Source organism: Oncorhynchus nerka, linkage group LG27 (assembly GCF_034236695.1).
Source record: "Oncorhynchus nerka isolate Pitt River linkage group LG27, Oner_Uvic_2.0, whole genome shotgun sequence".
In the NCBI taxonomy this organism is placed as follows: Eukaryota; Metazoa; Chordata; class Actinopteri; order Salmoniformes; family Salmonidae; genus Oncorhynchus; species Oncorhynchus nerka.
Window position 1 is genome coordinate 32,137,676 of NC_088422.1, and position 72,089 is coordinate 32,209,764.

Consider the following 72,089-nt stretch of genomic DNA (forward strand, 5'->3'; position numbering starts at 1 on the left):
AGAATTTGTTCTTAACTGACTTGCCTAGTTAAATAAAGGTTACATTAAAAAAATGAGAAGTGAAGGGTTAGCTAAAAGTGTTAGGGTTAGCTAACTTGCAAAGTAGCTAAAAAGTAGTTGGGATGTGTTGGGATGATAGTTGTTTGTGATGAAATTTGAACTCACAACCTTTGGGTTACTATACATTTGCGTGATACACCCACCCATCCATCCACGCTGACCAAGTAACCATCTGTCTTATGTAACATTTTATACTAAATGGAGTGTCTCGGATTTACGTACAGAATAATACGAAATGCTCTGAGACCAGGTAGCATTTTGGTCTGTAAACATCTCCCATTAGACTTTAGCTGCAAACTGGCCTTTCTCCTATACAGATTGTGAGAGGCTCTAGTAGCTAGCAGGCCTATGCTTATTGGAAATGTTTCACAAATGTAATATTAATCTGTATATATAGGCGTCTAAACAGACCGGTATAAATATTCTTCTAATATACACTTCTAAGACATATTGGAAAACATGGTTTAATGTGATATTCTATGATACTGGTGATCAATTTCAAGGTTTATCACAGCATCAGTAAGCCTGTACTGATCTCTGCTGGATTCCTTTAAATATTGCAATTGGCAGACAAAACAAATCTACATTTTCGAGCGCTTGGAGTTGTGTGAACGCACATCACATTCAGTTGCATAGCCAACTTTTAATGTACAAAAATCGGATATTGGAAATCGTGAGTTTATCATGTTTTATTTGACACTGATTCCATTTGTGACGTAAAATCAGAGGTGTATTCATTACGCTTATTCTGTTGCAAAACGTTTCTTAGACGGAAGCAAACGGAAAAAAACGGGGCGGGATCTAGCTGAATTTGTCCAATAGAAACGGTCGTTTTACTCGCAAAACGGAACTGTTTGGACTAATGATTACACTCTTGGTTTTGGCAGACTTGAACAGTAGGAGGAAGAAGGAAGTGTTTATATCAGGATTTGAGTCATCACCTTTGAGCCAAGCATTATTGGGAACTCTTTCCGTAATAATTTCTTATATCTGACTAGGTTTGTTTTGCCTCAAAGCTACAATGAGAACAATATCTATGTTGTTTATCGTGCTGGTTTATTTGTCTGGTGGTGTCAGAGGTGAGAGTTTTTGTAAAATATTTTTAAAAGATAGCTAGCTAATTTAGCGCTCAATCTGCTAATCTTAATTTGCCTAGACCAGGTGCATGCCATACCTACTATATAACGCTACTTAAACAAATGCTTTACCTCAAGTAACGTTACAATAACTTTGAACAGTCAATCTTTGTTTTATGTGTGTTGTGTACCGAGACTGGCTATACGTTAGATAATCGATTTGATCTGAGGGATATTGGAACATGAGACAGCTATAGTAAACTCGTACATCGCCTTGATCAGTACAATTGCCCTTATGTTAGCGCCCCCAAAACGTAATACTTCCAGATCAACTGTATTGTTAATACCATTGTAAAGCACAATTTCTCCCCTTTCCAACAGAATCAATTACATGACCTAAACGCTGCCCGTTTCTGCATAATTCAAGCAGGCAATGAGCCCCATTGGGTCTTTTTAAAAAATGTCAGGTGCGGAAGCGAAACTAATGCGTGATAGTGAAAAGAGGATATGTGTGGGAAAATAGCTTTTTTTCACTTGAGCTGTCCAATTTATCAACTTGTCGCCTATAAAATGTAAATACAACACTAAAGAGTTTATATAATGTGTCATTACATACCTATTTGAAGGTTTGTGTCGAATTTTAATCAGGTTTTTAGGGCGGTGCTACAGTGATCTTAGAAGTAAACAGCGGCTTTGAGAATGATGATTGCATGCAATGACGCAAAAAATGACTAGGTATCCCTCCCTCACCCCGTCACTGTCCATTTCTTGTTTTTAAAGGATGAGAGAAGTGCTACACCTGGTGGAGAGAGATTGTAAGACATAAATAGTTGCTTTATGCGTGCTGTACGTTACGACATGGCACGTCAAGATGTAACGGAGGGTCAGTTTTTTTTCAACTTTTCTCCAATACTATAGAGCCATTACCATGTCGATCACCGCTTGAATAGATACCTAGTTCACACCCCCGATTTTGAAGTCAACACCGTCCCATTAGTTTTCTTTGTAGCCTCGTTTGAATGTTGCGGTTGCGCACATTTGTACAGAATGAGGTGAGTATGAGGTGAGTTTACGTTAGCTAGCTACCCCAATGACGTGGGCCAGTTTACATAGCGTCTATGAATGGGTTATAGCAAAACTAACTACTTTTTAGCGCCTTTTGACAAAACACCGGTTGGGGCCAAACGGACTGGGTTTAGCTTAGGGTGCGTTCTTAAATTGACTCTGGCTATGTACTCCGATTTCAGAGCACTCTCGTCTGATGCCGTACGCCCACCAGAGGCACATGCGCGCTTTGCTGTATGTTTTTGCCAGATATTTATTTGCTGCACATGTGCTTCACAAGGCTTCAGAGCGTTTTGAAGCATGGGATAAAATCATTTTCACCCTGTTTGACCAAAGCTAATAATATGAACAGATTAAAGTTATTATCCTATTCACCCAGTTTTTTATTAGGCTGGTAGAGCTACCAACAGGCTGGTAAACAGAAGGGTGCATTGCAACAATTCATCTAGTTTGTTTCTATTCTTCTGTCACTCATCACTAGAGACATCAATAAATTGAACTGGTTGTTCAGATATAGATTACTGATTTCAAATCACTAGCTTGTCCTGCATGATGGCAGGCTAAATTGTGCACAGGACAGTTGTGTGTAATTAATTTCTCACACCATTCTGTTTGCTGGTTTCCTGAAAACTAGCCAACAGGGCACACTACCCAAGTGTAGTAATGATGAATTGTCTGTCATTCTTACCTGAGACAACTTTCTAGTCGTTCAGCCAGTCTCTTCTCTAACTACACAATAGTCATCATCATTTGGAACTGTATGGTGTCACCCCCGCCATGGGAACTTTTATGATCTTGCGTTTGTACCACCGCAAAGTCATGCAGTGCACAAGTTGAAAATATTGATTGCACACGGTACACGGAATACACAGGGTGCGGCATCCCAAATGTAGCGTTGCAGACTGCTCCATTGACAATGAATGACACCTTGATCACACCGACAGCATCATTGCGCAAAATGGTACACAGCATCATCTGGATATGTGTGCAACAAAAGTTCAACATTCACCTTCTACCATTTCTGTCAAGCCGTTTGATGCATATGTTTGATAAATCCAACGTATGCACCACACGGGACAACTGCTTCTGCAAGGCAAACGTAATGTTCCATTGAAAATGAATGTACCTCTGGTGTACCAAAATGCAAAAACACTGTTGGGTTGATCGAGGCGTGACTTCCGCAGGAACGCAAAAAGTCGAATGCATCTGCTGGACATGAAGCTTGAGTTAGGCTGGACAATCGAACGAGTCAAAATTCACCCAAAGCTGAAAAATGGAATCGAACGTTCGCAGAGCCTGTTTTGACTGGAGTGAAGCTTAGAATTCCATTTAGTCTAAAAGGCACCAAAACATGTATCCCTTTTTATTTTACCACTACAATCTGTTCTTAGGATGAAACTGAAAAGATAACAACTTGTGTAGAAAGTAAAAATCCGCACCTCAATGGTGCCAAGTGTGCTTGTCTGCATAACGAGGAAGTAGGGAAAAAATGGTAACTTCTGACTATTTCTGGACTAGCGTTTGATGACAACGAGATACACTGCCCAGCCTTACATAATTAGAGAGGAGATTCTCATGATTAAAATGGTGTACAGTTAATTCAAATCTAAATATACATATTGCGACATATTTGGCAAAATACAGACATACCTATATTTCCCTATAGTAAACAATGGGACGACCTCAGAGTAACATGAGTAATTTTTGTTGTTTACATTTGAACTATAAACAACGTGAGCAGGTCTCCATTGCCAACTATAGCAACGCTGCCATTGTTACATAGTACAACAAAATTGGATTAGAATGTTCGAAAGGCGAGTTGGTGCCACAGTGCTCAATAGAACTAATAGCAGCTGGCAGGGTCAAAAAGGCCCTAAAATAACGCCTGTTTTTTTTCGTGATTACTTCAAAACTACGGCAGGCAGCTGGGATATATGGTAATATTATGAAACTGGGCTCCACCACGGATGCAATTAACTACTTTTTATTAGAAAAAAGCATTGTTAAACATTTCATGTGTCCAGTCTACTTGAGTGTGCCAGAGCGTAGAATAACTGATGAATTTACAACACCCGTTGAATATGGCTGGTATGAGTAAATACTGGCAAAAAAAGTAATTATATTGTTGTTAGCAGCACAGTTAGTCACCAACGCTGTAGATAGCATAAACCACCTCTACTATGGATAGTAAAATGGCCAGAGTGAGGTGTTCTCTCATTTGTCTGGAACTAGGTAGGTAGCAAGGAAGGTAGCCAACTAACCCTCGATCAACCCTACTCCTCGGCCAGAGCGTCCAGTGTGTTAAAGCGAAACACTCTGAATTTATGAATGGACAATCTGACAACACTCTGAATTTACTAACGCCTAGAGCGCACTCTGGCTCTACAGAGTGAATTTACTAACGCCCAGAGTGCACTCTGGCTCTACAGAAATACATGTAAGCTATATTTCTTCTCCAATGTTTATTGAAAACATAAATACATTTGCACAACGACCACATCTCTAAAATACATTGTTACAGTTGTTAGTTAGCAAGCTAGTGAATTTTAGCCTTATTAGCTTTGACATGAAATCAGTCAAAAGAAGACATGATATCAATAACGAGCTGAAACGAGCAGTTTACGATTTCCCACATGACAGTTTCTTGTCATTCTTGCTAGTAAATCTGGCCAACCAGAATAACAACAACACGCTGACTTCTGTCCGATGGAAGCGCACATGGTTTTTGTAGCCCATCTGTAGTATCTTCTGTCCAGTGTAAATTTGTTAACAGCCCAGACACTCCTTCTGAACGTTAAAACGCATCGCTTGCAGAACGGTTTTGGAAACATTAAGGAATGCATCTTTCATATCAACAATTTTGAAAAAGCTAAAATTACTACGTCTTTATATATATTTTTTTGTATTAGATATATATTTTTTATATTTTATCCCCTTTTTTCGCCCCAATTTCGATCTTGTCTTATCACTGCAAATCCCCAACGGGCTTGGGAGGCGAAGATCGAGCCATGCGTCCTCCGAAACATGCCAAGCCACGCTTCTTAACACCCGCCTGCTTAACACGGAAGCCAGCCACACCAATGTGTCAGAGGAAACACTGTTCAACTGACGACCAAGGTCAGCCTACAGGCGCCCAAGGTCAGCCTACAGGTGCTCGGCCCGCCACAAGGAGTCGCTAGAGCGTGGTGAGCCAGGTAAAGCCCTCCCCTAACCCGGATGACCCTGGGCCAATTGTGCGCCGACCTCTATGGGACTCTGATCACGGCCGGTTGTGATACAATCCGGCAACGAACCTGGGTCTAGTGACGCCTCTAGCACTGTGATGCAGTGCCTTAGACCGCTGCGCCACTCAGGAGGCCCCTTTTTATAGGGTTTTGTTCCCACACTGGCCATATGTTACAGTGCTTGTTTACCGTGGACAGACTGAAGGCGGTGGCTGAATCCCAAATCACCCTCGCCCCTCCATTTGCACATTCACTCAGGCATCTGAGAAAGCTGAGGGAGCGGAAATTATTGAGGGTGCAAGGACTAATTAGCCCCTCCGGTATGAACTTTAACTGAGCCTGCAATGCTGCCGGCTTCTTAGTAAAGTGGAATCCCACGAGTTTGCGCAACTTGATGCAAAATAATGGAGACGTCGTGCCTAATTATGACACCTGCATTTGCTTACGTCTGATGTCAAGACTTGACACGTAAAAGATAAATACCTCCCAAATTAAATGTTACTGAGGTTTACATTTTGTAAAACGACAGGATATTTGTTCATTTGAGTTTCATGCTCATTTTATTATTTAAAAGTGGAACATGAATTGCATCATTTAAGTCACGAGTGTGTCATGGGTTTATTGATCCCCTGCCATTCTCTGGAAGTTACCCTCAGTTTCATCAGCAACAGGTGACAACAGAGGGCCCTCTGAGAGACTTGCTAGGGGCAAGGTAGTAGTCTGCGATTCACAAGAGGTGCTCACCTGTACTATCTAGTGTGCTCCGAACACTTGTGTGTAAGCGTAACTGGGGAGGAAGTGTAGTTTGTCAACTGGAGGCACACACAGTTTGTGGATCTGTACAAACTACATAAAGTGTATTTTGATTTTATTTTAATTTGAAAGTATCTTTCTCACTGATATGAAAGATAAGGGGCATATCAGCATATGTTTCGCAAGTGGTGATTTTTTACATTTCTAAACGTTAAAACACAGCGTCTAAATTGTAGTTCAAACACAGGCAACCGTGGGCAACGCTAACTGCTGAAAACCCTGCGGAGAAGTGTTTTTGAAAGCTAGATTTGCTAGTGTCCTAATGTTATACTGAACTGGCTATTTAATCTGATCAAATAATTGTTGAATGGCGGGAGCTAGCTAAAATCAGACTCTATACTGCCAGTGCCACATTAGTTTTTTTTATTCACATTTTGGTTTAAACACACTGTACTCTGCTGCAGATTTCTTCCTCATATGTATTCGGGTGTGGGGTAGCTCCAGGTCTTACTATAAATAAGTGCTGCGGTCAGTTTAGTTTTCACTAAGCAGTCCAGCAAATGTTTTTCAAAACATTTGAAATCAGCTCAGTGTTCATTTAATTGTTTTAATCTATAGGTCCTCTTCAAGGAGACTCAAAGGATCTGTTACCAAATTCTCTACCTGTAAGCGATATGCCAGCACAGAACATTTCTGCAAAGGACATGTCAGCACCAGGAGTATCTACTGGAAATAAACCAGAAGCAGGCGTATCTACTGGAAATAAACCAGAAGCAGGAGTATCTACTGGAAATAAACCAGAAGCAGGAGTATCTACTGGAAATAAACCAGAAGCAGGAGTATCTACTGGAAATAAACCAGAAGCAGGAGTATCTACTGGAAATAAACCAGAAGCAGGAGTATCTACTGGAAATAAACCAGAAGCAGGAGTATCTACTGGAAATAAACCAGAAGCAGGGGTATCTACTGAGAAGGAAATGACACTGGCACCAGTAGCCTCTCCTGAAAAGGAAACGACACTGGCACCAGTAGACCCGGCTGGAAAGGAAACGGCACCAGTAGACCCGGCTGGAAAGGAAACGGCACCAGTAGACCCGGCTGGAAAGGAAACGGCACCAGTAGACCCGGCTGGAAAGGAAACGGCACCAGTAGACCCGGCTGGAAAGGAAACGGCACCAGTAGACCCGGCTGGAAAGGAAACGGCACCAGTAGACCCGGCTGGAAAGGAAACGGCACCAGTAGACCCGGCTGGAAAGGAAACGGCACCAGTAGACCCGGCTGGAAAGGAAACCCACGGCACACGTGATGAGGCAGAGAGCAGTCACTTCTTTGCTTATCTTGTGTGTTCAGCTGTGTTGGTGGCAGTGCTCTACATTAGCTACCACAACAAGCGGAAGGTACTTGGCTAATATCGATTTACACATTACAGCTTTTGATTCTTGGTCATAATGAGCGTCTGAGATTCTATATAAAATACATTCATTAATATACTGAACCAAAATATAAACGCAACCTGTAAAGTGTTGGTCCCATGTTTCATGAGCTGAAATAAGATACCCAAGAAATTTTCCATATGCACAAAACACATTTCTCTCAAATGTTGTGCACAAATTTGTATACATCCCAGTTAGTGAGCTTTTCTCCTTTGCCAAGATAATACATCCATCTGACAGGTGTGGCATATCAAGAAGCTTATTAAACAGCACGATAATTAGACAGGTGCACCTTGTGCTGGGGACAATAAAAGGCCACTCTAAAATGTGCAGTGTTGTCACACAACACAATGCCACAGATGTCTCCATTTTGAGGGAGCTCGCAATTGGCATGCTGACTGCAGGAATGTCCACCAGAGCTGTTGCCAGAGAATTTAATGTTTATTTCTCTACCATAAGCCGCCATACATCCACTCGACCTCACAACCACAGACCATGTGTAACCAGCCCAGGACCTCCACATCCAGCTCCTAAACCTGCAGGATTATCTGAGACCAGCCACCTGCAGCTGATAAACCTGAAGTATTTCTGTCTGTAATAATGCCCTTTTGTGGGGAAAAACTAATTCTGATTGGCTGGGCCTGACTCCCGAGTGAGTGGGCCAATGGCTGCTCCCCTGCCCAGTCATGTGAAATCCATAGATTAGGGCCTAATTCATGCATTTCAATTGACTGATTTCCTTACATGAACTGTAACTCAGTCAAATCTCAGAAATTGTTGCATGTTGCGTTTTTATATTTTTCTTCAGTATATGAATTAGTCCATAAAAAGATACCTCCAGAACAAGCACATCCAAGACACTAGTGATATGAATGTGTTAGCTAAAAACATGTAAGAGAACAGTCAATTAAACAAGTTGTGACACAGGCCTATTATTGTCTGTTTTTGTCAGATCATTGCCTATTGCGTCGAGGGAAAGAGGTCGAGATCGGGACGTCGGCCCAAAGGCGCAGAGTACACCAAGCTGGAACAGAATGTAAGTATGAAAAATATGGATTCCACAGTCAATTCAATCCCTTTTTATTGTTTTATTTATTGCTCTGCCCATACATGGAGGGTTCTGAATAAAGATATGACGCTCCCTATGTGTGTTGTAGGGTTTCAGAAGCAGATTGTAGGTTCTTTCCCTGTCTGGCACTAATTTTGTTTATTTTCTTCTTCAGTAGTGAAGAATGTCATGAAGTCATTGCCAGAAAACTGTGGATATAGGTGTTAAGATGAAACTGATTCCTGGGGAAAGAAGACTTGCTTGGTTTAATCAACAAACAAAAAAAGTTGTTTTATTTTTACAAATGGGTATTACTTAGATGTTTGTTTTGGGATGCTTATTGCATGACTATGCAGAGGATACTGTTGCTGAGAAAGATAAGCATGCTTGTGTTTGCACTCCTGTGTTATTGTGGTACTTTGGGGCGTCCTTTGTGTTCTCAGTCAGTCCATAATACCTTGATGTACTGACTCAGGATGATTTTGTTTGTCACAGAAGAAGTTGTATTGTGAGGATTCCAACTGGTCCCTTAGTGTTTGCAAGTACTATTGGACAGTAGTTGGACACCTGCTATGATGACCACAATGTTGGCCAGATGAATGTAATTGTACTTCTTGTATGTTTTGGAGTGTTGTATTTTCTTTTTAGCTTGATCCCTTCTGAGATGGCAGAGGAAAGGGACGTTTTAGTTGCGTTGTGTTGGTTGGAGTGGAGTAAGTGGAAAAACAGTGAAGGTGATTGTGTGACTGATAATGCATGTGGATGAATGATACTGAAGTTAACCTATGCCTAAGTTCCAAATATATTAGAGCAGGGGTGTCAAAAGCATTATCTTTACGAGGTTCGGAAGGCCACAATGTGTTATTTCCTAGCTGTCAGAATCTGAATTAGAGCTCTGCTACCTGACCCAAGCCTGATGGGCCCTAACATTATACATCGGTTAGAGCCTGGTAGGCCTGTTTTTACCCCCATCAATAACTAGGGTACGGGCAGGGCTCGGGTATCACTAAATTGATCAGTAACATGTTGAAGCTGAGCCATTTGCTTGTGCTTTTCTGCTCCGTACAGTCATATCTAAGATCATAACATGGTGCCAGAAGTGCTTCAAATATAACGGGAGAGCTTATTTCACAAATAATGTTCCTTGAGTTTTGTAGAAGTTTAGAGTGACAAAAAGTAGCTAAAAGCCAATGTATGGTTAATCTGGCAGCTGAATTGGCCGTAGAGCATTTAATGCGATGCGGTCTCTGCAGAAGTCAGGGCATTCATATCTTGAGGAGCAGAGCAGAGTTGTTGTCAAGGAAGTGCGTTTGTGTTTATACGGGCCCCCACCTACCATCAACCAATCATGTCAATGTGGAGTGGTACGGAGCTCCCAGCATTGTTACATGCGGCCTCCGGAGGCTCTGTATAGAGGGTGTGATGCAGATCTTGCGGAGGCCGCATCGCCTCCCAGATTTTGTATCCATGCGGAGGGCTCCCTATAGCTCTGCATTGAAATGATTGATCAACGGCAGGGTAGCCTAGTGGTTAGAGCGTTGGACTAGTAACCGGAAGGTTGCGAGTTCAAACCCCCGAGCTGACAAGGTACAAATCTGTCGTTCTGCCCCTGAACAGGCAGTTAACCCACTGTTCCCAGGCCGTCATTGAAAATAAGAATTTGTTCTTAACTGACTTGCCTGGTTAAATAAAGGTAAAATAAAAATAAATAAAAAACGGCTTTAACACTTCTCGTCATTGAGCAGAGCAGCCCAACGGAGCCGTTGCTATGGTTACGCAGACTGAGCCGCTATTAGCATAGTGCATGCAGAGCGTGCTGCTAGCGCGAGACGGACAAAGAGGAGCAGCTAATGGATTTACTAAGTGAGGGAAGTTATTTCTGGTTTCGGGTAGGGCTGGGCCTTTAAATTTGGCAGAAGTAATTGGGCCTGGGTAGGCTATTGCTAAAATTCATGCACGTGCAGGGCTCTCCCCTGGATTTGAGCTATCTAGCATGCGAAGGGGAGCATTATGTAATTTATGTTCTTTCTAAAGAGGGAAATTTTTATTTATTTAACTAGGCAAGTCAGTTTATGAACAAATTCTTATTTACAATGACTGCCAAACCCGGACGATGCTGGGCCAATTGTGCGCAGCCCTATGGGACTCCCAATCACGGCCAGATGTGATTCAGTCTGGATTTGAACCAGGGACTGTAGTGATGCCTCTTGCACTGAGGTGCAATGCCTTAGACCGCTGCGCCACTCAGGACCCAAAAATAGCTGATCTGTCCCAAACTTTTCATGGTCTCAACAAAGCTGTCCTTTGAGGGCTTTAGGTAGGGTAGACATTTTGGCAAAATTAAGAGTATTGATTAAGATTCCGAGGAATGTAGAAGACAAAAATATTATCCAATTGAAGAATATCTAAGACTGAGCCAGTGTATATTTCTCTCCTGTGGCTGCGTCCTAAATGATCACTATATTTCTACCCAGGGCCTTGTTTCCGAGAGATCTTTCCGTACAATGTGCTTTTCAATAGTCAATAGTTGAGTATATGGCAAATGGAAGTAGTCATTTTGCACAGATCTTTTTTGTATGCTGGACCAATTTAAGCTAAATTGGATTAGAAATGACATTTTATACTATACTTGCCGTGGTTTGGTCACTGTCACAACAATGCAAATGTTTTTCTTTTTTGGTGGGAGTTGAAATGAATAAAATGTATTTAACAATTCATTGTCGTTTGAATTTATTTATTGTAAACTTTTCTACCCGTGGACACTTCTTACATTGGATGACACTATTGAAGTTGTAGCCTTTACAAAACAGACAAACCTTTGTTTAGTTGTAAATGGTAAAGTGACATTGTACAACTGTAATTTTTATTTCTGAATCAAAGTTTACAAATACATTTGAGAGGACCACTTCCAACTCAACATACTGGATATAAAACGAGTACTAATGCATTTTTACAATGGGGTTGACAATCACTTTAACAAACAGTGCATGTCAAAGAGGAAGCATATCTTTGGTCTCCTCTTCATAAATGTCAGGTATTTCACCCATGGGGGATGTGATCATTGTGACCGTGGCACAACCACGGAGCTTGCATTCATACTGGATGAGTTGCTTCCAGAATCCACTGTTTGGTCTAATAATAGGTCGACAAGATTTGACCTTTTTGTGTGCCTCCAAAAGTGTAATTCCATGGTACTTCATTAGATACACCAAGCATAACGTAGCTGAGCGACTCACACCTGCATTGCAGTGAACCAATGTGCGTCCACACTGCTCCCCAACGAGCTGGATTTTATCCGCTACCTTATCAAAGAAGTCGCACAGAGGAGAAGATGGAGAGTCTGTAACAGGTATATGGACATATTCCACCTCTGCAGTGGAAGTGTTTGTGATGTTTTGTGTGGCATTGATGATGCAGGTGATGTTGAAACGAGATATGACAGCCTTATCATTTGCAGCTCTGCCGTTGCTGAGGAAAAGGTGTTCGGTAATTTGACACAAACCTGCAAGTCTCTGTTCACCAGACTGATGCATGGAAACAGGTTAACCAAAGGAAGTACGTAGGCAGTGTTGTGTGTGGACCACAGATAGCTGACTGGCAGACAAGATGACACTTAAAATAGATGGGAGAAAGATACTTGTTAGGCAACAACACATTAATTGATAGAATAATCTGGCTGCATTCCAAGCACCTGCAGACTACTTAACACAAATCTAAAAGCATTGGCTTGGTGGAGACATGGGTTCCATCTTTCACAAATCTCCCTATGTTATGCACTACTTTGATCAATGCCCATAAGGCTCCTGTCAAAAGTAGCTACCTATAAAAGGCAGCTAATAGGGTGCCATTTGGGACGCACACATGGGCTGGGCTAGGGGGGTGTTTCCACTATATTTCTTAACCAGTCATTTCCTTTCAAATTATTGAAGGGAAGCAAATAAGTGTGTCATGGCCATATGTAGCGGACATCACGCTGCCTGCTTAGCAAGTACCCCCTACCCCTGATTAGGCTCACACCGAGGCTTGAAACCAGGACCTCTGCCTTGTTAGAACATGTGACCGCTCGCACGAAGTGTCTTACCAGTTGTGCCACGCAATAAAGCTAGTTATTCGGCAGTGCATGTGGACATCCCCATGTGCTACATTCACCCCTCAAACTTACTCCACAACAATCCTAGCGTTGAGCTGAGAGCAACTGCAGATCAGAGTCAAAGCGCCATTCGTCACGCAGCTTGCAAATTCAGGTAGATCCCTCACCGTTTCGTTTAAGAAACTTTTTGCAACGGCGTAATGAATACGTGCCAGGTGTTGAACATCACAGGTAGGCCTACCACATAGGGGGCCTTTCTTTGCAGCTATGCCTTAAAATGGGCAGCACCATTGAGGGCTTTCTCCATTTTTAAAGTAGTCAAGGGTGTTTACTGCCACCTGAAGTGTGTTGTCTGAACAGGTATAAAAGACAAGGTTGCTGATTTACTGCCCTCTACAATTATGGAACTTTTACTCTGGAGTATAATTTATTGGCCGATCTCTCCTGATGACCTGGAGGGAATTATGTGATTGTTCCTTAACCCATAGGAAGTCCCATCCAGTTGACTACTTCAAAATGGTGAAAGTCAAGTCCAGAGACAGAAGAGACATCTCACTCACTTTTTTTCTGGTTCATATACAGCACGTGTCAAACTCATTCCAAGGAGGGCCGAGTGTCTGTGGGTTTTTTGCTCCTCCCTTGTACTTGATTAATGAATTAAAGTCACTAATTAGTAAGGAACGCCCTCACCTGGTGGTCTAGGGCGTCATCGAAAGAGAAAACATATACCCGCAGATACTGGGTCCTCTGTTGAATGAGTTTGACACCCCTGAATTAAGCAGACCAGACCCAGCTGCAATCAGTATTGGTGCCTATGGGACAGTAGCCCCTTAAGACAGGGTTTCCCAACCCTCTCCTCCTATTTTCAATGGTAAGCAGCCTGAGTAAGACATTTATCCACTAACTTTGACAAGTTTTCAATGGCACTGACCATGCTAAAACAGGCTTTGGGGCACTAGAGTTAATATTGTGCTAGAGCTGTGTAAGTCGGCCTTAAAGTATATGTTGCAGCTTTTGAAACAATATTTAGGAACTCAGTCTGCCTGGAACGTAGCCAGAATCTCTAGCCTCAACCGACCAGGTGACTGCGCGATTCCTTTTTACGTCGTTTCATCTGCGTCGGACTGGAATGCATGCAGCCAGCTATACACACACACGTGCCCCCCGGCGACCGGCTCTGCATTAAACATGCTCCATTCATTTGCAAGGGCGTCGGGTGCCCCTTTAACGCGCTTTAATGGGGAGCCGCCGGGGGGGATGTAAAAATATCTCCATGCAGCTAACATAGCCAGCCAGTTGCTAGGAAGCGGCTAATCAACAACAACTTGTACATAGCTCTGTTTATTAAAATAGTTCAATACTTTTGCCAAAATATAATTTACCAATTATAAACATTGAACAAATAAATACAAACTACCTCAATTCAGTTCGCGGGTTCACATTCTTTTCAGGAAGAAGTAAAGTGACGTCTGTTCATTTCTCAGCTACGGAATCCCGAAGTGACCATATCTTACAACGCGTTTCTTTTAAAGGGATAGTTTACCGAAATTACAAAGTGCTGTGTGTGCGATGAATGAAGTAGACATTTTAGCATAAGTATAATACAGGAAGGTCCAATTTATAATATAATATTTACACATGTATCAGGGAAGGGGGATTGGGGGGCAAGTGTTTTAAATTGTACAGTATTAGCAATAGTTAAGTCTGGTAGCAGCAGGTGCTGTGTGTATGTATATACAGTACCAGTCAAAAGCTTGGTCACACCCACTCAAGGGTTTTTCTTTATTTTTTAGTATTTTCTCCATTGTAGAATAATCGTGAAGACATCAACTCTGAAATAACACCTATGGAATCATGTAGTAACCCAAAAAAGTGCTGTTCCACTGGATGTCTTAAGGTGAACGCACCAATTTGTAAGTCGCTCTGGATAAGAGCGTCTGCTAAATGACTTAAATGTAATGTAAATGTTAAGTACCCACCCTTTGCCTTTTTGACTTGAATTTATACTCTGCAGCAGAGTTAACTCTGGGTCTTCCTTTCCTGTGGCGGTCCTCATGAGAGAGAGTTTCATCATCATCTTTCTGGTAAGAAGAGGGGCGGGGGCGTATGCCTTATGGCTAACGAGACATGGTGTGATGAAAGAAGCATACAGGAACTCAAATCCTTCTGTTCACCTGATTTAGAATTCCTCACAATCAAATGTAGACCGCATTATCTACCAAGAGAATTCTCTTCGATTATAATCACAGCCGTATATATCCCCCCCAAGCAGACACATCGATGGCTCTGAACAAACTTTATTTAACTCTTTGCAAACTGGAAACCATTTATCCGGAGGCTGCATTCATTGTAGCTGGGGATTTTAACAAGGCTAATCTGAAAACAAGACTCCCTAAATTTTATCAGCATATCGATTGCGCAACCAGGGGTGGAAAAACCTTGGACCATTGTTACACTAACTTCTGCGACGCATATAAGGCCCTGCCCCGCCCCCCTTTCGGAAAAGCTGACCACGACTCCATTTTGTTGATCCCTGCCTACAGACAGAAACTAAAACAAGAGGCTCCCACACTGAGGTCTGTCCAACGCTGGTCCGACCAAGCTGACTCCACACTCCAAGACTGCTTCCATCACGTGGACTGGGATATGTTTCGTATTGCGTCAGATAACAATATTGACGAATACGCTGATTCGGTGTGCGAGTTCATTAGAACGTGCGTTGAAGATGACGTTCCCATAGCAACGATTAAAACATTCCCTAACCAGAAACCGTGGATTGATGGCAGCATTCACGTGAAACTGAAAGCGCGAACCACTGCTTTCAATCAGGGCAAGGTGTCTGGTAACATGACCGAATACAAACAGTGCAGCTATTCCCTCCGCAAGGCTATCAAACAAGCTAAGCGTCAGTACAGAGACAAAGTAGAATCTCAATTCAACGGCTCAGACACAAGAGGCATGTGGCAGGGTCTACAGTCAATCACGGACTACAAGAAGAAATCCAGCCCAGTCACGGACCAGGATGTCTTGCTCCCAGGCAGACTAAATAACTTTTTTGCCCGCTTTGAGGACAATACAGTGCCACTGACACAGCCTGCAACCAAAACATGCGGCCTCTCCTTCACTGCAGCCGAGGTGAATAAGACATTTAAACGTGTTAACCCTCGCAAGGCTGCAGGCCCAGACGGCATCCCCAGCCGCGCCCTCAGAGCATGCGCAGACCAGCTGGCCGGTGTGTTTACGGACATATTCAATCAATCCCTATACCAGTCTGCTGTTCCCACATGCTTCAAGAGGGCCACCATTGTTCCTGTTCCCAAGAAAGCTAAGGTAACTGAGCTAAACGACTACCGCCCCGTAGCACTCACTTCCGTCATCATGAAGTGCTTTGAGAGACTAGTCAAGGACCATATCACCTCCACCCTACCTGACACCCTAGACCCACTCCAATTTGCTTACCGCCCAAATAGGTCCACAGACGATGCAATCTCAACCACACTGCACACTGCCCTAACCCATCTGGACAAGAGGAATACCTATGTGAGAATGCTGTTCATCGACTACAGCTCGGCATTCAACACCGGAGACACCTGAAACCCCACCTCTTTAAGGAATACCTAGGATAGGATAAAGTAATCCCCCCCCCCCCCTTAAAAGATTTAGATGCACTATTGTAAAGTGGCTGCTCCACTGGATGTCATAAGGTGAATGCACCAATTTGTAAGTCGCTCTGGATAAGAGCGTCTGCTAAATGACTTAAATGTAAATAGTACCCTCCAAGCTCGTCATCAAGCTCGAGACCCTGGGTCTCGACCCCGCCCTGTGCAACTGGGTACTGGACTTCCTGACGGGCCGCCCCCAGGTGGTGAGGGTAGGCAACAACATCTCCTCCCCGCTGATCCTCAACACTGGGGCCCCACAAGGGTGCGTTCTGAGCCCTCTCCTGTACTCCCTGTTCACCCACGACTGCGTGGCCACGCATGCCTCCAACTCAATCATCAAGTTTGCGGACGACACAACAGTGGTAGGCTTGATTACCAACAACGACGAGACGGCCTACAGGGAGGAGGTGAGGGCCCTCGGAGTGTGGTGTCAGGAAAATAACCTCACACTCAACGTCAACAAAACTAAGGAGATGATTGTGGACTTCAGGAAACAGCAGAGGGAACACCCCCCTATCCACATCGATGGATCAGTAGTGGAGAGGGTAGCAAGTTTTAAGTTCCTCGGCATACACATCACAGACAAACTGAATTGGTCCACTCACACAGACAGCATCGTGAAGAAGGCGCAGCAGCGCCTCTTCAACCTCAGGAGGCTGAAGAAATTTGACTTGTCACCAAAAGCACTCACAAACTTCTACAGATGCACAATCGAGAGCATCCTGGCGGGCTGTATCACCGCCTGGTACGGCAACTGCTCCGCCCTCAACCGTAAGGCTCTCCAGAGGGTAGTGAGGTCTGCACAACGCATCACCGGGGGCAAACTACCTGCCCTCCAGGACACCTACACCACCCGATGTTACAGGAAGGCCATAAAGATCATCAAGGACATCAACCACCCGAGCCACTGCCTGTTCACCCCGCTATCATCCAGAAGGCGAGGTCAGTACAGGTGCATCAAAGCTGGGACCGAGAGACTGAAAAACAGCTTCTATCTCAAGGCCATCAGACTGTTAAACAGCCACCACTAACATTGAGTGGCTGCTGCCAACACACTGACATTGACACTGACTCATCTCCAGCCACTTTAATAATGGGAATTGATGGGAAATGATGTAAATATATCACTAGCCACTTTAAACAATGCTACCTTATATAATGTTACTTACCCTACATTATTCATCTCATATGCAGACGTATATACTGTACTCTATATCATCGACTGCATCCTTATGTAATACATGTATCACTAGCCACTTGAACTATGCCACTTTGTTTACATACTCATCTCATATGTATATACTGTACTCAATACCATCTACTGTATCTTGCATATGCTGCTCTGTACCATCATTCATTCATATATCCTTATGTACATATTCTTTATCCCCTTACACTGTGTATAAGACAGTAGTTTTGGAATTGTTAGTTAGATTACTTGTTGGTTATTACTGCATTGTCGGAACTAGAAGCACAAGCATTTCGCTACACTCGCATTAACATCTGCTAACCATGTGTATGTGACAAATAAAATTAGATTTGATCATACCACTTGATGGTTTTTGCGACTGCACTTGAAGAAACTTGCAAAGTTCTTGACATTTTCCGTATTGACTGACCTTCATGTCTTAAAGTAATGATGTACTGTTATTTCTCTTTGCTTATTTCAGCTGTTCTTACCATAATATGGACTTGGTTTTAGCCCTATTTGGTAACTTCTGTATACCACCTCTACCTTGTCATAACACAACTGACTGGCTCAAACACATTAAGAATGAAAGAAACTCCACAAATTAACTTCTAACAAGGCACACCTGTTAATTGAAATGCATTCCAGGTGACTACCTCATGAAGCTAGTTGAGAGAATGCCAAGAGTGTGCAAAGCTGTCATCAAGGCAACTTTGAAGAATCTCAAATATAAGATTCTTCCAAAACACTTTATTTGGTTACTACATGATTCCATATGTGTTATTTCATAGTTGATGTCTTCACGATTATTCTACAATGGAGAAAATTGGAATTAGTAGATGTGACCAAACTTTTGACTGGTACTGTGTGTGTGTGTGTGCGTATGTATGTATGTATGTATGTATGTATGTGCATATAATTGCTTTCTGTATGAGATTAAGTTCTTATTGAGATTAGGTTATAGGTGGTCACAGACAGGATGAGTGTGCTTACATTTAATTTCTCAATGTCGTTGTGCAGGCAAGGCTATTATTAATGTGATCATTTCTTTCTTTTTTTTAAACAAACTGGACACCGATTACATTGTGGCATAGGATAGGCCCCATATTTACAGTATGCTTCATTATATTCTATCTCACCGCAGAGATTATGTTGTTGTTGTAGCCCATTTGAAAAGGTTGGGACAGCGCATAGACACGTTTCGATTACAGAGGGGACGCAGATGGTGGAGGAGACCTACGGGCATTCTGTCACGAGTTTGCAGTAACAATAGGACGTATATTTATGGCAGCTGGAGTCCGTAGCCTACACGCGCTTGCATACAAAATACAGACATCTGCATACTAGTAATTCCTCATGCCATCCAAACACTCCTTTGTCCAGTCTTTTTATTTACTCTCTTTTAACCGCCCATCAGAGGCAGCTGCTCGCCATTTACCAGACCTCTGCTCAATCAACGTGACGCACTCCACAGCACGTCCTCATTTTAGAGGAGATCGACGCATGGGTAAGTTGGAATAGGTTTTTGTGCACTGTGCTTCACAAAACAATTGGTAAGGATTCGCTTTTAATTAAGAATATCTACACTATATGAGTGATAGTTTTGCACATCTCTCATCCTAACCGAAGAGGATCGGACAGCTCGAGCGTTTCATCGCACCCTTACTGACTGACACAGATGCTGCGAGACTGGTGCATTGTGGACCGGCGGTCAAATTTACATCATTGCAAAAGGTGGGAGACCATTGACCGATTTTCTGATATTCGTTTAATAACATGACATTTCCTTCTACATTTTAATATGTGATTAGCTTCCAAGACCGTAGCCTCAGACATACAATTGTTGTCCCATTTACATCATGGCAGGAGAACATTAAAACAATCATAATGTATGGTGTTTAATCATCCAAGCTGGGTTTGACAAATCGTCATTGCGAGGTGCATTTTGAAATGATGTTTTATGATGCGCTCGTGTAGCACGACAGATTTATAAGAGCTAAATACCCTTTCAACACCCATTTCAGTGAAGTTGAAAGGCAAACACCTAATACAAGCAGACACGCACACACAAAGCTCCGCAGGACCAACTAGTCTAACCCTACATTAATAATTGAGACATTTGAATGCAGCAACAGCGCAGTGAGTGTGTGTGAGCCACCACAGCATCATGTGCCTTGTCCGTTTTGGCAATCTGCTGTTCCACGATGGAGTTTAAAAAATGTAATCATAGGATAGGAATAATCAACATGTATTTTTCTTTGGGCAGACATTCATGCTTGCCGCCCCTCTATGGCATCAGCATGTGATGATGCAGGGGTAGTGTGCATCAATCTAGTTTTATTACAAACAGTGTCCACCTCCACTGCTGATGTTTAAATGGTGCTAATGGATGCCCTCTGTATACAGTGGCCAAACCCACAGCCCAGCTGGCAGGATGCAAGTCCCCATGACGACTGGGGTGCCCTGGTGTCCCTGACGGACTGGTGAATACAGGAGTAGGGAGAGACAGATGGGTATGTGTTCAGTATATCCTCATACTGTGGAGGGGGTTCTTGTAAAGGTTTAACAGCCGTTATTGATGGTAATTCTGTTTTGTGTGCTCCATTCCTTGATATTTTTTTATTGACTATTGTTGGTATTAGTGGGGGCTGCCGTAACAAGTTATTCATTTAAATAAGGTTAGTTCAAGGTAAAACATGTCAAATAAGTTAGAAAAAAAGGTTATTCAGGTCCATTAGATACTGTTCCTCAACGCCTATGATTCTTGGTGATTTTGCAGATTAATTTAGTAACTCTTCATAGTATCTATTGGCAGTGGTCAAGGCCAATGGTCCAGTACGTCCTTGGTAGGGTTTTGGGGACAGGTGTTCCAGGGGGTTGCGTTCCACTTTCTGCTGCTCTCTGCTCTGTGTTTATCTCCAGATATATCCTGAGGAAGATGCTGGGAAGGTGCCAGCCCCCAGAGCCTATTTAGATGAGTCCACAACATGTCCTGACTGACAAGGCTGTCAACAAAGCTGTTTTTAAACAGGTAACACTATTTATCAAGCTAATGTAGATTTCCATTGAAGTCATTGACTAAGACAGCACTATTTTTTTGCTAAATTATCTTGTTAATTAAGGAGACCATCTGGTAACCAACATTGAGGTAGACTGTTTTCTCTTCTCTAGATATGACTGAGGCTTTGTTAGGCGTTTGAGCAATGAGACATCTCGTTACACACTGGTTCAAGGGCCTTATACTCACACAAAGAACAGTGCTACCATTGTGCTGTACAGTATCTCCTCGTGCTGAGAGAGGGGGAATATGAAAGGGAGGGTGAGACAGAAAGTAAGGGATTAGTTTAGTGTGTTTATACAGTTGAAGTCGGAAGTTTACATACACTTAGGTTGGATTCATTAAAACTTGTTTTTCAATAACTCCACAAATTTCTTGTTAATAAACTAGTTTTGGCAAGTCGATTAGGACCTCTACTTTGTGCATGACGCAAGTCATTTTTCCAACAATTGTTTACAGACAGATTATTTCACTTATAATTCACTTTATCACAATTCCAGTGGGTCAGAAGTTTACATACACTAAGTTGACTGTGCCTTTAAACCGCTTGGAAAATTCCAGAAAATGATGTCATGGCTTTAGGAGCTTCTGATAGGCTAACTGATATCATTTCAGTCAATTGGAGGTGTACCTGTGGATGTATTTCAAGGCCTACCTTCAAACGCAGTGCCTCTTTGTTTGACATCATGAAAAAAATCAGCCAAGACCTCGTTAAAACAATTGTAGACCTCCAAGTCTGGTTCATTCTTGGGCGCAATTTCCAAACGCCTGAAGGTACCACGTGTACTATTGTTTGTACAGATGAACAAGTATAAACACCACGGGACCACGCAGCCGTCATATCGCTCAGGAAGGAGACTCGTTGTGTCTCCTAGAGATGAATGTAATTTGGTGCAAAAAGTGCAAATCAATTCCAGAACAACAGCAAAGGACCTTGTGAAGATGCTGGAGGAAACGGGTACAAAAGTATCTATGGAGCCTATGGAGCTGTGAGGGGAACGGCACCTCAGTACCTCCAGGCTCTGATCAGGCCCTACACCCAAACAAGGGCACTGCGTTCATCCACCTCTGGCCTGCTCGCCTCCCTACCACTGAGGAAGTACAGTTCCCGCTCAGCCCAGTCAAAACTGTTCGCTGCTCTGGCCCCCAATGGTGGAACAAACTCCCTCACGACGCCAGGACAGCGGAGTCAATCACCACCTTCCGGAGACACCTGAAACCCCACCTCTTTAAGGAATACCTAGGATAGGATAAAGTAATCCCCCCCCCCCCTTAAAATATTTAGATGCACTATTGTAAAGTGGCTGCTCCACTGGATGTCATAAGGTGAATGCACCAATTTGTAAGTCGCTCTGGATAAGAGCGTCTGCTAAATGACTTAAATGTAAATGTATCTACAGTGGGGCAAAAAAGTATTTAGTCAGCCACCAATTGTGCAAGTTGTCCCACTTAAAGAGATGAGAGGCCTGTAATTTTCATCATAGGTACACTTCAACTATGACAGACAAAATGAGGGGAAAAAAATCCAGAAAATCACATTGTAGGATTTTTTAATGAATTTATTTGGAAATTATGGTGGAAAATAAGTATTTGGTCACCTACAAACAAGCAAGATTTCTGGCTCTCACAGACCTGTAACAACTTCTTTAAGAAGCTCCTCTGTCCTCCACTCGTTACCTGTATTAATGGCACCTGTTTGAACTTGTTATCAGTATAAAAGACACCTGTCCACAACCTCAAACAGTCACACTCCAAACTCCACTATGGCCAAGACCAAAGAGCTGTCAAAGGACACCAGAAACAAAATTGTAGACCTGCACCAGGCTGGGAAGACTGAATCTGTAATAGGTAAGCAGCTTGGTTTGAAGAAATCAACTGTGGGAGCAATTATTAGGAAATGGAAGACATACAAGACCACTGATAATCTCCCTCGATCTGGGGCTCCACGCAAGATCTCACCCCGTGGGGTCACTGATCACAAGAACGGTGAGCAAAAATCCCAGAACCACACGGGGGGACCTAGTGAATGACCTGCAGAGAGCTGGGACCAAAGTAACAAAGCCTACCATCAGTAACACACTACGACGCCAGGGACTCAAATCCTGCAGTGCCAGACGTGTCCCCCTGCTTAAGCCAGTACATGTCCATGCCCGTCTGAAGTTTCCTAGAGAACATTTGGATGATCCAGAAGAAGATTGGGAGAATGTCATATGGTCAGATGAAACCAAAATATAACTTTTTGGTAAAAACTCAACTCGTTGTGTTGAGGACAAAGAATGATGAGTTGCATCAAAAGAACAAAATAAATTCATTAAATCCTACAATATGATTTTCTGGATTTTTTTTCTTCTCATTTTGTCTGTCATAGTTGAAGTGTACCTATGATAAATTACAGGCCTCTCATCTTTTTAAGTGGGAGAACTTGCACAATTGGTGGCTGACTAAATACTTTTTGCCCCACTGTATATCCACAGTAAAACGAGTCCTATATCAACATAACCTGAAAGACCGCTCCGCAAGGAAGAAGCCACTGCTCCAAAACCCAGACTACGGTTTGCAACTGCACATGGGGACAAAGATTGTACTTTTTGGAGAAATGTCCTCTGGTCTGATGAAACAAAAATGGAACAGTTTTGCCATAATGATCATCGTTATGTTTGGAGGAAAAAGGGGGAGGCTTGCAAGTTGAAGAACACCATCCCAACCGTGAAGCACGTGGGTGGCAGCATCATGTTGTGGGGGTGATTTGCTCCAGGAGGGACTGGTGCACTTCACAAAAAAGATGGCTGCATGAGGAAGGAAAAGTATGTGGATGGAAAATTATGTGGATATATTGAAGCAATATCTCAAGACATCAGTCAGGAAGTTTAAGCTTGGTTGCAAATGGGTCTTCCAAATGGACAATGACTCCAAGCATACATCCAAAGTTGTAGCAAAATGACTTAAGGACAACAAAGTCAAGGTATTGGAGTGGCCATCAGAAAGCCGTGACCTCAATGCTATAGAAAATCTGTGGGCAGAACTGAACAAGCGTGTGTGAGCAAGGAGGCCTACAAACCTGACTCAGTTACACCAGCTTTGTCAGGAGGACAGGGCCAAAATTCACCCAACTTATTGTGGGAGACTTGTGAAAGGCTACACAAAACTCTTGACCCAAGTTAAACAATTGAAAGGCAATGCTACACTCAATTAGTATTTGGTATGTAAACATCTGACCCACTAGGAATGTGATGAAAGAAATAAAAGCTGAAATAAATGATTCTCTATTATTCTGACATTTCACATTCTTAAAATAAAGTGGTGTTCCTAACTGACATAAAACAGGGAATTTCTACTAGGATTAAATGTCTGGAATTGTGAATAACTGAGTTTAAATGTAGTTGGCTAAGGTGAATGTAACCTTCCGAATTCAACTGTATATAAATCCACCGCATTTTAACAGGGCAGTCGACCTATTCTGCCAGAGAAAAAAGGCGGAGAACAAAGCAACCTGAAAGCAGAACCATAACTAAATCAGATTAGTCTAATCTGCTTTCATGGCTGATGAGTTCATGTCTGACATATGCCAGATCGGCCTATAAAATGTTTGGTTGTGTCAGGTCAACCAAGAGCTAGAGAGAAAGAGAGGCTGCATTTGGAAGTGTAACCTACATATGTGGTTTACCAAGGTAACACGCATGTCCTGGAACTGTAGTAATTCTTAGAATCCCGCCCATTGGCAAAAACCTGATTGCACACACACAAGCCCTCCTTGTTTATGACTTGAAGTTTGTGACAAAATTAGTGACATTTCATGTGCAGACTGAAACAGTAAAGTGCAGACTAAATGTCTGTTGTCCTCCTCACCATAGCACCATGTCAGCCTGAACCAATGCCTGCTTTTCTGCTCCCTCCATTTGTCTTAGTTGAGGTGTCCTCAATAAAACTGCCACAATGACTATTTCTCAGAGCCTGTCAAACTGTCTACTACTCAGTTCGTCTTCATCTTTCTCTGCTGCTCAGTTTTCTACACATCTTACTGTATTGTGTAAAACAGAACTCAGTGACTGTTGTCATGTCATTCCCCCTGCAGTTGTCAACGTGGTTCATCCTTACCGAACTGGGACGGGAACTGGGACCTATGGCTTTCACCCACTGAGAAAGGGGCACAACATTGGCATTCACTCACTGCTGATGGGGCACAGCCACACTTCTTTAGTTATCAATATGTGTTAGAAGTGTATCACCTTGCTGTGATTATTTGGATATTTTACTTAGCCTACTTAAAATGGGATTATCATTGGCACATTGCTGGTTCCCCTTTAACCTTTTACTGCAATGAGCAAAATCAGTCAGTGTTTCTTGGTTGTCTTAACCTCTGGGAGATGTGTAGCGTCCCACCTCGCCAACAGCCAGTGACAGTGCAGGGCGCCAAATTCAAAACAACAAATCTCAAATCAAAATTCCTCAAAGCATACAAGTATTTTACACCATTTTAAAGATAAAATTCTCGATAATCCAGCCACAGTGTCGGATTTCAAAAATGCTTTACAGCGAAAGTACCACAAACGATTATGTTAGGTCACCACCAACTCACAGAAACACAGCCATTTTTCCAGCCAAAGAGAGGAGTCACAAAAAGCACGAGAAAATTAATCACTAACCTTTGAGCTTCATCAGATGACACTCCTAGGACTTAATGTTACACACTACATGTATGTTTTGTTCGATAAAGTGCATATTTATATTTAAAAAAATCTAATTTTACATTGGCGCGTTACGTTCAGTAGTAAAACATGTGGTGATTGTGCAGAGAGCCACATCTATTTACAGAAATACTCATTATAAATGTTGATGAAAATACAAGTGTTATACATGGAATTTGAGATACTTCTCCTTAATGCAACCGCTGTGTCAGATTTTTTTTTTAAACGTGAAGGAAAAAGCAAACCATGCAATAATCTGAGTACAGCGTTCAGACAACAAAGCAGCCAAAAATATATCCGCCATATTGTGTAGTCAACATTAGTCAGAAATGGCATTATAAATATTCACTTTGATGATCTTCATCAGAATGCACACCCAGGAATCCCAGTTCCACGATAAATGTTTGATATGATCGATAATGTCCATTTTATGTCCAAATAGCTTCTTTTGTTAGCACGCTTGGTAAACAAATCCAAACGCGCGTTCAGGTCCAGCCGAACGGTGGACAAAAAGTTGTATTACATCCCGTAGAAACTTGTCAAACTAAGTATAGAATCAATCTTTAGGATGTTTTTATCATAAATGTTCCAACCGGAGAACTCCTATGTCTGTAGAAAAGCAATAGAACGAGAGCTAACTCTCCCGTGACCGCGACTCGGAGCCTGTGGCACTCTGGCAGACAACTGTCTCAATCAGCTCTCATTCACCCCCACTTCACAGTAGAAGCCTGAAACAACGTTCTAAAGACTGTTGACATCTAGTGGAAGCCTTAGGAAGTGTAATATGACCCCATTTACACTGTATAGATTTCCCACTTCCTGGTTGGATTTTTCTCAGGTTTTCGCCTGCCATATGAGTTCTGGTATACTCACAGACATCATTCAAACAGTTTTAGAAACTTCAGTGTTTTCTATCCAATACTACTAATAATATGCATATATTAGCATCTGGGCCAGAGTAGCAGGCAGTTTACTCTGGGCACCTTATTCATCCAAGCTACTCAATACTGCCCCCCCCCTGTCACCAAGAAGTTAAACAAATCTACTATGAAACAAGAGTATACACCTCACACACATGGTTATGGGCTTTAAAAAAATACCTGTACCATATTAGAAATACATTTGAAATGTATTCAATTTTGAGTTTGCATCCCAATATTACAGTTTATATACATCAAAGAAGACAAACATTACAAAACCATAGAAACACAGAATTTTCAGCGGGTTTTTGAAATAATGTTTAATGATAAAAGATATGAATAACATTCCACCCATGAGTCCATTTAGATGGAGATTTGGTCATTTGACTGCAGGAAAGGGCTACTTGTAGTCTTTTATGCCACATTGCTCAGGACTTTATTGGATAGGACCACATTTCATGCCATAAGAGAGACCCATAAGGGGTGGGGTTGTAGTGTTGTGTGTCTGACACTTTGGTGCTTTGCATTTCCTTCCCTGAAATACTGTTTAACTGAGGGATGCTTTCTCTCCCCTCCTTTGTAAAATAACTCTAACACGTTCTGATCCCCTTCCACACTGTTCAGCTGATCAAAGCACTGACACTGCAGTTGACTAACACCTCTCTCTGATGCCTGCTTCTCCTCATGCTGTCAGCACTGTCCTTTCTCTTCTCTGTAACCTTGGCAACACTAACACCTTACTCACCTCCGATCTCTGACGTCTAACATGACTAACAAGATTGAGTCTGCTGAGATGGCCTTGCTGTTAATTTCAATGATGTGCTCCTAACCAAGCTAGCTAGCAGGGAGCATGCCCATGACAAGCCTGTGCGGATGGTTTGGTAACATTAGTCTACCCTAACATTACAGGAGTGTTGAGGATGTTAGATTTGTCAGTGTGTGTAGCTGGGTTGGGGGTATCTCTCAATCTTACCACCCTAGTTTTTAGATGGTTTCCCGAGGCCTGGTTTGTCTTGTGATTGCTGCATGTACTGGTAACTCTGAGTAACCTTAGCTGGAGTCGTAAAGAACTAACCAACACTGGGGTAATCCTGGTTTACTAACCTGGACTAACAGTCTAACATTCACTAATCAACCAAACTGAAACCCAAGCACTGGAGAAGTGCCTTGTCTGACTCTCCCTGGTTAAAACCATCCTTAACCTAATGGTCTGTTAAAACCACTGTGTGTGTGGGTGTACATTGTGTGTTTAAGAGTGGGGCTGTTACTGTCATTAATATTCTTACACTCTGAAACCAAACCCCCAACTGCCAACAGCTCTCTTGTCATTCCTTAATAAATACACTAACAATAAAACTCTAATACCTAACAGTACTAACGTCTGCTAACAGACCTATTGTTACTAATACTCAACTGTACTATGGATGATGTTGGCTGGACTTGTAATTTCTAACACACTCACTAACCCTTTGCTTTGTGCCCTGAGTCTGAGACAGTCCTCTCACATTTTCCTGAAACCCTTCTCCGCCAGACACAGATCACCCAAAATCATATACAAGAACTATGTATTTATCAATCTGTTATAACTTAACCGTTATAACCTATAAACTTTACTATTTATATTTTTGACAACTTTTACATTCCTAAAGAAAATAATGTACTTTTTACTCTTTACATTTTCCCTGACACCCAAAAGTGCTTGTTGCATTTTGAATGCTTAGCAGGACAGGAGAATTGTCTATTTCACAAACTTATCAAAAGAACATCCCTACTGTCTCTGATCTGGCGGACTCACTAAACACATGCTTCATTAGTAAATTATGTCTGAGGGTTGTAGTGTGCCCCTGGCGATCTGTAAATTTAAAAAACAAGACAATTGTGCCGTCTGGAATTTTACAATATTTTTATTTTACTTTTGATAAAGTACATTTAAAAACAAATACTTTTAGACTTTTACTCAAGTAGTATTTTACTAGTTGACTTTCATTTCTACTTGTCATTTCTTTTAAGGTATCTTTAGTTTTACTCAAGTATGAACATTTTGTGCTTTTCTTCATCATTGCCCCATATCTCAGTTTGTGCTAACTATGAGTGAGATGCCTACATGCCACGTATAGAGCAAATATTGTCTTCCCTACAGATTATAAAAAAAGAACAGATGCTCTGAACTATCTGATCAGACTCCCAGTTCTACCTACCTACCTACCTACAGGTTATGGAACATTTGCTATTTTTGCCCAGCAGGTTTCCTCAAGGAGAAATCCTCCATTTCTATGAGCCTCTCCCGAGTCCAAACATGAGTTTGCAAAGATGGGTCAAGATTGTAAGTACCAATTGGATGTCACGAAATTGTGGAGAAAAAGGGGTAAAAAGTACAAACAAATACTACAAAAAACCTCATAGTAAATACTAGAGCAATATCTGTAAAAACTACAGTAATTACTATAGTATATGCTATAGTTTTTACTATAGTAATATTTTCAGTATTTATACTGTAGTAAGCTTTACTACAGTATACTAGAGTTGTCCACAAAAACACTACAGTGAAACCTATAGTATACTTATGCAAAAACTACAGTGAATACTATAGTATATTAGTCATGTCCGCAAAAACACTACAGTGAAAACTATAATATACTACTTGTAAAACACTACACTGAATACGATAGTATATAAATATAGTAATACTACAGTATTTAGAGCATAGTATTTTTTTCATATGTGACTCTTTTAATCCTGTCACCCACTCCACCCTGCCCCTTGGTGAGATCAAACAGCATCTAGTAGGCCATGCAGTATATTGTCTTTACTTCCTGAGTCATCATGAGGATAGACATCCTTGTGTCCTTGATCATATGACATTTTACTAACCTCCTGAAATGGAGTGAGAACACTAACTATTGGGCGATCCCACGCCAGTGGGAGCAGAAAATATTTTTGTTATCTCAGATTGTTCTTTCAATTCTAACATAGAAACTTCATTGGGAGGAAGGATGTTTGAAATGCTTTTATTTGTATCACAAACTGTTTGAGAGAATCATGATGAAAGTAGCCATTTTAAGTAAGAAACAAAAAGGAAATAGTCAAACAAAATAACAAAACTATATACAAGGAGTACTGGTACCGAGTCAATTTGCAGGGATACGAGGAAATTGAGGCAATATGTACATGTACAGTTGAAGTCGGAAGTTTACATACACCTTAGCCAAATACATTTAAACTCAGTTTTTCACAATTGCTGACATTTAATCCTAGTAACAATTCCCTGTCTTAGGTCAGTTAGGATCACCACTTTATTTTAAGAATGTGAAATGTCAGAATAATAGTAGAGAATTTATTTAATCTTTTATTTCTTTCATCACATTCCCAGTGGGTCAGAAGTTTACATGCACTCAATTAGTATTTGGTAGCATTGCCTTTAAATTGTTTAACTTGGGTTGCCTTCCACAAGCTTCTCACAATAAGTTGGGTGAATTGTGGCCCATTCCTCCTGACAGAGCTGTTGTAACTGAGTCAGGTTTGTAGGCCTCCTTGCTCGCACACGCTTTTTCAGTTCTGCCCACACATTTTCTATAGGATTGAGGTCAGGGCTTTGTGATGGACACTCCAATACCTCAACTTTGTTGTCCTTAATTAAGCCATTTTTTTTTGTGAAGTGCACCAGTCCCTCCTGCAGCAAAGCACCCCACAACATGATGCTGTTACCCCCATGCTTCACGGTTGGGACGGTGTTCTTCGGCTTGCAAGCCTCCCCCTTTTTCCTCCAAACATTACGATGGACATTATGGCCGAACAGTTCCATTTTTGTTTCATCAGACCGGAGGACATTTCTCCAAAAAAGTACGATCTTTGTCCCCATGTACAGTTGCAAACCGTAGTCTGGCTTTTTTATGGCGGTTTTGGAGCAGTTGCTTCTTCCTTGCTGAGCAGCCTTTCAGGTTATGTTGATATAGGACTCCTTTTACTGTGGATATAGATACTTTTGTACCGGTTTCCACCAGCATCCTCACAAGGTCCTTTGCTGTTGTTCTGGAATTGATTTGCACTTTTTGCACCAAATTACATTCATCTCTAGGAGACAGAACGCATCTCCTTCCTGAGCGGATATGACGGCTACGTGGTCCCATGGTGTTTATACTTGCGTACTATTGTTTGTACAGATGAACGTAGTACCTTCAGGCATTTGGAAATTGCTACCAAGGATGAACCAGACTTGTGGAGGTCTACACATTTTTTTCCTGAGGTCTTGGCTGATTTCTTTAGATTTTCCCATGATGTCAAGCAAAGAGGCACTGAGTTTGAAGGTAGGCCTTGAAATACATCCACAGGTACACCTCCAATTGACTCAAATGATGTCATTTAGCCTATCAGAAGCTTCTAAAGCCATGACATCATTTTCTGGAATCTTCCAAGCTGTTTAAAGGCAAAGTCAACTTAGTGTATGTAAACTTCTGACCCACTGGAATTGTGATACAGTGAAATAATCTGTAAACAATTGTTGGAAAAAATGACTTGCGTCATGCACAAAGTAGATGTCCTAACTGACTTGCCAAAACTATAGTTTGTTGACAAGAAATTTGTGGAGTGGTTGAAAAACAAGTTTTAATGACTCCAACCTAATTTTACTTCCGACTTCAACTGTAGGTAGGGGTTAAACCTGACTAGACAATCAGGATGGATAATAAACAGAGTAGCAGCAGCGTATGTGATAGTGTGAGTGTGACGTCAATGTGTGTGGGTGGAGTCCAGTGAGTCTGCATAGTGCCGGTGCAAGAGAGTCAGTACAAATAAAAAGGGGCTCAATGCAAATAGTCAGGGTTGACATTTTATTAACTGTTCAGCAGTCTTATGGCTTAGGGGTAGGAGCTGTTCAGGAGCCTTTTGGTCCCAGACTTGGCGCTCCGGTACCACTTGCTGTGCGTTAGCAGAGAGAACAGTCTATGACTTGGGTAGCTGGAGTCTGGCTTATTTTTAGACATTGTAACAATATACTCTTCAAACCATGTCGAATTTCCAGAGTGGGCTCTTATCATACTTTTAATGATATGACCCATTTTTATACATAGATATTGACATAGTTCACTAACCAATTCCAGTCCTCCTTTAGGTCACCGGCAGAGTTCCCTTTGAAATATTTTGTCCATTCACTGTTTTGGTGATGCTCAAATTGATCATACCTTCAGAATTAGCGGAGAGCCTACTCTGGAAATTTGATTTACTTGTAGAGCAAGGTTCCCCAACTGGTGGCCCATGGGCCGAATTAGGCTCACTGGTGGTTTTATTTGGCTCCCCAACTTTTTTTGTTTATTGGAATTTTCATTGTTGGACATAAAATACTGCAAAAACACTAGGAAATCATCTCCAAGTGAGTTTTAATTTAGGAAATTCCCACACGAGAGACAGGTAATCATATACAAATTTAAGCAAGGTTTGAAATGATTGTTTGTCATATTATATCCGTTTAGGTTTCTTACGGTAATTTTGCAGTCTACAAATGATTTGTAATTATGTTCCGACCATCCGCTCAAGTAAAATCAGCCCACAGCTGAATCTAGTTGATGATTCCTGTTGTAAAGTATATGCTTCCAAACAATGTCTTAAAATGAAACAAATTCTAAAAAGGTAGTTTTGAGATATTCATATTAATAGTTGTGAAAGGTTTTATTTCAGAACCAAGACATACATATTTTACAGTACACTATAAGAAGAATAATGACACCAAGATATCTGTCATGTACTGTTCAAGGGGACTTTAAAAGGGTCTAAAATAGCTACTTTCATCATGATTTTCAACGGCAACAAAAACTGATGATACAAATGTAAAAACCATGTCAAACATCCATCTTCCAATTAAGTTTCTGTGAGAATTGCCAGAACAATCTGAGATATAAAATATATTTTCCGCTGGCATGGAATCGCTCTTTTGGACATGATAGCTCCCCACAATCTAACAAACTAACTAACCCACTAATTATCTAACTAACTAACCTACTAATTATCTAACTAACTAACCCACTAATTATCTATCTAACTAACCTACTAATTATCTAACTAACTAACCTACTAATTATCTAACCTACTAATTATCTAATTATCTAACTAACCTACTAATTATCTAACAAACAAGCTAAAATCATGTGCTCAGAGTTGAGGTTTTGGTTCAACAAACCATCACCTCACTTTGGTGTGTGTGTGTCCGTGTGCATGTGTGGGCATGCGTGTGTGTGTGCCTGCATGTGTGTACATTTATTCTCAAACTGTGTGCATGACGAGGTGATTTTGTCTGAGTGTTAATGAGTATGTTTATCTATCAGTTTTCTGCTGAGTAACATTATGGCATAGCAATGTTGTCCTCATCCCCTATTTACAAGTGATTTAGCCTAAAAATGAGGCCGCATTTTATGATAACGAAACAACTGTCAAAGCTTGACTATCAAATTGATCAAGCTACTGTATGAAGCAGTTTTTCCGAATAGCTCAGTCATAGGAGTTAAGGATGACCAACCTAACTAATCAGTGACCACCAGTGTGGAAGAGGTCTTACTTCCTTGGCTTCTCTGTCCTTTATGTACTGCCATTACTGAATGCTGGATTGATGAAACACATTCCCCATGTCCTTTTCACTGTGGAATAAACTGTCAGACATTTTGAAAAGCGCCTCTTTGTCTTGTTTTAGCGCTACTGTAATTATTTTTAGAAAGCGGCTAAACGTTCTCCAGGCCTGGTGTTTCTTGGACCAATTTTAAGTCCAAGAATGATCTTTCTGTATGTATATTATCGCTCTGTGGGAACAGCAGGTTGCCACTCAACCATACTGCGTTATCACTCTGTACTCCAGTGTGTGAAAGGCTCCCATGGAGGCTCTCTTTCTGTCTGCAGTAGGCAGCTTTCACTCAGCCAGCCAGTCACTGCTCCCCCATACCACCCACCCCACCCCAGCCTGCCTCTGTAGAGTGACAGACAGGTGACTGGGGCGATATCTTTGGTCTCCTAATTGCAGTAATCATAGCGGCGTATGATTACTACCACAGTGTATTTGACACATGCAGAGCCCTTAATATTCACAATGCTGAAAAACACCTGTGCTTAACAAACCTTCTCAAACTGCGGAGAGCACTTCAACAACAATTTCCTGTCCAATGTTTGAATTGGAGGAACTATTTCTCTTATCAATTCAAGAAAGCATACTTTCAAGACATCGGATTGTCCAAATGTTAACATAAGTATAATATTTGTAACATATTTTAATGGTCAAAATGTCCACAATAAATTAAGTATCTTGTCCTGTGAAATGAAATCTTCCTTTCCTGTGGCGGTCCTCATGAGAGCCAGCTTCATAGTGTTTTTGCGACTGTACTTGAAGGAACTTTCAAAGTTCTTGGAATGTTCCATATTGTCTGACCTCCATGTCTTAAAGTAATGATGGACTGTCGTTTCTCTTTGCTTATTTGAGCTGATCTTGCCATAATATGGACTTGGTCTTTTACCAAATAGGACTATCTTCTGTATACCACCCCTACCTTGTCACAACACAACTGATTGGCTCAAACGCATTACAAAGGGAAAAAAATCCACAAATGAACTTTTAACAAGGCACGCCTGTTAATTGAAATGCGTTCCAGGTGACTACCTCATGAAGCTGGTTGAGAGAATGCCATGAGTGTGTGCAAAGTTATCAAGGCAAAGGGTGTCTACTTTTGAAGAATCTCAAATATAAAATATATTTTGATGTGTTTAACACTTTTTGGGTTATTACATGATTCCATATGTGTTATTTCATCGTTTTGATGTCTTCACAGTTATTCTGCAATGTAGAAAATAGCAAAAATATAGAAACCCTGGAATGAGTAAGTTTGTCCAAACTGTTGACTATTACTGTATATGAGTAGCACCTTACAATAAGTTTGTGTTCAACATCGCCCCCACCCTCCCTCCATGTTGAGTTATCATATTTTATTCCTAGGGTTTAACAGCAGGGGGCAGTAATGCCCCAAGTAAAACCGCGTTGCTGCTGTCTGAAAATTAAACCTGCTTAGATTATTCTTCTGGTCGTGATTGTTCAACAGTTTGGTGATAAAGGTGGGATTGTGCTTGGTTTAGCTCATGGCATCAGGTGTGTCAGCCAGGTTAGGTATTAGGCCAAAATAAGACTATGCTGTTCTCCTGGACCAATATGCCCTCCCATCCGTCCCTACACACATACCAGGCCAAGGTCTGCACCACTGCTGATAAGGATAATAGTACTGTCATTTTATATTGAACACACTTTCCATAGATGGCACGTCAAGGGGCAATATGCAGTTGCTACATCCATTTTTGGACTTAAATAAATGACATAATTGAGTTATATGTACCCAATGATTCTTGAAGAATATAGCTTAGTTCAACTCATGTACCCCATCAGAACCCCCCAATATATTAAGGCTATCCAAACACTGTATAGCCTCAACATGGTTAAGACTATACTTTTGATATCATAGAGGGTCAGTCCTTGCGGCCACAGCTGTCTATGATTTTGAGACTGGTTACATTTCTCCAGCCCCATCCCTCAGCTTTTTACCAAAACAGTGGTGGGGAAACACTTTGTTTAAAATGCGGACTGCCCCTTTGAAGTGATGTCATATACTATGATTGGGCGATACCATTCTGAAGCAGCACTGCATGTACTTTGGGGATTTATGCAAATTTGTACACTTTTATGATGTAAGAAAGCTCTATTTTACTCAGAATTTCAATCACATTACAGGAGTCATTTATTCCACTTTAAACATATGTGTTTATCCTGGATTAAGTTACAATTGTTGCAATAATGCCTCCCACCTGGGGTGTTTAGGACTAATAGTATATGCAATCGCATGGCCTTAAATGGCTATACAAATGTACCCAATGATTCTTGAAGAATATAGCTTAAGAATACAGCTTCTAAATAAATCATAATAGTAGATCTCACAAACAGATTCTTTCATTAAATTTCAGGACTTTTTTGGAAGTAAAAATGTTTGACCATTAAAAATAAAATGTTCCCTTAACCCTAACCCCAAAAACCCTAACGTTGATCCCAAACCCTAAACCTAACCCTTAACCCTAACCCCAAAAACCCTAACGTTGATCCCAAACCCTAAACCTAACCCTTCATCCTAACCCCAAAAACCCTAACGTTGATCCCAAACCCTAAACCTAACCCTTAAGCTTAAAATAGCATTTGAACAAATTCAGGACATGAAAAAAGTCGTCAGAACAAAAAAGTTCTACGTTGTCAGGACATTCGGGTTAATTGTTAGGACATTGGGGTCCTGATAAGGTAGGAAAACAACCATACACACACACACACTGGCCTAAAATTGCCTTTTCCCTTTTGGGGACTGACTAAATGTCCCCAGTTGTTTGAATTGTCCTTGTTTTACAATCCCTTGTGAGGACTTCTGGTCCCCACAAGAATAGCAAAACCACACACACATAATTGTGACCATTAAATTATGTAGATGATAATGATTATTTCATACTCTGAGTTTTCTGACTGGTGATAATACACATTGTGAGACGATTAATGAAAAACAGTTCAGGAGTGCTCACAAAAAAAGTTCACCTGGAACACACTTTTTCCTCACATCCTTGTTGCCATGGATACCATGGTCAAAATGTCAGCTGTCTGCATTTCTCTGAGACTGAGAGACTCTCTCTAATGATAAAGCTATGCAGCCACCATTTGTACAATGGTAACCAATATCCATTTGTCCACAGAGACGTTTGTGCTACTTACATCTGCACATGCGCAGGCCCTCTTGGACCTTTAGCTGTCAGGAAGAAACGTCCAGGAATAGTCTGATCCACAGCCACTCCGTAGTATTTTCTTACTTGGTAATTTATTTGCTTCGGGTAACTAAAGCATTGAAACTTGCACACCATTTCAGATGTTAACTGAGTTTAAGGACACACATGTCTCTCATTCTCCATACTGAGAACTTGACTGGAAAGTGTGTGTGTGTGTGTGTGTGTGTGAGAAAGAGAGAGGAGAAAGAAAGAGCCCAAGATATTGTATTGCACATTGATACACATAGGGACAGGCTTGAGTAGAAACACCAGTGCCCCCACCCTGTTCCCTCCCGATAGACCCCTACTCCCACCTCCCCTCTCCCTGTATCAGAAAAGGGGTTCTGCTTTCCATTTGAGCCCAATGTGATCCAGATGAGGGGTTTCCATAGGTAGGAGCGGCGGGGCCGGGCCCAGGGTCCTCACGGGTCACTTTTAATTTACCACAGAGCTCAGCCCACAGAATCAAAACGCACAGGACCCCTTCACAGAACAGGCCAGGAAAGAATTTACACGTCACACCTTTATTCATTACCATATCAAGTGGTAACTCAAGGGCTTACAAGATATACTTTTCAATACTGTTTGGCATTTATGTAAGCATGCAAATGCATATTCATCAAGTAGAGTTTCTTGTTTATTTTGCACAGTAAGCATGACTTAAGGATTCACTGTCATATTGGAGGCTATCATTGTATATAAACATTTCTTCTAAATTTATAAAGATTAAATTAGTTGAAGAGCAGTGATGTATATATCTGGTGTAAGGGGGAGACAGGAGGGAGACAGAGGGAAAAGTAGGTTGGCTAGATTTATTTTTTTGCTTGGTCTAAATGAACTCCTCTTGCAAGAATGTTTTAGATTTGACCAATTCTTTTACTTTTTTAGTTCTGTCCTTTGTATGCTCCTCTCCTCTTCAACACGAAAGCAGGGAGTTCCCTGGAATAACCAGATATACTGTGTGCTGGAATAGCAGCAGATCGCTTCAAACAGAATTAGTCTCTAAGCTGTAAAAGATGGTGAGGGAGGAGAGAGAAACTAAGCTTGGGAAATATGTATTTCCACAGCGCTCTAATCATTGTGACAGTGCCTGGCCATGCACAGTTTAAAATAGTAAATCTGATCGAAGACATTTCAAGGGCTGAATAGTGATGGCTCTCCCTGAATCAGTGAGGGTGCCCGTGCGAGACTGTGTACAGTTGTGAATGGGAGCTTGTAAAAATGTTTCAGCCAATGTCTTGATTGCAAGTAAGTCTATCAGCTGTATGTTTTTGTATGTGCTGTATGTTTATCTAACACTTTGGTGAACATATCAGACAACCAGGAAACCTATAATTCCCAGACTGTCCTGTAGTCTTTTCCATGCTGGACCGAGAGGAAGAAACCCTGTTCACTGTGGTTTTGAATAAGCACATATGTGTTTTTGAGTGTGTGTATCTATGTACCTCAGGCACTAGGAAAGGGGGATAAATGGGGTTGGCCTAGTATTTTAAATTTACCCCCAATTCACCTCGAGGGGGAAGGAGGGCAAAGTGTGGGTAAATTGCATAAAATCCTCCCTGGTGCATTCTCAAAACCAACCTAAATAGCAGCATTACTCAGTGCTCTAAAACAGCCAATAAACACATGTCCATGTATCTGTTTCTGTGCCAAGGCTGTTTAACAAAACATATTTTACATTACAGGTTGTAACTCACCTGAAAAACCCAGGAGTACCCTAAGTCTCAACAACGTTATGATGAAGCGTCTATGGTTTAATACACAGGGTTTAATACCATGGCACAACATTAAAAGTAATGATCTTGCTCCAGTGTTATTGATGGGTCACTCTGGGAGACTGGAAAATGTACACACACACACTTCCACACTCAAATGAAGCACATATACTGTATTAGCTAACACACTCAAATAAACACACAGAATCATGTCACATTTCAGTCTGCTGCTGGGAACAGGATTTGAGTTTAGGTTTTTCTCAAAAAACATAATAGTTATGCTCTGGAAAGCTTTAAAATGCACCATATAGTAAATGAAGCATACAAGCTGATTTGAAAACTGGGGGACTATAAACTGGGGGAACATAAAACATGTCATTCCATTTACAATGAACAAAAATATAAACGCAACATGTAAGCGTTGGTCCCATGTTTCAGGAGCTGAAATAAAAGATCACAGACATTTTCCATATGCACAGAAAGCTTATTTCTCTCAAATGTTGTGCACAAATTTGTTTACATACCTGTTAGTGACCATTTCTCCTTTGCCAAGATAATCCCTCCACCTGACAGGTGTTGCATATCAAGAAGCTGATTAAACAGCAGGATCATTACACAGGTGCACCCTGTGCAGGGGGAAATAAAAGGCCACTCTAAAATGTGCAGTTTTGTCACATAGCACAATGCCACAGATGTCTCAAGTTTTGAGGGAGCTTGCAATTGGCATGCTGACTGCAGGAATGTCTACCAGAGCTGTTGCCAGATAATTGAATGTTAATTTCTCTACCATAAGCCATCGTTTTAGAGAATTTGGCAGTACTTCCAACCAGCCTCAGAACCACATGTAACCACGCCAGCACCAGACCTCCACATCCAGCTTCTTCACCTGCGGGATCGCCTGAGACCAATCCACCCGGACAGCTGATGAAACTGAGGAGGATTTCTGTCTGTAATAAAGCCCTTTTGTGGGGAAAAACTCCTTCTGTTTGGCTGGGCCTGGCTCTCCAGTGGGTGAGCATATGCTATTCCAGGCCCACCCATGGCTGCGCCCCTACCGCATCAGGTAAAATCCATAGACTAGGGCCTAATGAATTTATTTCAATTGACTGATTTCCGTATATGAACTGAAACTCAATAAAATCATAGAAATTGTTGTATGTTGTGTTTATATTTTTGTTCAGTGTGGATTCATTCCAATCCCATAACATTGAGAAGCAAACTGCTTTTTAAAAGTTTAACTGCAAGAGTACTCTTTTTACATCTCACCCCTGAAATAAAAATGGCCAACGAAACAAAATATATTTTTCCTTTTAATTATTTTTCTTATTGCTAGGTAATCTAATTCCTTCCTGTGTCATAAATTTAGCCAAAGTAATCTGCAGCTTGTTAAATTGCTAATGGATACAGACAGAGCTCTGAGCCTCAGTGGTCATGATATTCTGGGCTTTCGGACTAGAAGTATTGGGGAGGATGAATGGGGTTGGGTTTTTTGTGGAAGTACAATAAGGGCTTTTACACCAGGCCAGTACAGGAAAATGGTCAGAGAGAGCGAGAGATTTAAAAGTAATTTCTAAGAACACCGTGATCTCTCTCTGACAGTGAAGGGCAGGTGTAAGTGTCTATATGAATAGATGGATGGTGCACCTTGCATGTGACTTTAAACTTGCCAAAATGAGTTTTCTCTGCAATTCATTATTTGAGTGAGAAAATGCGTATGTCTGAACCACTGATCATAGAATGAATCTACCTCATAACTTCACCTGTGGCTAGAGATGCCGCTCCAGAGCTGTTCCCTACAACTCTTTTTTTACCCTCATTCTTCCTTCTTGTCCTTCCCCCTTTCCTGATCTCTCTCTCTCTCTCTCCTCATATCCTCCATTATACCATTCGACACAATTTGTCTTGTTTCCTTTTACATTCCCCCCCCCCCCCCTCCTCCTCATCTCATTTCTCCCCACCCCAAAGGCCTGTGTAAAAATGGTGATATTAAGTCAGCGACCTGGTGCTTTCTAAACCGTCACCTTTAACCCCGCGTTCAGCCAACATAGCGAGGCTAGATAAGCGGACAGGCAGAGGCCCAATCTATCAGGCACGGCGCTGAATGATGGACAGTAATTAAAAGTTAGCTAATAACCTCTTCACACCTGACATTTCAACAGGGAGGTCCTGGACACCATTATCTACATATAGATTAAAAGGCGTAATTGGCGGGGAGCTAGGGTTAGGAGGATTGCGAAAGGAAGAGAAAAAATCCCAGGCCTTCACCAAACCATTAAGTGGGATATCTGAGTGACACTGATTTTGCTCCTCTGCCTAATGTGACAGGAATTTAGCTGAACTAAAATTCTGAACGAATGAAGCCTATCTCACCGCGGTTATTACCGAGGCAAACACTGGCCATGGAAAATAGCTTTAATTTCATCATAATTGCTAGATGGACGTGACTCGTTAGAGACACAATGTTCAGAGTGGGGAGGGAGGAGGACTCTGGAAAAACGATTATATGAAGCCGTTATGAAGTATTTTAGCTAGCATTGTCTAGAGGGAATAGTCAGGTGACTCAGTCCAAACTTTTACTTGTACGCCTAGTGTGGTGTGTGTGTTGTTGCCAGGGGAGCTGATAGGGAGAGTGCAATGTGAGGAGTGTCTGATTATATGTGCTTCTATACCTTCATACTCCTGTATGGCTATGAGGAGGGAGATGTTCTAAACTGGAGAATACATGATTTTTCCACATGGAAAAATAAAGTGAGGTTGTATAACTATTTACAAGTTAATATTTGGGCTTTTTTATTTAGTTGCTAATCTCTACAAATGCAATTACCAATTAAAGGCAAAATGCCTTAGCTGGCAGTCAGTATTTTATCTTGTGTTTCACACTAGAATCTACAGGTTCATATAATCATATGCTTCAACTGAGACTTGGTACCTTTGAAGAAAAAGGCCCACTAGCATCCACAAAACCAGGAATAATTCCAACAGCTCTGTGTGTGTGCAGATGAAGCTCCCATTAGAGTAATCACACAGTGCATATTTGGCTCCTCTTAATTGTAAGTGCTAACACATTGCTCTGGGTATTCAGTCACAAGGGCCTCGGTTCAGCCAGGGGGAGAGAAATAAACTCGGAACATTCTACAATACCTCCCAGCAGCATATTTACACGGATCTCTATCACGTGTCTGGGGCAGATCTGCTGTTACTTCATAGTACTACTATGATATACTTAAGGCTGTTGTGGAGAACTGTAGTACTGCCTCTCATTGATTGTAGTCTGTTACATTGAATCTGTCTTGCACTGCATTAAGGTTGTTGACATGGTTTTCAACAGATAAAATACTTTGTGTGCCATGAATTACATCGTGGGGTCAAGTGCCCTCTCTAGCAGTCACAGTAACTGTAATCATTGACTTATCAGAGTGATATTTATCCAGGACCAGGTTGAAGTTGAAATGGAGGTATTCATCTGCTTCTGTCTTAACCGCTGTCCTTCTCTACTCACACAGAGCACATCCCTGTGGAACATGTTATAGGTCTGGCTCCTGGCCACTAGATGTCCCTGTTGCCCCAGTGTCAGGCGCATGTTTGGTTGTGGCAGCATCTGTCCATGACCTGTCTCTCCAGAGCCCAAGCTCATCCATCATGTCCAGAGGTGCTAGTCCCTCCAACACCCAAATCAGAAGAAAACACCTCTTTTCCTCACTATTCCCTCCCGTCTTTCCATCTCTCTAAACCTCTCTCTCTTTTCCTCTCTTTTCCTTCCTCTCCTGTCCTGTTCCCACTCTCCGATAAAGAGATCACTTTACTGTTTACACTGCAGGACTGGTGTTGTTAACAGGTGTAGGGTAATGGGATCTCTACTAGCAGCTAGGCACTGAGAGGGTTGTACTCCCTGGGCCCCCCTCTGTCTCCTCTCCCCCCCACACACCCGTCTGATGGATTACACCCACCATTCATCTAAATTATGTCACTGGCAATGAGCAATCTGCTTAATCTGGCCTAAACGAAGCGCAGGGTTTGTTACTGTTGACACGTCCTCAGCACTCACTTCTCCTGATTACTGTCAGGCCCTGTAGGAGTGACAGCTGGGCCCCCCACACAGCCAGCCACACAGCCAGCCAGCCAAGGGGAAAGAAGGGAAGGGGTACTTCAGTGCTGTGAGTTCCAAGGTAACAAGCTAAAACACTACCACTACTGACCTCTCTGCAGCTGTGGGTGCACCAAGACAAGGCCTAATCGCCAAACTAAACCAATAGGGACAGGGCACAGGAGGGCAGATGTGAATGGCATGGGGTATTAAACCTGTCTGACTTCAGCAAGTAAATGCATTAGTGTTCCCTCACCCCTGCCATTTTGTTCCACTCCTGCCATTTTGGCTCCTCTCTCTCTGTTCTCCCACCCTTCCCCGAGGCCCCCCCCCTTCCCCCATTTATGTTTAATTCCTTTCTCTCCTGCTGTCTCGCTCTCTCTCCAAAATCCTCTCAGCTGCAAGGCAGATGTTGAGACATTCTCTTTCTTTGACTCTTTCTTTCTTTAACTATGTCTTTTCTTTTCAGAAATACAAACTCAAGTATGTTTTGTATGGCTCTGAGGTCAGGCTGTTTGACCACACAGATAGCATCTGTAACGGCCGGCAGCAGCAGAATACTGATCTCTATAATTTCCATGGAGCATATCATCAATCTGTTGGACACACGCCAACAAAATAACTCATAAACAGAAAGGTTTAAACAAAATCCCACCTGTTAAAATTCCCAACATTTCTCATGATTTTACCAAAGAATGAAATGTTCTATGGGTATTCTCTATTACTCCAGTCTATGTTCTTGGCAGGGCCAGTTTGCAATAGGGGACCCCCGTGACAAAAATGAGGTGGGGGGGTTTATCAACATGTGGAGCTAATTAATCTCAGTTTATGGCTTTGTTTTCAAAGAATGTAAATGGTGAACAGTCTGCTTCTGGACAGAATTACTGGCAAAGGACTCATACTTCACCCCCTTATCTCTCTCATATTCTCTCTCTCTTCTCTTCTCTCCAATTCTCTCTCTCCTATTCTCTCTCTGCTATTATCTCCTATTCTCTCTCTCCTATTCTCTCTCTCATATTATCTTCTCTCCTATTCAATCTCTCTTCTCTCCAATTATCTCTCTCCTATTCTCTCTGCTATTCTCTCTCTCCTATTCTCTCTCTCCAATTATCTCTCTCCTATTCTCTCTCTGCTATTCTCTCTCTCCTATTCTCTCTCTCCTCTCCTATTCCATCTCTCCTATTCTCTCTCTCTGCTATTATCTCCTATTCTATCTCTCCTATTCTCTCTCTCATATTATCTTCTCTCCTATTCAATCTCTCTTCTCTCCAATTATCTCTCTCCTATTCTCTCTGCTATTCTCTCTCTTCTCTCCTATTCCATCTCTCCTATTCTCTCTCTCTCTCTTCTATTAACTTCTCTCCTATTCTTTCTCTCCTATTCTCTCTCTTCTATTAACTTCTCTCCTATTCTTTCTCTCCTATTCTCTCTCTCCTATTCTCTCTCTCCTATTCTATTTTCTCATATTCTCTTTCTTATTCTCTTTCTATTCTCTCTCTCCTATTATCTCTCCTATTCCATCTCTCCTATTCTCTCTCTCTTCTATTAACTTCTCTCCTATTCTTTCTCTCCTATTCTCTCTCTCCTATTCTATTTTCTCATATTCTCTCTTTCTTATTCTCTTTCCTGTTCTTTCTCTCATATTCTCCCTCTCTTATTCTCTCTCTTATTCTCTCCTATTCTCTTCTCTCCTATTCTCTTCTCCCATTCTCTTCTATTCTCTCTCCTATTCTCTTCTCTCCTTTCTCTACTCCTATTCTCTTCTCTTCTCTCCTTTTCGTTTCTCTCCTATTCTCTTCTCTCCTATTCTCTTCTATTCTCTCTCTCCTATTCTCTTCTATTCTCTCTCTCCTATTCTCTTCTATTCTCTCTCCTATTCTCTTCTCTCCTTCTATTCTCTCTCCTATTCTCTTCTCTCCTTTTCTTTTCTCTCCTATTCTCTTCTCTCCTATTCTCTTTATCCTATTCTCTTCTCTCCTATTCTCTTCTCTCCTATTCTCTCTCTCCTATTCTTTTCTCTCCTACTCTCTTCTCTCCTATTCTCTCTCTCCTATTTTCTTCTCTCCTATTCTCTTCTCTCCTATTCTCTCTCTCCTATTCTCTTCTCTCCTATTCTCTTCTCTCCTATTCTCTCTCTCCTATTCTTTTCTCTCCTATTCTCTTCTCTCCTATTCTCTCTCTCCTATTCTCTATCATATTATCTCTCTCCTCTTCTCTTCTCTCCTATTCTCTCTCTCCTATTCTCTTTATCCTATTCTCTCTCTCCTATTCTCTTCTCTTCTCTCCTATTCTCTCTCTCCTATTCTTTTCTCTCCTATTCTCTTCTCTCCTATTCTCTCTCTCCTATTCTCTATCATATTCTCTCTCTCCTCTTCTTTTCTCTCCTATTATCTTCTCTCCTATTCCCTCTCTCCTATACTCTCTCTCCTATTCTCTTGTCTCCTATTCTCTTGTCTCCTATTCTCTCTCTCCTATTATCTTCTCTCCTGTTCTCTATACTATTCTCTCTCTCCTCTTCTCTTCTCTCATATGCTCTTCTCTCCTATTCTCTATTCTCTTCACTCCTCTCTCTAACCAAAATCACTCCAGCTGTCCAATCAGTCCCCTGGATACAGTAAGATGTATTAGCTTGCTAATGTGAGATACAGTATGTGACCAAACTGAAACACACCTTCTGATGTTGACTTGTTAACTAGAGGGAGGAGGGGAGAGGAAACGCTCTAGAAAAGCTAGCGCTACAGTGAGGGACAGATAGAAACAAAGAAACTGAAATAACCCACCCAAGCCACTCTAGTCATCGACGGTTCACTCTGCTACCGCACGGCAAGCGGTACCGGAGCGCCAAGTCTAGGACAGCTTCTACCCCCAAGCCATAAGACTCCTGAACACCTAATCAAATGGTTACCCAGACTATTTGCATTATCCCTCTCTCTCTTACACTGCTGCTACTCTCTGTTGTTATCATCTATGCATAGTCACTTTAATAACTCTACCTACATGTACATATTACCTCAACTAACCGGTGCCCCAGCACATTGACTCTGTACCGGTACCCCCCCTGTATATAGTCTCACTATTGTTATTTTACTGCTGCTCTTTAATTACTTGTTACTTTTATTTCTTATTCTTATCATTATTTTTATAAACTGCAGTGTTGGTTAGGGGCTCGTAAGAAAGCATTTCACTGTAAGGTGAATATTGTGAATACCTGTTGTATTCGGCGCATGTGACTAATGCAATTTATTTGATTTGAAATAAGATGCCCTAAAGCACAGGTTCTACAAGTATTTCCTTACTTCCTTTTGTTAACCTGGTTGAATGTGTAAATCTTCCTTCAATATACTGCCTCTTATGCCTCCCCGTTTCCTCCAATGAACAATCCACTAAGGGTTTACCATGTTTTATTATTGCATTATTAAATGTTATGTCTCAGGGGACAAAAGGAATCAATATACCCTGTAAAGAGTAGTAATCATGTCAAATCCACCAGGATCATTGCTTTTTACTGGAGAGAGATGTGGTGTGGGCTTCTCACCCAAAACCAGGAGATAGAAATAATACTGTGATTATTGATATAAATAATGATCAATACTTAGTTTATTATCTCAAATCTCCAAGCGTTTAGTACAGTATCCATATTTTACACCCAAATGCCTGACAGTTGTCTTGTTCATAGAACATCTCACAGAAAGCCATTTCACAACATTTGCATCATTCCTTAGATGTCTAGACATTGTATGGTTGTCTTGTTTTTCTACTCCTTCTACGACTAAAAACCTTCCGTCTGACGGTATAGTATGTCATCTCCTAAGAGAGCAGTATGTGACTGAAGTCACAATGTAGGCAGTACAAAGCGTCTTCATTGGTCCATATTTATAAAGGTGTCGCTATTACTGACACATTTCCTTATAGGAACAAATCACCAGTAGGGAATGGAGGAGCCTGTATGGTAGTGTTTGAAGCTTTGTGCTACTGCAGTCATCTGGTCTGAGATCAGTGCTGCGTGACGTTCACAGCACCCAGGGGGATTTGTGAAGAGGGACTGTTTTTCTGTCCCCCTGAGAAGCCTAAAGATTTAGAAAACGAGTTCTTTCCCCTCCCTCTTGCAGGTGGTAACTAGGGAGTTGGTGGTTTGGGAGGAATGGCGATTGCTGTCCTACTCACACTAATGCTTATATTCATCTACCTCACGATGAGAGAGACTGAGCACATAGGCCCTAACTACCGGCAACACTAACTTACCACTATGGCAGAAATTGCACTCAGTTGGAAGAAAATGTGTTGGTTGTAAAATGATGTGCTATTGATTGTTTAATGGGTTGAATAGACTACAATCTTTATATTGTATTATAGATGTTGGTGTACCATAGATTGTTTGTGGTTATGTGTGCTCTATCATTACATACCACTACTCTCCATGCCGATACACCTGCTCCAGTTGGATGGCATTGAACTCACACAGAGGTGACTACACAAGGGATTGAGTTTAGCAACAAGTCGATAGCTGAAGCACACACTGCCGGAGGTAATAGAAGTGGTGTGTGTGGAGGGGGTCTGCGGTCCGTCACTGGGCCCGGGTATTCCTCCACTGCCTCATTAGGACTGATTTACACTACAGCCAGGTGAGTAGGCAGGCAGGAACCCCCCCCCCGCCCCCAACACACACACACACACACACTGCCCTGACTTTCTTCCTCTCTCCTTTACTGTCTCTCTCCCTATCACCCCCTCTCATTTTCCTGCCATGCACAGACAATGGGGCCCTGGAGAGTACTGGCTTCTGCTGAATTATTCAAAACAGCAGTGGCATCAAGCCGGAGAGTGAAGGAGGCAAGGAGGAAGAGGACAGAGAGAGGGGAGGGAGAGCAAGCAAGAAAGAGAGTCAGAAAGAGCAAGCAGAGGGAGAGACAGAAACATGGTAATGTGGGGAGAGAGAAAGAGCGAGAGGGAGAAAGAGAGAATTTAGCATGAGGGCCTGCTGTACAAATTGATGGAAAGTTGTGTTGGGAGGAAAACAAACAACATTATAAAATCAATATACACAAATAACAAATGTGCAGTTAAAATTGGCAATAAACATTATTTGGGTGCGTCTATAAGTTGTTGTTTGTATGTATACGTTTGTATATGGATTAAAAAACAAATTAAAATACATAAAAAATACAAATAATAAAATTGGCAATCTACACAGATTTCATTCCTCAGGGTCGTGGGGTGAGACAGGGACGCAGCTTGAGCCCCACCCTCTTCAACATTTATATCAATGAATTAGCGAGGGTTCTAGACTAGTCTGAATTTCCACTGCGCTGTGTCAGCACAGTGGACAGAGTGTGCCGAGGTGTGTGTAAGGGGGCTATGGAAAGCCACTTGGGAGGTTAGGTTTGCCTCCTTTGGGTTTCCATAAAAAGCAGGGGAAAATGCTTCTCATCTCTGTGGCAGGCTAAGTGAATAACGTGAAATACCTCCACCTGTAGTGTTTGATTTGGATTTACAGTGGGGCAAAAAAGTATTTAGTCAGCCACCAATTGTGCAAGTTCTCCCACTTAAAAAGATGAGAGAGGCCTGTAATTTTCATCATAGGTACACTTCAACTATGACAGACAAAATGAGAAAAAAAATACAGAAAATCACATTGTAGGATTTTTAATGAATTTATTTGCAAATTATGGTGGAAAATAAGTATTTGGCCACCTACAAACAAGCAAGATGTCTGGCTCTCACAGACCTGTAACTTCTTCTTTAAGAGGCTCCTCTGTCCTCCACTCGTTACCTGTATTAATGGCACCTGTTTGAACTTGTTATCAGTATAAAAGACACCTGTCCACAACCTCAAACAGTCACACTCCAAACTCCACTATGGCCAAGACCAAAGAGCTGTCAAAGGACACCAGAAACAAAATTGTAGACCTGCACCAGGCTGGGAAGACTGAATCTGCAATAGGTAATCAGCTTGGTTTGAAGAAATCAACTGTGGGAGCAATTATTAGGAAATGGAAGACATACAAGACCACTGATAATCTCCCTCGATCTGGGGCTCCACGCAAGATCTCACCCCGTGGGGTCAAAATGATCACAAGAACGGTGAGCAAAAATCCCAGAACCACACGGGAGGACCTAGTGATTGACCTGCAGAGAGCTGGGTCCAAAGTAACAAAGCCTACCATCAGTAACACACTACGCCGCCAGGGACTCAAATCCTGCAGTGCCAGACGTGTCCCCCTGCTTAAGCCAGTACATGTCCATGCCCGTCTGAAGAGAGCATTTGGATGATCCAGAAGAAGATTGGGAGAATGTCATATGGTCAGATGAAACCAAAATATAACTTTTTGGTAAAAACTCAACTCGTCGTGTTTGGAGGGCAAAGAATGCTGAGTTGCATCCAAAGAACACCATACCTACTGTGAAGCATGGGGGTGGAAACATCATGCTTTGGGGCTGTTTTTCTGCAAAGGGAACAGGATGACTGATCCGTGTAAAGGAAAGAATGAATGGGGCCATGTATCGTGAGGTTTTGAGTGAAAACCTCCTTCCATCAGCAAAGGCATTGAAGATGAAACGTGGCTGGGTCTTTCAGCATGACAATGATCCCAAACACACCGCCCTGGCAATGAAGGAGTGACTTCATAAGAAGCATTTCAAGGTCCTGGAGTGGCCTAGCCAGTCTCCAGATCTCAACCCCATAGAAAATCTTTGGAGGGAGTTGAAAGTCTGTGTTGCCCAGCAACAGCCCCAAAACATCACTGCTCTAGAGGAGATCTGCATGGAAGAATGGGCCAAAATACCAGCAACAGTGTGTGAAAACCTTGTGAAGACTTGCAGAAAACGATTGACCTCTGTCATTGCCAACAAAGGGTATATAACAAAGTATTGAGATTTACTTTTGTTATTGACCAAATACTTATTTTCCACCATAATTTGCAAATAAATTCATTAAAAATCCTACAATGTGATTTTCTGGATTTTTTTCTAATTTTGTTTGTCATAGTTGAAGTGTACTTATGATGACAATTACAGGCCTCTGTCATCTTTTTAAGTGGGAGAACTTGCACAATTGGTGGCTGACTAAATACTTTTTTGCCCCACTGTATAAGGGCGAGGTCAAGTTCACCAGTTGGAGGCCTACAGGTTCCTCCCTGTTGGAGGCCTACTGTCTCGTTCCTCCTCCTCTGCTTTGCAGGAGTGTCTGCCCTTTGGTTAGGTGTGTGAGGTTTTCATCCCGACATTGACTGACACTGAATTGAAGCCTGGAGAGGAGAGGGTGCGCTCTGACACTTTCTCCGGGCTTGGAGAGAAAATGACTCTACCGCAAAACGTTCCTGGGTATGGCATGGAAGTTGTGTTACTGCTTGGGGGTCTGGAGACAACTCCAGTGTCCACTGTGCATTGTTAGGGGGAGAATGCTCCCTTACCTGCTTCAACAAAGGCCCATGTGGGGAAGGCCCCCGCATCGCCAAAAGGTTAGTGGACAGTGTTCAGGGCCTGTGCAAAATGTTAATCTGACTCGGAGCAACTGCTGTGATGTTCCTTTATTTTCTCTGCCAATCTCCATTCACCAAATTGACACCATGTGGGTCAATGTGTATCATGTACCCAGTGCTCGTTTGGAATGTGCCATTCTGCCATGCTGTCACATGTCCATTAGTTTGGTTGGTGTGTGTCTAAGAGTGGTGGTTCGAAATATTGACCCGCAATCATTTCAGTTGAAGGGAAAATGACCACTGCTACATCCTGACAATGTTTATGCGGTTACTTGTTATGTGTGAGGAACGTGTCTCGAGCGTCATTTAAAATGTTGGGACCAGAATAAGGGGAGGGGTGTGTGGTCGAAGATGTTAGTTTCAATGTGTCAATGTTTATCAATGCCCCGTGAAATATATATTCATCCGTTACTGTGAATCCCAACATATTCCCCCATTCATTTGGAAATGTAGGTAATTCATTAAATATAATATACATGCATACCATTCTCATTCTCCAAGTGGAAAAGTTGTTTGGAGAGCTCACAAACGGTGCAACTTTTGGTTTATTTTATTAGATTTACCAGATTACTGTCAATTTCTTCCTTGTCTTTGTTTGGAGAGCATGTGTCCGGTTTCTCCGTCATGTTTAATGTTGTGTGAACACGCGCGCTTTAGCGTGCATAAATATACCGGGCCTGCGTTCCATTAATAGGTGTGGCCAACTGTATTTAAGTTCCCATTAAGTGTCACTTTTGGGTAACTCAAGGGGAGGCTGTATCCTGATCCTGGTAGACCCCTCCTGTGCTTTATTGCCTGATGAGGGCCTTTTTCTTTTGAACGCTGACATTTTGAAGTCAGAACTTTGTATACATATATTTGTAAATATCAGCGTCATCTTTGAAACACCGGCGCTGTGTAAATAAATCCAACGCTCATTTGGACCTCTATCTGCCTTCCTCCTGCTGAATTCTTGTCCTTATGACTTCTAGAAGACCACTTTTTCATGCTGACATAGCGCAGCTTTGTCCTGGCGCCGGGTCTGTCACCAAACAAGAATTCACAGAATTCACTAAATGGGACAAACACCCAATTGATCTACATGCAGAATTCTTCAAAAATATCCTTAGCATATAACGTAAAACCCCAAATAATGGGTTCAGGGCGGAATTAGGACTATACCCGCAAAGTATCAACATTCAGAAAGGAGTTGTTCAATTCTACATCCACATAAAAGGAAGCGATTCCCAAACATTCCACGACAAAGCCATAACCTGCAAAAGAGATTAACCTAGAGAAGAGTCCCCTCAGCCAGCTGGTTCTGGGGCTCTGTTCACAAACAGAAACAGACCCCACAGAGCCCCAAGACAGCAACACGATTAAACCCAATCAAATCACGAGAAAATAAAAAGAGAACTATTTGACACACTGGAAAGAATCAAGCAAAAAAACGCATGACTGTAAGTCGCTTTGGATAACAGTGTCTGCTAAATGGCATATATTATTATTATTACTATATTACTATTATTACTATATTATTATTATTACTATATTACTATCGAGAGAGGCCACCACAGGCAAACCTGGCTCTCAAGGGAAGACAGGCTATGTGCACACTGCCCACAAAATGTGGTGAAAACAACTGCACTTCCTAACCTCCTGCCAAATGTATGACCATATTAGAGACACATATTTCCCACAGATAACAATGAATTTGAAAACAAATCAAACATTGATGAACTACCATATCTGTTAGGCAAAAAATATTGCAGTGTGCAATCAAATCATCAATATTTGTCACCAGTTGCCATGAGAAAAGGGCAACCAGTGGAGGACAACAACACTGTAAATATAACCAATATTCATCTGTATTTATCTTCCCCTACCATTTGTACTTCAAATATTTGCACATTGCTAAAACACTGTACACAACTGATAACATAGCATTTGTGAGTGCAATGTTTAGTGTTCATTTCTAATTGTTTTTGTTTTGTTGTTTTGTTTCTTCTAATTTTTGTTTCTTGTTTATTTCACTTGCTTTGGCATTGTAAACATATGTTTCCCATGTCAATAAAGCCCCTTTGAATATAATTGAGAGAGACAGAAAGGTGAAAGAGAGAGACGGAAGAGAGAGAGAGAAAGGGGGTGTTGGTGGGAGGTGATGGGTGCTCGACAGCCGCTTGCTGTTGGCAGGAGGAGAATGCTCCAGTAATTAGCCAGCACCCGTACAGACAAAAACACAAGAAAATGAAGAAACAAAAAAATATGTGCACTGTGAAAACAAGGCTCCTGCCAGGCTATGTTCCCGAGAGGGGAGACCTGGACATGACTGTGTGATATGGTGTGGTGTACAGGCTGGGAACAAAGGAAGAAGAGGAGAGCTAGAGAAAAGAGAAAAAAGCTGATGAGGAGTGGGCCCATGACAGCGCCTACAGAGCTGCTGGAGAATGGGAGTGTGTCTGTATGCTAATGTACGTGAGGGATGCCTTCACACAGAATTAGCCGCTCTTTGTGTGGTTCATCTCAAGAATTAGTTATTTCATTAGAGGCTCTATTTATAATTGTTTTTACTTTTATCCCTTTTTCGTGGTACCCAATTGGTAGTTATAGTCTTGTCTCATCGCTGCAACTCCTGTACGGACTCGGGAGAGGCGAAAGTTGAGAGTCGTGGGTCCTCCAAAAAACAACCCAACCAAGCCGTGCTGCTTCTTGACACAATGCCCACTTAACTCGGAAGCCAGCCGCACCAATGTGTCGGAGGAAACCCCGTGCACCTGGCAACTGTGTCAGCGTGCACTGCGCCCAGCACGCCACAGGAGTCGCTAGTACGTGATGGGACAAGAAGATCCCTGCTGGCCAAACCCTCCCTTAACCCGGACTACATTGGGCCAATTGTGCACAGCCCCATGGGTCTCTCGGTCACAGCCGGGTGCGACAGAGCCTGGACTCGAACCCAGAATCTCTAGTGGCACAGCCTTGGACCACTGCGCCACTCGGGAGGCCCTTAGAGACTCTATTTAACAAACCTAATGTAATGGTAAATCTTGGCACTGGCGGTAGCGTTATTGGCTTGAGTGTGTGTCAGAAATATTTGTGCTATTTTCACAACTGGAATTATAGGAACAGTAGTTGGCGGTGGCGTGAAAGGCCTGGGTTTTTGTGAATAAACAAGTTGTGGGTGTGTTGAGACTTGGCCCTTCACTGGCCAATCAGAATGTGCTCCATGGTTAAATATGTGGTTTCAAGATGGCGCCGACAGACACGATCACTCTGTTTCTAGCTCCTAACCAACATTTTTTATTTCATATATTATTTGCTCAGAACATTTCTTGTATTATTACCTACAAGTGGAAATAACTGTGGGATATTAGATTGGCGGTCACACCATAAATTCGAGCAGAAATGTGACTTCCATGAACTGGATCCTTTGTTTGAACTTCCTGAGGCAGCTCTATTTATCCTGGGGTCTGTACCAAAACGCTAACGCCGGAGAAGAGGAAGAAGTAGGGCCGTAGTCAGACTCAAGCGGCGTACATACCACCCACCGCTTCAGAGTATATTACTCTCTAACGTTAAGTCCCTGGACAATAAATTAGATGAGCGGACAGAAAGAAGGAACTCTCCGGGAAAAAGGAAGGCGGAAGAATTTGTTTCATGATTAACAACTCATGGTGTGATTGTGGTAACGTCCAGAACAGAAGTCCTTTTGTTCTCTGGAATACCTCACCATCAAATGCCCTGAGGGAATTTTCTTTGTTCATCGTCACTGCCATGTATATTCTCCCTCAAGCCGACACCACCTCGATGGCTCTCAAAGAACTACAATGGACTATGTGCAAATTGGAAACCGCATATGCTGAGGCCGCATTTATTGTAGCTGGGGACTTTAATAAAGGATATCTGACCAATTGGAATCTATGCTTCAAGATTGTTTTGGGGCAAGTAGACTGAGAAATGTTTCGGCTCGCCTCTGAGAATAGTATCGATGTTTACACTGACTCGGTGACAGGGTTCATCAGGAAGTGCATAAAGAATGTTGTTCCCACTGTGACGATGCAGACTTATCCAAACCAAAAAATGTGGATAGATTCGTGCAAAACTGAAAGCGGGAACCACCGCATTTAAACATGGCAAGGTGACTGAGAACATGGACGTGGACATTGCTGCTCGTGATATTTGAATAAAACATTGGTTAAAGGCTACGGATTAGGCTACTGTACGCCTCAGCTGGCAAAATCGATGCCATAATCAATTGCGTTAGTGCTAAGAACAGCTTTTGGTGAGTCTTAAATATCACTAGCGCTGCTTGAAATTGATGCACGTTTCTAAGGACACACCTCAAATATTTCCACCCCTCCCACCTAGGTGCAAGTGAGCTGATATAAGACCTGTAAATTACCAACCCTGACGCCAGGGTTGGAAAATAGCAGACCGCTGGTTTTGTCAATATTGCCATAGTGTGCGTGCATTTGACACTACCTCTGCCTTAAAATGAGAATTACAGAATGAGAATTGAAAATGTTGACATGATAAACTGTTTAGAGTTTACATTAAGACCGGTTTAATCTTGTCTGCATTGTTTGTGAGTCATAACAAGCTCAAGGCTTGTCAGATGTGGCGTAGCCTACATCATGTATGTACAATCAAGACTAAAGGTGCATTGAGAGCAAATGCTACATCAAAATGTGAAATGTTAGGAGAAATGTTGAAATGTTGGATTTCAAAACAAATAGATGATGTAGCCTTAGATTGGCTATTGATGTCTCCTGAGTAGATTAGAGAAGACTACAGTTTGATTGTCCACCATGGTTTGATATGAAACAGGAGTTTCCAGGACGTGTACTCCGAGCATGTGCTGACCAGCTGGCAAGTGTCTTCACTGACATTTTCAAACTATCCCTTATCCGGTCTGTAATACCAATTTATTTAAAGCAGACCACCATAGTCCCCGTACCTAAGAACACCAAGGTATCCTGCCTAAATGACTATCACCCCGTAGCACTCACATCTATAATGAAATGAAATGCTTTGAAAGGCTGGTCATGGCTCACATCAATACCATCATCCCAGACACTCCTATTCGCATACCACCCCAACAAATCTACAGCTGACACAATCTCTATTACACTCCACACTGCCCTCACCCACCTGGACAAAAAGGCCTTCAACACTATAGTCCCCTCCAAGCACATCACCAAGCTCAGACCCTGATACAGAACACCTCCCTCTGCAATTGGATCCTGGACTGGTGAGGATAGGCAACAACACATCTGCCACGCTGACCATCAACACGGGATTCCCTCAGGGGTGTGTGCTTAGTTCCCCCACGACTGAGTGGCCGCGCACAACCACAACACCATCATCAAGTTTGCGTTCGACACAACATTCATAGGACTGATCACAGACGATGATGAGGCAGCCTATAGAGAGGTCAAAGACCTGGCAGTGTGGTGCCAGGACAACAACCACTCCCTCGACATCAGCAAGACAAAGAAGGTGATCTTGGCCTACACTGAACAGAGGGGCGAGCACGCCTCCATCCACAACGATGGGGCTGTAGTGGAGTGTATTAAGAGATTGAAGATCCTCGGTGTCCACACCACTAAGGAATTAACATGGTCCACACAGTTGTGAAGAGGGCACGACAGCGCATCTTCCCTTTCAGGAGGTTGAAAAGATTTTGCACAGGTCCTCAGATCCTCAAAAAGTTCTACAACACCACCATACCAGGTGGTGTCAGAGGAAGGCCCAAAAACTTGTCAAAGACTCTAGCCACCCAAGCCATAGACTGTTTTCTCTGCTATCGCACGGCAAGCAGTACAATAGGATAACAGGACCCTGAACAGCTTCTACCCCCAAACCATAAGACTGCCAAACAACACTGCTAAATCTGTTCTATTCGGCACGTGACAAATACAATTTGATTTGATTTAACTACCTGCATTGACAATTTTTTGCACTAACTCTCGTGCACTGACTCTATGCATACACATTGGACTCTTCCTACAAACTTACACATATATACACCCAGGGCCTTAACCAGGGTCTGAGTTTTAATCAGGTCTGGACAGGATTCCAATCATTTTTAAGAAAGTTGAAGCTCATTTACTGCATTTCTATCCAATTGAAAAACACGAAAATGCTATTTGGAGAACAGCAAAAACAAGCACAAATTTACCCAGCCATTATCATATTGGTTGCTGTAGCTTCATTCACCTCAATTAATCTACAAACACATAGCCTATTGGCTAAACAATTAGGCGCTACACATGAACTCGCATTAACTCAGCACCGGGATTACAAACTATAATTTAATGCGTACAGATGGATCTGTTAGAAGAAACCATATTTTATTACAAATTAGTTTGCTATATAGATTTTCTTTTCCTGCAATTCTATACATTTTGCCATGACTTATGCCATGTTAATATGATATCTGAGTGAGAGTCACTAACATAATCAATGTACACAACCCACCTCTCATCATGAGCCGTCCGGCCGTTACGGAGAACCATATACCGGATTTTTTAACAGGGTCATTAGCAATTTCGTTTTTAGAGTATTTTCTGTGCCTACCTAGCTCAAATTCTAGACATCGGATTAAAACGAGACTATAGCATCCATGAAGTGACACTTGGACTCAAAACATTTTGCATTTACTAAATTTGTAGGTGCAACAGTTTTTTTTTAATCAAATGTATAATTTATAGCTCTCACATGCTATTTTCTGTCCATTAAAAACCAATGATGTACTACCTTTTTTTGTAGCATTTCTGACAATGCTAACTTATTATCTATGCATAGTCACTTTTCCCCTACCTACATGTACAAATTACCTCGACTAACCTGTACCCCCGCACATTGACTCGCTACCGGTACCCCCTGTATATAGCCTCGTTATTGTTATTTTATTGTGTTACTTTTCAATTTAATTTTTTACTTTAGTTTATTTAGTAAATATTTTCTCTATTTCTTGAACTGCACTGTTGGTTAAGGGCTTGTAAGTCAGCATTTCACGGTAAGGTCTACACCTGTTGTGTTCGGCGCATGTGACAAATAAAATTTGATTTGATATTTTCTGCCAAATCTCAGAGGTCTAAAACTGGGACCAACAACTTGGTTGATAGCTAAGTAAACATTGGGAAACTGCCATGCTGCTAACTTATACTGTACAAAAATATAAATGCAACATACAACAATATCAAAGCTTTTACTGAGTTACAGTTCATATAAGGCAATCAGACAATTTAAATTAATTCATTAGGCCGTAATTTATGGATTTCACATGACTGGGCAGGGGCACAGCCATGGGTGGGCCTGAGTGGGCAACAGGCCCAGCCAATAAGAATGAGTTTTTCCCAACAAAAGGGCTTCATTACAGACAAATTATTGTGTTGTGTGACAAAACGGAACATTTTAGAGTGGCCATTTATTGTCCCCAGCACAGCTGAGTTTTTTGTAATTATCATGCTTCTTGATAATCAGCTTCTTGATGTGCCAATCCTGTCAGGGGATGGATTGTTTTGGAGAAGAAATGCTAACTAACAGGGTTGTTAACAAATTTGTCAACTTAATTTGAGAGGAATTTTTGTGGTATGGAAAATATCTAGCATCTTTTATTTCAGCTCATGAAATATGGGACCACCACTTTACATGTTGCATTTATATTTTTGTTCAATGTATTTATGAGATGTGTCTGTTACTTGAACTATGTGAAGCATTGGGTTGCAATCTGAGGGGCAGCTAACTTTAATGAACTTATCCTCTGCACTTGAAGTAACTCTGGGTCTTCCTTTCCTGTGGCGGTCCTCATGAGCGCTTGATGTTTTTTGCAACTTTCAAAGTTCTTAACATTTTAAAGTAATGATGGACTGTCATTTCTCTTTGCTCATTTGAGCTGTTCTTGCCATAATATGGACTTGGTCTTTTAACAAATAGGGCTATCTTCTGTATACCACCCCTACCTTGTCACAACACAACTGATTGGCTCAAATGCATTAAGAATGTACTGAAATCCCACAAATGAACTTTTAACAAGGCACATTTGTTAATTTAAATGCATTCCAGGTTTACTACCTCATGAAGCTGGTTGAGAGAATGCCAAGAGTGTGCAAAGCTGTCAAATATAAAAATATAAAATATATTTTCATTTGTTTAAAACCTTTTTGTTTACTACATGATTCCATATGTGTTATTTCATAGTTTAGATGTCTTCACTATTATTCTACAATGTAGAAAATAGAAGAAAAAAAACAACCCTGTAATGAGTAGGTGTTTCCAAACATTTTTTATATATTTTTTATTTCACCTTAATTTAACCAGGTAGGCCAGTTGAGAACAAGTAAGGTAAGGAAATAAATAGGCCACAGTGGAAAAATAATTACAATTTAGCATTAACACTGGAGTGATATATGTGCAGATGATGATGTGAAAGTAGAGATACTGCTGTGAAAAAGAGCAAAAATAAATAACAATATGGGGATGAGGTAGTTGGCTGGGCTATTTACGGATGGGCTGTGTACAGGTGCAGTGATTGGTAAGCTGCTCTGACAGCTGATGCTTGAAGTTAGTGAGGGAGGTATAAGTCTCCAGCTTCAGTGATTTTTGCAATTCGTTCCAGTCATTGGCAGAAGAGAACTGGAAGGAAAGGCGGCCAAAGGAGAAATTGGCTTTGGGGATGACCAGTGAAATATACCTGCTGGAGCGCGTACTACGGGTTGGTGTTGCTATGGTGACCAGTGAGCTGAGATAAGGCGGGGCTTTACCTAGCAAAGACTTATAGATGACCTGGAGCCAGTGGGTTTGGCGACGAATATGAAGCAAGGGCCAGCCAACGAGAGCATACAGGTCGCAGTGGTGGGTGGTATATGGGGCTATTTTGTAAATGACATTGCCAAAGTCAAGGATCAGTAGGATGACTGAGAACGTGTGTGTGTTGGTGCATTTCAGCACGTGTACTGTATGTGTGTGTGTGTGTACGTATGTATGTTTGCGTGTGTATATGTGTGTGTGCTGAACCAGAATTTGACCTGTGAGCCCAGTGCTACCCTCATTACAGAAAGGGCTTGGTTCATTAATTGATGTTAGTGAGGAACTTGGGACCAGGGCTCTGAATGCTAAAAGATAATTATCCACCACATCAGCAGCACTGAGCACAGGGAAGCAACTTCACACGGAGATATCCTTTTGTCTTTCAAATGCGCTCTAGTCTTACAGGAAACAGTCAAAACAATTAAAAGGTTGTGTCGATAAATGTCAGAGCTGGTCAGTAAAGCCATCGCTCCTTTCTGTTCCTCCCCCACCTGAGCAGGGTGGAATAACCTGGGTACTCTCTCTGTCAATGGGGTCACACACACACAATTCTCAGAGCAGAAACTATTGATAACAAGCTGCTCTCGTGAGTGAGTCAAGCAGAATACATAATGAGAGTGAGATAGAGAGAAAAAGAGGCAAGTGAAAAAGAAGTGACAAAAAAAGATAGAAAAAAATATAAACCACTGGAACCAAGACTTAAAAAGACCTGATATTGGCACAAGGTGGAGGGAATGTTGGAACATAAGTAATGAAATTTACACTTAATCCAGTTAGTTTATACTGGATTAAGTTTACATTTTCGTTAACTGTAAGAAATTCTACAGCACAATGGCAGAGTCATGTCTTAAGGTTTAAACTAACTAATTACTCAATAGCATTTCCAGCAGATATGGATTATTAAGTCCAAAAGTTATGTCTGTCCGAAGCATTACAATGTAAATGCACTTTTAATCCGTCTGTCTGCATATTTCAAGACATGGCGTATGAGGGTGCAGTGAGATACCCGATGGGTTGGATGCTACTTTACTCATCAATCATCTTGGAAAAAAAACTGGAAATCAACCAATCCGCCGTTGTTAACACAATGGAAAGGTCAAATGCTTTATTATCTAAATGTTGAAAGTGCATGGGGGATGGAGAGAAACAAAATGGTGCAGTTTGAGGCCATGTAACGGAGAGTGATACGGGCGACGGAGATGGAGGTGTGAGTAGGTGTGTCTGGGCAGGGGTTATGTTGTGGATGTTATTGTGTGTCTGTATGTTGTCATTTGTATGTGTACAGTATGTTGTGAATGTAAAAAATCATTGAGGCCTACTGTGCAGTATGGGCTGAGGATCGATCCAGTCGCTGTGCCTGAGAGAGGCAGGCCGGTCCAGCCAGGCAGAGCCCCGGAGAGCCTTGACACAGGCGGGCTCTTTGTTTGACACATGCTCCACACTACTTCCCTGCATCCCAGGCTCTGTCTGGAGTATCAGCCTGGCTGGGCCCACTGGGAGCTGGGTTCGGCAACGCAGGCCACAGGGCTCAGATGGACTGCTGATGGGACCTTCTGCTCAGCAGCCCCGTGAGGCCAGGGCAGGCAGAGAGGTGGGGAGGTAGACAGGTGTGTTTATGCTCTGCCTGTTGCCCCTCCAGGGGCCAGGACAGCTGCCCATTGCATGGGTTTTGGGAGGGGGCAGAGAGAGACAAAGAGAGAGAGTTTATTGTGTGTCAGATATTGAAATGCAAAGACATGGCTTCTGTACAGACACAGACAATGTAAGGTACAGTGTATAGTTATGAGATACAGCGCAGGTATGCACTGCGGAAGCAGAGTGGCACACTGCATAGGACTACACTTCAATAACATCCCAGCAAACCACAGTTGGTTCTGTGAATGTTCCCAGAACATTCATTAGGATGTCCCAAAAGTTCTAATAACACAAACACTGTCCCGTTGTGCTGATGATTATACAATGTTTGCAGAAAAATGTGCCTGATTTTGCAAGAAAGTTCCCAGAACAATTGTTTATACATAACCTGGAAACCTAATAAGAACCTTAGGGGAATGTTATGCGGTTTTTGATACAGATGTTGTGCACAACATTTTTGTGAATGTTAGGAGAACATTCCAAGGATATTTCCTTTTGCATTAGTCTGGGGAAAAAACTATAATTTTCCTATCAAAAACATAACTTTTTATATTTTGGGGATGTTATCATCCTAATGTTTGATAAAACCCTAACTAGAACTCAGTGGGAATGTTAGCTAATTTCCTAGGAATGTTAGCTAATGTCCTGGGAATGTTAGCTAATGTCCTGGGTATGTTCCTGTTTTGCTGGGATGAGGCTCAGCCCACTGGGCACAGACGTCAATTCAACGTCTATTCCACATTGTAATTTAGTTGAAATGACCTGGAAACAACGTTGATTCAACCAGTGGGAGAACACCCCCAGATCAATGATTAAAGAGTGTGGCAACATAAAAAAAAATCACACATCCAGAAAGTAATTTTTTCTATATGCTCCCAGAGCAATTTTGGGTAATAAAAAGGGCCTCTCACAGTCATAACCGTTTGAGAATATTATGGGAATTAGTACCCAATTTGACAGGAATATGACATGTTCTTGGAGCTTCCTCTCTATATGCTAGGTTGTACACCAGGAGTTTGGAGGCAACAGAGGTTGGTCTTGGGCTCAGGGCTCAGTAGGCTGCAGGTCTCGGGGTAATCAGGGTTTGGGGAGTGTAATCATACCAATTAAGTCCTAATTACAATGTAAACACATTCTGCTGCCAAGACCAGAGCCCCCCAGAGTGAGGCCTCTGCACCAGGGCAGGCCATGCAGCTCAGCCTCCAGCCTCCCGCTGCAGAACAACATGGCCTATACGCACACAGCCAAATGACAGAGCACAACCATCCAGACCTACTTTGTAAAGTGACAGGACCACACTCAGTCACTTAGCTAGTAACACTGACTTACTGTACATGCACTCACTCATAGGCATACAGCACGGAAAGGCAGACCTGGAGCATTAAGCCAAAAAATGCAAAGGAAATCTATTGTAGCCCATTGGTGGAGGGATAAATCCAGTATAAGTGAATGTAAAAGAGATCTAGACAGGGCAGTGTCAGCTGCCCCCTCACCCCAGCCTCTGGTGCTTGAGAATGGAGAGGTAGTATGGAGGAGCCCTCTGGAGAGGGAGCAGAGAGGTGACGAGATGTCACTGTGCTGTCAACTCCCAGGATGTGTTATACAGGGGTGGACTGGGAGAGGTTGTACTATGTCTCAGGTCAAAGTGTCACCAGGACCTGTTGTTCCTTCAGAGGAAAAATAAAGACTTCCACCTCTTTCTGTCATGATTTTTATTTGATCTCTCTTTGTCTATTGCTTCCTCTGATCTCCCCTCTTTAAAAAAAAATGTCTCAGACTTTCCCTCTGTCTGTTTTCTCGCGCTCCCTCTCTCTCTCACACAGCTAATTCTAAATGCTGGTCCCATGATTCTCCTTAACAGTGAGTGATCTGTTCCACCATCCCTGTTGTCTGTAATGTATCCCATGACTGTCCTTGGCAGCCAGCCCTTCTTTGATTCTCTTATTGGGCCGTGGCCTGGCCAGTTCAACCCCTCATGGCCCTGGCCCTTCATCCTGGGCCTTGGCTGCCCTCCCGAGCCATGTCAGCCCACCCCCAGTGCCACATAACCAGCCTAATCATCATGCCACTTTCCGTTACCCATGTCATCCCTCACTCCACACTCCCTTGCCCATGTGCTAGTACCCAGCCAGCTGCTCCTCAGGTGGGGGTAGGTGTGGGCAGGTAATGACAGGACAGGGTGTCGCCATCCAAAGTCCCCCCAAAATCTCAGAATAATATGATCACTGTGTATCTGTAATGGGAGGCATGCATAGGAATGTTTCCTCTATTGTTTTGCTGTATGTGAAGGCCTTAGGTGCAATACTATGGTATCTTGTGAGGTCAATGATTAGCAGTATTAGGACAAAACAGGTGAGACCAGTGAGTAAATATAAGATGTGCCAAACCTCGTATTTTCAATAAAAGTATTTTAAAGGTGGTTTATAGGCACAGCATGCCACTAGTGTTCAGTCTCTCAATGGCAGCAGCATATCTGAAAACAACGCTGAGTAAATGAAGAATACATTTGAACAGCTTGATAAGCAACGGCTTTGGTTCTGTCTCATTACTTTAGTAAATGTAATCCCCAACCCAAACAGATTCCCATCTTCTGTCTCTCTCTCCCTTCGCTCCCTCCATCCCTGTGGCTGTGTGTATTACTGGCTTTTTCCATTCACAATGTAGTGTAGCTGGGCTTGACTACTCCCACACCCCCTTCTACTCACCCACTGTACAAAGCCAAATTATATTCCATAATGAGCCAGGGAGCAGCGGCCATGGTTGAATGGTCGTGTAGCTGAAGCCGAGGCAGTGTCCAGGGGAGAAAGAGGGCGTGGCCAGAGGTCTGGGAGAATGAGAGCCTTTCACAGCCGCCATGACCTCACTTCCTGTCAGGGCAGCTCTCAGACGTTACTCCAGTGTGACCTCATGTTTTACTGTAGGTTTAAGGAGGGGTGGGGCCCAGAGAAACAATATGTTACTGGTCTATATTGGGGCTCCTCCATCTGAGAATCACTTGAACATCATGAGAACAATAGCAATAATTGTACCCTCTCCTGTCCTGCATATTCAGTTCTGGTTCATATCCATTTGCAACTGGCCAGTCGTATGTCTATGGCAATGCATCATTGTCAATCATCTGGACTCCCCCATTGCCCCAACTCCTCCAAACACGCAAACACACAACACTCAGACTGTGAAACACAAAGCATAATGCAATAGGAGCCCATGGAAAGATGATAAGAGGGGATGGAAAAGAGAAAAATGGCAGGAGATATAGGCGGGGCAAAAATGTCCAACTGACATTTTACCGCAACAAGTTCAACATGCTAAATCATCCATGGATTGAATTGTGTGTGTGTGTGTGTGTGTGTGTGTGAGAGAGTTGATGGTTTGGAGGGGTCGGTGGGTGGAAATGTCTGACATAGTGATTTAAAAATTGAGGCAAAGCCCTGCACCTGAAGAGCAATCACCACACTGATCCCTGCGCCCTGACTTGTGTCACTGTCATTGGGTGAGATATATTGACAACAGAATGACACTGAAGGAGTGGTCTGTCTGTAATCTGTGGTGCTGCAGATGCCAAGGTTAAATTGTTTTGGGAGGAGGTGGAACTCTTACTCTTCTTCTTAACGCACAACTTTGTGGCCACAGCTTTATGTGCTGCTATACATGACATTTTTATACACTGTAAAAAATTACTCTTTGGATCAACCCCCCCAAAAATACTTCATCTGTTCAACAAATGAATTAGTTAGGTTTTCACAATTGAAAAAAAAAAATTCTACCAGATTTATGATTCAATGTCAACCGTTTTTTTATTATTACCAAACCTATATTTCAAGTTGCAACCTATTTATTTCAACACTCAACTTACTTTCCCCCTTTGGTTAATCCATAACAAATAGCTGACAAATGAATATTTCATGTAAATACAAAACATTCTTTCAACACAAGCGAATTAACAATAAATTCCAAAATCAAGTTGGTTTCAATAATTCCTTAATGTTTTAAAACATATTCTTTACACTTTCAAATTTAGTATCAACAATATGGTTACCAAATATTGGCTACCTTATAAGGCTATTTAGTATCACATGCACTCATGCAAGTGTAATTACAGATGCTGGCAGTGTACAAGTTTAAGTTTGAATAACGAATACAACAGACTAGGGCTGTGGCAGTCATTACATTTTGTCAGCTGGTAACTGTCACGCAAATAACTGCCAATCTCAGGTAATTGACCGTCAATGGACATAAACATGTTAAGCATCTCCAGGCATTTATGCATTGGAAGAACATAATAGCGTAAGTCATCCTTAAGTTAGGCCCTGATCTGGCTATGCCATATGGCTGTGGGCTAGCAGCCTACACTAGTTCATTTAGCAGACAATATTTGCTTATAATTCCAGAGGCATTATTTTATGGTAAAAATAATACAATTGAACATAGCTGAGTAAAGTACTTTTTTTTCCCGAACAATTTCCAAGTGAGCACATGCGGCTATTCTGTGTTGAGCTGAACAAAGTGATCATTTGAAACAGGTCCTCCTATACACTTCATTTAGAGTTATTTATGCAACTTCAACTGTGATGCAAACCTTAGGCTATATGTTTTTATTTCAAATCAAATCAAATTCTATTTGTCACAGGCGCCAAATACAACCTTATCGTGAAATGCTTACTTACAAGCCCTTAACCAACAATGCAGTTCAAGAAATAGAGTTAAGAAAATGTTTAGTAAATTAACTAAAGTAAATTCGTACATTATGTTAAGAATTTGCTAAATGTATGATATAATACAAAATGTTGGAATACATGCTAAGGCTGCATGTTGCGACTCTAACAATGATTTGAAAAAAGGTTGCATGAAAGTTATGCACTCTGCTCTGTTTCTTGCGCAGGATGCACACACTTAAACCCTAACCCTTGCCTAGCTAACATTAGCGTTAACCACCTAGCTATCATTAGCGTTAACCACCTAGCTAACGTTAGCGTTAACCACCTAGCTATCATTAGCGTTAACCACCTAGCTATCATTAGCGTTAACCACCTAGCTAACGTTAGCGTTAACCACCTAGCTAACGTTAGCGTTAACCACCTAGCTAACGTTAGCGTTAACCACCTAGCTATCATTAGCGTTAACCACCTAGCTATCATTAGCGTTAACCACCTAGCTAACGTTAGCCACAACAAATTGGAATTCTTAACATATCATACGTTTAGCAAATTCTTAACATATGTTCTTACAACCAGGGGTAAACGTAACAATGGTAAACTTAAATCCAAGGACACAGCAATAAGTATGGTATGTATTCATTTGTGGATGATGAACATCCACTAATGAATACATACCATACTAGTTGCCGTGTCCCGGATTTACATTTACTATGTTACGTTTACCCCTGGTTGTAAGAACACGCTTCACTAGGCTGTGTAGGCTATGGGCTCTCCAACCCTGTCCCAGGGGTCCTAGGCCTTTAGCAGGGGTTCCTAAACCTTTTTTGACCACAACCCCATTTTGATATCTGAAAATTCTCACTACTCCAACGATGTGGAAAAAAATAGGTAATTAACAGCCAATGTTTATTTATTGGGGCTATGAAGGTCAATTGCAAAACATTCTAACAGTATTTCTGATTGTTTTCTCAACTCACCATCATACTTTTAATGTGAGTAGTTGACAGTCAATTGTAAATGAGTCTGAGATAATGTATATTTTCTTACCACCTCTAATGAGATGAGTGTGCTTGATGCATGTCACCTCTGAGCTTCTCAATGTCACGTGCTCACCTCATCTCTCCTGTCACATCCAACCTGGATCGATATTTGTTTTTAATGCAGACGAGAGCACTGAATCAGTGTACCATGGGTTTTAATGCTCAGAGGGAGACAGCACAGTATTCCCTTTGAGTCAGGAACCAAAACTCCTCCATGGTGACCCGTGAATGCGTTGTCTGCAGCATTTGGTCACATGACAGCTTGATCAGCTGTTCCATTTCACTTAGCACACAGCATGTCAACTGAGCCAGGATCACAGTCAAGTGGATTTCGCTGATTCAGCCACTAGTCTGTAGATTTATTTTCTATTTCCCCTGCATGCTTGCGTTCAGTTTCCCAAATATGTCTGTTACGTAGGCCTTGGAGACACTTTGGGATAGTTAAAAGGCTAGTGTAGAGGACCTGAGGGACTGACTGGGTACATATTTTAAAAGCATGTCTGTCACGTATTGGGTTACACAATCGTGGATTGATTTAAAAACCAATAGAATAATCTTAAAAGGAATTCTTAAACTCACTGGCAGCCAGTGCAGAGACCTTAAACCCCATGTAATGTGTGCTCTTCATTTGGTCTTGGTCAGTACCCGTGCTGCATCAGTCTGTATGTTTTGCAGTTGACCAATGGCTTTCTTGGAGACAGGAGAGCATTACAGTAGTCAAGCCTGCTTGTAATAAAAGTATCTCTGTATCAGCCTGAGAGAGAAATGGCCGCACCTTGGCAATGTTTCTCAGGTGGTAAAAAGCTATTTTGGTTACATTCCTAATGTTTGACTCAAAATGTTTTACCTGGTGTTTTATCTTTATTGCCCGTGAATTACAATGTGCGGCTAGATTCTCTCTCTGTGCTTTGGCTCCAACAATATGTACCTCGGTCTTGTCTTGATTTAACTGGAGGAAGATGTGAGCCATCCAAGTATTTAAATCACTAATAGTCTAATAATTTATCCGTGGAGCTAAAATCCTCTGGTGACACAGAAATGATGTGTATCAATGCTGTGCTTTCTGATAACACTGCCAAGGGGTTACATCAGTGGTGGAAAAAGTACCCAGTCATCATACTTGAGTAAAAGTAAAGACACAAAAATGACTCAAGTAAAAGTTGAAAGTCACCCAGTAAAATTCTACTTGAGTAAAAGTCTAAAAGGATTTAATTTTAAATATACTTAAGCATCAAGAGGAAATGTAACTAAAAAGATATACTTAAGTATCAAAAGTAAAATAATACATCATTTAAAATTCCTTATATTAAGCAAACCAGACAGCCCCATTTTCTTTTTTGTGTTGTTATTTACAGATAGCCAGAGGCACACTCTAACACTCAGATATCATGTATAAACAAAGCATGTGTGCTATGAGTCCGCCAGATCAGAGGCAATAGGGTTAACCAGGGATGTTCTCTTGATAAGTGTGTGAATTGGACCATTTTCCTGTCCGGCTAAGCATTCAAAATGTAAAGACAACTTTTGGGTGTCATGGAAAATGTATGGTGTAAAAAGTACATTATTTCCTTTAGGAATGTAGTGAAATAAAAGTAAGTTGTTAAAATTAGAACTAGTAAAGTACAGATACCCCCAAAAATGACTTAAGTAGTACTTTAAAGTACCGGACCCAAAATTGAACCTTGTGGAACACCACATGTGATTTCCATTTCCTCTGAGTTATGTTTACCAAGGGTGACAAAACACTCTCGACCGGTTAAATAGGTCCTAAACCAATTTAGAACTGGACCGGAGAGGCCAACCCACCTCTCCAGTCTGTCCAGATGGACATCATGGTCACCAGGGTTGAATGCAGCACTTAAATCTAGAGTACAAGGACAGAGTACAAGGTCTGGTGCTTTAAGCTGTTTGACATCTGTGTTGGCTCTAAGATAATTTACCACTTTAGCTAAGGCTGTCTCTGTGCTGTGGTGGGCACAGATTAGAATTTTTCCAAAATAGAGAAGGTGCTTAAAAAATATTTTGCTGTTTGAAAACCAATTTCTCCAGAATTATTGCATAAGAATAGAAGCTTTGTGATTGGCCAAAAATAACTAAAAGATGAATAATCTAGATTAGAGGTTTCACCAGAGCAGTTTTTAGTGCAGTGGGGAAAGTACCTGTGAACATGGAGTGATTAACAATAGCTTGCACTTCTTCAGATATGCAAATAAAAACAGTTTTGAAGAAGGTATTGGGGATAGGATCGAGAAGGCAGGTAGAAGGCTTAAATTGTGATATCACTTTCCTGAGCGTGTCTGCGTCAACCAGGGAAAATAAATCCACAGTGCCTTTGTGTGGTAGTCTAGTTGCAAACTCATCATATTTAGATGTGTAGGAAAGTTCCCTTAAGTTTGGTAGGATTTATCAGGCCGTCAATGGTTGAGAAGAGCATTCGCAAATTATTCTGATTAATAGTGATCAAGTTAGAAAAATTAGCCCGTCTGGCATTTCTAATTGCCTTGTTATATATGCCAAGTTGTTCTCCCAGAAAATCATAATGGACCTGCAACTTTGACTTTCTCCACTTTCGTTCTGCAAGTTTCTCTTTAATTGATTAGTTTCTTCACTCATCCAAGGGTTTGGATGTGGCCTTTTTCAACTTTACTGGAGCTATGGCATCAATGGTTGCCCTTCATTTGCTATTAAAGTTATGAACTAAATCATCACAGGAGGAAGGCAGAATAGGTGGTGGAGTATTGTTCATACACTCAATAAAATCTGTAGCAACTTCAGTGGTAAGATAACGTTTATTAATAATGCTTTCCGTATTACCCTGTGCTATGGGCAACAAGGTAGTCAAAAATACACAGTGATGATCAGATAAAGCAACATCAACAATAGAAGATATGTCAATTGAAAGCCTCTTGGTAATAACCAGGTCCAGAGAATGGCCGTGGTTATGGGTGGGCCCAGTAGCATGTTGGATAAAATCCATAGAGCTCAAAATATTCATAAATTCAATGGCCTTGGAGTCAGTCTCTTTGTCAAAATGAATATTAAAATCACACAACACAATGATTGTATTATAGTTCTCAAGGACACTTTAGTTGTGGACACTTTAGTTGTGATACAAACCTTATCAAAACATATAGGCCTATGGGCTAGGCTACAAGATGCATGCAACTATGATTGGAAAAAGTGACAAAAAAACACCTTAGACTGCACAAGCTGGGCATCAATCAAAAGTGATGATATTCTCATCCATCACTCTATTCTCAATGTAATCTTGTCTTTACATATACTGCACTAAATAATATATGTGTGAAATTCCTTTTAAAATGAGCCATTATTATGCAGGGGGAAAAAGTAATGTCATCCGTGTGCTTTTCCCACTGTTCATTTTCATGCCAGTCAGGTAGGCTACTCTGATTGTAAAGTGAAGTAATGTGCTTAATATTTTTTTCATTTTAATAGGCAAGTCAGTTAAGAACAAGTTATTATTTTACAATGCCGGCCTATCCCGGCTAAACCCTCTCCTAACCCGGACAACGCTGGACCAATTATTACATTTACATTACATTTAAGTCATTTAGCAGACGCTCTTATCCAGAGTGACTTACAAATTGGTGCTTTCACCTTATGACATCCAGTGGAACAGCCACTTTACAATAGTGCATCTAAGTCTTTTAAAGGGGGGGGGGGAGAAGGATTACTTTATCCTATCCTAGGTATTCCTTAAAGAGGTGGGGTTTCAGGTGTCTCCGGAAGGTGGTGATTGACTCCGCTGTCCTGGCGTCGTGAGGGAGTTTGTTCCACCATTGGGGGGCCATATGCGTCGCCCTAAAGGACTCCCAATCAAGGCCGGTTGGGATACAGCCCAGGGTCGAACCTGGGTCTGTAGTGATGCACTGCGATAAATAAATATAAGCCTATAGAAAGCTTATGGGACCCTTCTCTTTTTAATAGAGGCCATCAAAACTCTGTTTTCTCACTCAGTTGCATAGCATAGCGTAGAACTATTGCGTTACATGGGCTTATAGGAACACTTATTTAATTCCATGCATCAACCAGCTATGAGGAGCTGGCTCTCACTGAGCAACATCTGATCTGATTCTGCTCAAACTCTGAATGCCAGGGCTGTCATGAAGTGTTTGATTTGATTTTCGATTGCATTTGCATCAAGATCAGAGCGATTAGAGGGACAATAGAGTGCTGCGTGCCAGGCCATTAGCAACTGGCCGTTTACAAGTTTGGTAGGACACTAATGACCATCAGCGGCATCAAAAGCTCAGTTTTGGAGAAGCCTATTTACTGTGACTGCAGTCATGACTCATTACTGCCAGTGTGGCGGTCATATAGTCACTGTAACAGCCCTACAATAGACCACATAACTGGAGTTACATTCACTCACAGGGGTGGATAAGAAGAACAAACTGAAAGCCATGCCCCCATTAAGCCACACCTCCAACTCTTCTGATAGGCTGCTGCCGCTACATGGCCCCCTCTGCTATTCAATGTATGCACATGAGGTGTTGTATGCAATTTAGAAGCTTTCATTCAATTCCAAAAATATCATTGATCTGTCGAATTTGTTATTTTGATTTCAGACACATTGAATAGAATAGGTTGAATTAACCAAAGAGTAATTTTCAAATATTTCAATCATTAAAAGCACTTCAGATGAACAACAGCGTCATCCCACTTTTTACAAGTCCCTTGGGTTAAGGAAAATTCTAGATTTGTTTTTAAATAGATTATTATGCAGTGATTATTTAAGCAATAAGGCATGAGAACCTGGGAATTATCAAAGCCAAGTGTCAGGAACAGCCCTTAGGGGGGAGTTATTACACGATAATCTCCGGGTTTGAGGGGCTTTTTTGTTTTTCTAAAACTGTTACCAACATATTTATAAAAATATGAATGACATTGTTTTTATTAAAAACATTATTTTAACAAGTAAATTCGTTTTTGCATTTTTAAGTTGATATCCAAGGTGGCTGGTCGGCAGTCCTCATGTTTTGACCCAGTCGCTCATTCTAATCATTCTATTAATTTGGCTAGCAAGCAGAGATTCAATGATGAGAGACAAGAACTTCAATAAATAATTATTTAAAAAATATCCAATAGGCCTACATAGGCAACAACTATTTTGGTTGGCGAGTTCGAGAAAACCAAGCTAGTTGGTGATGTTAAAATAGTGACGTTTCTGTTGATATCCCACGAGTGGAAGAACTATCCATGGTCCTGGCGCTGGTTGGTGACAACCAGTGCTTGCCTCTTCTTTGCCTCTTCCTAGTAAGTATCTTCCTCTGACCCATCAATCGCTGGCACTTTAACCTTTCCTGAGTGCTCACTTTAAAGTGCATTAACATTATTTTATCATGCACACTGACTAGATGAATCTATCTGAAAAGAGGCCTTTTAATGTGAAACTTAATCTGTTACTTTCATACCTCAAGAGTTTGTTACTTTTCATACTTATAATCAAGAGTAATTTACTATGTTTACTTGATTTGAGACAGGCATAATAGGTAAATGTCTTCTTTAAGCAAACGCAAACATGAATTAACTCCTGATTATCACAAATGATTAATTTACCCTAAATAGCTAATGATGCACTTATCTGATATAAATGTAAGATACAATGTTGATTGGGAACCATTTTCTTCCTGTGTGCGTTTTTTCACTCAAAAGTTATTGTTTATAAAGCCATTACACATTTGTCCTTCAACTATATATTAGGCTTAATAAGATTTATAATATATGTGTTAGAGTCTGGGTATATGCGGTGTGTGTGGAATATATTTGATATATTGATATATTTATTTCAAGACCTCATCCCCCATCTCTAACCCCAAAATCAATAACTTCATTTATGGTCCAACACCTTCAATCAATTCTCGCCCCATTCCCCACTACAGTGGACTGCCTCAGACTGGACACATGTTAGCAGGGCTCCAGCCCTGTTTTTCCTGCTGGCTGGCCACTGTGTTTCTGTGCACTGGGAGGTAACTGCCCACTCATATCCTAGATTGGATGCAGTGATCATCATCTCATGCTGTTCGGTCCCCTTGTCTTGCCTTCCCTCCATCCTCCTGACCTTCTTTTTACCCTCCTCCCAGCCCTGGCATATTCCAGTGTGTGAGCTAGCTCAGATTCATAATAAACAAGCATTAAAGCAATAAGCAAAACAATTACATGCAGAGCTCTCTCCCCTTCCATCTCTTTGTTTCAGTCTTTTCTCAGTGACATCTATTTATGATCTTATTTGCCTGAATTATTGATGCATTGTGAAGACATGGTGTATCATTCCTGTGGCCACATCGCAGCATTAATCTCCTATCGATGTTAACACCACTGTTAGTGTTCAGACGACAGGGCCTTGCCTGGGCCTGCTGGAGCTGTTTGAGCGAACCATGTCGTCAGTCCCCTTTTCACAAGAAATACGAGTTAGAAAAAAGTGTGAGGGGTTTTATCCCTTTTAAAAAATGGAATGAGCTGGCGGTAGCTCTCAAGCAGGCCTTTCCCTCCGCTGGATTTATTAGCCAATTTCCAATACCATTGTCTTTCACTTCAATCTCAGAAGTGAGGGTGCACCAGGCGGAATATAGGGCTGCAATCATCCGAGTGTGTG

At 41.7% G+C, this 72,089-nt stretch overlaps 2 protein-coding genes and 1 long non-coding RNA gene across 4 annotated transcripts; 2 read left to right on the top strand and 1 right to left on the bottom strand.

Annotated features, from left to right (window-relative positions):
• The first annotated feature begins 941 nt into the window (after positions 1–941).
• Positions 942–11,374, top strand: LOC115111610 (trans-Golgi network integral membrane protein 1). Of its 2 annotated transcripts, none has more exons than XM_029637847.2 (4): positions 942–1,139; positions 6,797–7,575; positions 8,564–8,647; positions 8,835–11,374. In XM_029637847.2, exons 1-4 carry the CDS (start codon positions 1,082–1,084, stop codon positions 8,835–8,837), a joined length of 924 nt encoding a protein of 307 aa, XP_029493707.2. In that variant the 5' UTR covers positions 942–1,081; the 3' UTR covers positions 8,838–11,374. The 2 variants fall into 2 exon arrangements, with proteins under 2 accessions (XP_029493707.2, XP_029493708.2); XM_029637848.2 differs by having other exon boundaries at positions 8,838–11,374.
• Positions 11,375–11,476: 102 nt separating this feature from the next.
• zgc:153044 (uncharacterized protein LOC751678 homolog) lies at positions 11,477–14,264 on the bottom strand. The gene is made up of 2 exons (XM_029637849.2): positions 14,167–14,264; positions 11,477–12,271 (listed from the first exon to the last, which is right to left on the bottom strand). The coding sequence occupies exon 2, from the start codon at positions 12,190–12,192 to the stop codon at positions 11,650–11,652; it is 543 nt and encodes a 180-aa protein (XP_029493709.1). The 5' UTR covers positions 12,193–12,271; positions 14,167–14,264; the 3' UTR covers positions 11,477–11,649.
• Positions 14,265–18,788: 4,524 nt separating this feature from the next.
• Positions 18,789–32,932, top strand: LOC115111043 (uncharacterized). Its single transcript, XR_003860745.2, has 4 exons — positions 18,789–19,107; positions 19,230–19,334; positions 20,007–20,631; positions 24,731–32,932. It is a non-coding gene; the product is annotated as an uncharacterized LOC115111043 (long non-coding RNA).
• Positions 32,933–72,089: the final 39,157 nt, after the last annotated feature.

What these genes read in the sequence shown, in the direction of transcription:
- zgc:153044 (XM_029637849.2), bottom strand. Translation starts at nt 12,192, where the DNA reads ATGCATCAGTCTGGTGAACAGAGACTTGCAGGTTTGTGTCAAATTACC.
- LOC115111610 (XM_029637847.2), top strand. Translation starts at nt 1,082, where the DNA reads ATGAGAACAATATCTATGTTGTTTATCGTGCTGGTTTATTTGTCTGGT. An exon ending in TTTGTCTGGTGGTGTCAGAG is followed by an intron (nt 1,140 to 6,796) that starts GTGAGAGTTTTT and finishes TTTAATCTATAG; the next exon opens with GTCCTCTTCAAGGAGACTCA. An exon ending in GCTACCACAACAAGCGGAAG is followed by an intron (nt 7,576 to 8,563) that starts GTACTTGGCTAA and finishes TGTTTTTGTCAG; the next exon opens with ATCATTGCCTATTGCGTCGA.